General features: G+C 38.1%; 1 long non-coding RNA gene across 1 annotated transcript; it reads right to left on the reverse strand.

Moving 5' to 3' along the window:
- Positions 1 to 30,221: 30,221 nt before the first annotated feature.
- On the reverse strand, positions 30,222 to 44,660 carry LOC146757920 (uncharacterized). The gene is made up of 2 exons (XR_014935441.1): positions 44,475 to 44,660; positions 30,222 to 32,036 (listed from the first exon to the last, which is right to left on the reverse strand). It is a non-coding gene; the product is annotated as an uncharacterized LOC146757920 (long non-coding RNA).
- Between the last annotated feature and the right edge of the window lie 25,294 nt (positions 44,661 to 69,954).

The raw sequence follows: 69,954 nt of genomic DNA on the forward strand, positions 1-69,954 counted from the left end.
AGTGACTTCTCATTGCACGTTTCCAGAAAAAAAAACAGCCTTCTTACATTTTCTTACCAGCACTCCTATTACATACCTGCCATAAATCAGAACAGACACGTGTGTTATTTTTGTCCTTGCTTGACTTTGAAGTTACTGCATATATTTCAGTAGTGTTTAACTGAAAATGGCTATTCAGCAGTCTCTGTTGTTTTGAAGATGTTCCTTGATGGGTGGGGGAGCATGACTAATAGCATATACCTTTTAAGCTAAAAGTAGTTTTTCCCTACAGTGAACTCTAGCAGAATAAATAACAGCTCACTGAATTCCAACAGTTCCCCCTGCCCCTCCCAGCTACCCCTACCTGACCTCACCCCCCAAACAAAAAAAAAAAAAAGAAAACATGTAATTAATACAAGGAATTGAGCAAATACATCATGAAATATTTGTAAATTAATTCCTGTAGCCTGATGCCCAAATACCTTCAAGATAGAGCAGCTCTCTCAGTAGCTTGACTCCCTCTTGCTACTACCAGCCAAGGGGCTGTCAAGGAGAGCCCTGAACAAAGTGATGAACTCCACTTTCTGCCCTTCTGGTACTTTCCAAAAACCTGAAAGCAAAGCTTGAAATAAAATTGACTCTTTGCTCTCAGCAAGAAGTAATATTTATAAAATGTCCTGGTCAAACACAATAAAATCACACTGAGTTAGGAAATTGCTTTTGTAATTGATTCACTAGTTTTCATAGAAGAAAAGGCATTTCAGTAGCATTTTCATTAAGCTGCTTGTCTACAACAACCACCACCACTCCTCCTTCCAAATCTCTTTTTAAAAACATTGCCTCTTAGTCTGAAATAAGCAATGGAACAAAAAACATGGTACATAGTGGCAAGTTGTACTATAAAAGGTCTGTACGGTGAGATTTTGAGAATCTGCTGTTATTCAGAACTGCCAAGCATAGCACAGAGGCAGCAGCCCACGTGTTTAGCACAGCAGGAATCACTAGCAGTGCAAGGCTCCTGCTCCTGGCGCCTTTGTGCTCCTCCTGTCCAGCATGCAGACAGCCCCTGCTCATCACTCCTACCACAGCTCAGGGACATCCCAGAGACCAGCAGGATAAAACAGCTGGGGCCCAAACTATTTTCAAGACTCACAATTATGTCAGCCAGAAACTTGTAAGACTTTAAATATCTACTGGAAATAGCCTTAAAAGCTGCTACACTTCCCATCCTGCGTGAAAAGCATTACACAGTATGATGAGCCAGAGATAGGCAGGCAGTCCACTCCCTTAAACTAGATTATTTTTCTCTTCTTTTTTTTTCCTGTGTCATTTTTAAGATGCCATGCCAATAGAACCAGGTCCACAGAAAAGTTGGGCTGTATGCATTATCATGACCTGCTAAGTAAGAAAATGTTCTCCAACTACAATGATGGCATTAAAATTCATCTACAGAAACTGAATTCTATACTAATGTTACAAGAAAAACAGAAAAAAAAACACACAGAAACAAAAAAAAAGCCACACAGCACTCATTTTATGTGTAGAATCTCAGAAACCTGCAGCATGCACTCACTTTTAAAATATGATGTATACACAGACCAGCAGCACAGCATCTCAGATTCTCAGTTCTAATTGAAACATCATACCAGAAAAATACTGCATAAAGATCCCAAGAATCTTCATTAAAATCAAACTTGGTTCCTATTGCCAAGTTTTAAATGTCAGCCTTGCATTTTATTTGAAACACTTTCTTGAACAGAGGACACATCTTAAAAAAAATAATAACCTGATCTAACATGCTTTTATGTATTGTAATTCATGGATTACTGAAATTCATAATTGAATAATATGTAGATGTCACCTAGAGGTACTAAACCAATTCTCCTACTTGTAATTGCCTGACTAAATAAGAATGACACTAACTTCAGCATTTTCTCTCTGATTAAGACCACTATAGATTTGCGGTTGCCTCCACGTAATATAAATCAATAAAGAATAATTTTCCAGGCAGCAAATCAATCGTCAGTTCACAGACCCTAATACCCCTGTGCAGGATTTATCGAAAAAATGAATGGCAGCCTTGTTAGTGGATGTACTACATGCTTTGCAGGCACATAATGGTGTAAAGCCCAGACTACAGCTTATACTGCTGCACCTGTCAAATTCCTTAACACTTCCCATGCCTTTGCAAGTGTGTGGAAATAGAAGAAAGGGAAACAGGTCTCTTCATAGGAAGAAAGGAAATTTTAAATCTGCATTTGTGTTATGCTCTACCGTGTGAGCATCTCGGTATCAGGATACTTCCATTTCTCTTGTAAGACTTTAATGGAAGCACAATTAGGCAGAGTGAGCTTTGTAAAATGACTTGCTACTAGATAGAGTGCAGACTGATGCTTTAATACAGTTAAGCTGTTCAGAAAAGAACCAATGGAGAAAAAACACTTGAAAATACTAACCTGATTAGATCCAAGCTTTTTATATACATATTTTTTTTTTCCCCCAAATAACTTATCTCACAGGAAAAAAAGAAAAAAAAAAAGAAATTGGACTCTTGCATTTCTCTTCTTGTTTTACATGATGCTGCTTCACTGTTACAGGATATACTTCTGGATCTGATTAACCACTTACTGGATCTGTGGTAATGTCCATGTTTCTACATACAAGTAATTCTTTGGTTACTAGAACTGCTTTTATGTTACTTTGGTGCCAGAAGCAATGCACCAAATGGCAAAGGGCTGTGAACAATCTCTTGCCTTGTCAGCTTGACAGCCCCAGTACATGCAGTACTGGAGTTTAGCTCATTTGTACTGGAGGTAAATGCGTTATGAAGAAATTCACCACTATTTAACAGTAAACTACAGGCACACTGGGTGCCAGGGCAGGAGGTAGATGGCAAAGATGACAAACCCTTTGACAGCAATTGCCCGAGGAAAGTCTAGCCCCCTCTAAAGTTGAAGCTTGAATAAAAACCTTAAGATCAAAATATGGAAGAATGTCAAGAAAGAATTTCAAGTGATAATTCTAAAATCCTTACATATTAGTCAAAAGCTGCATCACCATAACCCACTCTTGAATCACTAAGTATCAATATTTAATGTGACCTTTAAAAATGAGAAGTATTGAAACTTTATACAAAGAACAACAGTTGCTCTTTCTTACAAGACACTGAAAAGAAAAAGTAAAATATAAGCTATAGACACAATTTTATGCAGAGAAGGCAAAAATTATGCCTTATGCCAGACTGTTATGTAGAAAGAACTTGTCATAAATTCAAACGAGGCTCATTCACTTAAACATAAAATAAAGGTTGAGTGCAACCTTCAAGCAGAGGAGACAGAAAATGCACAGGCATAGTAATATCCACGCTTCCCCACAGCGCTGAGAAAATAGGACCTTAATTATGCAACATTGTTGTCACCTACAATAAGAACTAATGCTCCCCAACTGGTTTCTGAAAATCTATTCCATTCTCAATACAGTAGCAAACCCACACTGCATACTCTCTCATTGCATCTTACTTCCAAGATAGGTCCTGTAGGTGTGCGGGCTTTTTATTTTTTTATTGCGAATTTTGCATCTGTACTGGGAAATAAATAGAACTGGAGAAAAAGAAGTATTCATTAAAACCCACTTTTCAAACAAATTGACCTTACTCCAAATTAATACCCCCCTTGCCATTTCTACTAATATTTCTCAATAAAATAGTTGGATACTATTTCAAACCGCTTGGTAGATTCTTCTCATTAAGGTAAGGTCTGTATATGTTATCTGAGAGAATGAAATATTTGAGAATTCTAAAAAAGAAGAAAAGTAAGCTGTACTAGTAATTTGTCCTTTCTTGTCTTCATCCACGTACTTAAGCCATTTACTTAAACTCCATTCCCAAAAAATTGTGCTCCTATGTCAGTGTTTGTCTATCCTTGTAATCATTTTTTCCCTCTTATTTATGGCTTGATTAAATTGTATTGCATGCTCCTTTGCTATTCATCCTTATGTCTTGCATTTCTATTATTAACCTTACTTCATCTTCTCTGTAAATAAAAAAAGGATCCAGTGATCCTTTAATGTATTCTGTTGTCACATAAATAATATTCAAAAATTCTCTTACTGCTTTTCTTTTTAGGATTTCACTTCTTTGCTTTTTTCATCTAAAGTAAACATTTCACTTCACAATACTGGTTTGAATTTGGTATCTGTTCTGGTTTTGGTTTGTGCTATCAAGTATGTTCAGGAAATGCCCTGTATTTTCAGGGCTGAGAAGCTCAGAGCATATCTCCATCTACCAACCCCACATCTAACTCATGAGTGATTCCTGAAGCCAATTTCCATGGAGCTCCTAATTAGAAGAACTCCATGCAGAATGCTGGGTCCCTTTCAGCTCCAGCTCCTATCTTTGCTATTAGAAGAATCTCATGCAACAGCAATCTAATTAGTCATCAATTACTCCTGGACGAGAGGAGGAGAACCAAGATGCCCTTCACATAGAAGGTATTTGTATTTCATCAAAATCACTCAGTAAAAATGGAAAGAATACAAAGAATATTGCTTTTGCCTGGGGGAGCTAAGAAGGCAAAGAGTAGGTGCCTAGTTCCTGTTACATTTACAGTTGCTGAATGTCATTCAATACCTGCTTAACATAAAATGGAAGCACTCACTGCAGGGACTGTGAAATATTGAGCTGTTAAGTGAAAAAAGGATTACAGCCTATTCCTCCTGCTCCCAAGGTTATGCTGTAAAAGAGTAATCTTACCTCTGCTCTTGAAAGCAAACCTGAAATGACCCAGAGCTGGTGCAAACCCCTTTCTGAGCAATCACCCAGGGAGGTTAAGGGCTGAAAATGGTTGAAAGACAAATGAGGGAAAAGCATACTGAAATTCTCAGTCTTGTGCTTTCCATCCCTCTTAACTCTTCTGGAAATCTAGCCCAGAAACCTTAAACTTTATAAAGCAGCATGGTTCACAAGAGCTAGCCATGCTACCATGCTCCCAGCACAGAATCAATCAACAGAACACCATTCTACTGATATTCCTATAAATTAGGCTCTTTTTGAGTATCTCAGAGGGGTGGAGCACTTCCTAAGGCATACAGACTTCTGAAGCCTCATCTCTACTATACTCGCATGTTCCAAACTCAACAACTCTTGCTCTTAATAAAAAAATGACTTAAGTCTTTGCATGGGGCACTATCTGTATGCTACTATAGATGTTCCTGTTAATATCAACTCTGAAGTACATCTTAATCTATTTCAAGCACATTTTTACATTGGACACAACATTAAGCAGTTTAGTAAATCCAGATGGCCAGGTGCCTTGTTTAAAATGCAGTCAGTATTCTACTTTAAACAGGCTTAAGTGCACCTACAACTTTTCTGCTATTATGGGGTCATCGCTAACAGTAAACCAATTTAAGTTTTTTAAGCATGTGCATTATTCTTTAACACTTGATCATCTAAAATATATCAGAAATTAGAGAACTGAAAGGAAGTCTCATCTGCAAAACAAAACTCTGTGAAAAAATCCAAGCTGACCGAGGATTTGAACTCACAAACAGGGAGAATAAGCTTCAGGGAGCTCTATCCAGTAAATTCAGAACTAAATTTTGCCCTATACTGTTTATGTTAAGGCTTTTGTGCATATTCCCCTCTATAATTTGCACATCACCTTGTTCATTATCGAAATAGCATTTCAGTACATGTCTAATGGAAATAATTACTATAAATTGTTTAGAACTGTGAAGCATGTGGGACTGAGCTTTCATTTCAGCAGTAAGTCTATATAATCACACAAAGAGCTGCTCTAGAGACTTCTTATAAAGTAATCAAATTGTGAAACTTAGCAATGCAATTGATTTTCTTGTCAGAAGATCTACATCACTGCCTGAGATGCCAAATGGCTGATGAGAAATTCGGTCACCTACAAGCCTGGGAGCAATCACCCACCCATCAAAACACTTAAGGAGATAGGGGGTCAGTTTTAAATGAGTTGCCTAATTATCTGCAATGCATTGGTACAGCAAAACAAGTGGCACTGAGGAACGCGTGCAGTATTCAACAGCTTATCTTTTTCATTTCTTATTGGTACTTTTTCATTCTCAAATAAGGCTGCCTTCTTTCATGCTATGTCAGAAAAGACACACAATAATGTTGTTGCATTCAGTGAGGAGCTGCTTCATTAACAACTGAGTTATGTCACATCCTTTCATACCTTGCTATATAACTGCAACAACTTGACAAGACAGACCTCAACAGTGCATCAGCTGAAATGTACAGAGAAACGCTGCTTTCAGAAGCATGCTGTCATTACAGGATTTCATTTTATTTTTCTCTGCTCCATAGGCATTCCTTACTGAAGGCTGCACAGATCTCCCAGATGTAACTTGGTTGGCCCCACACTGACTCATACTTCCTAGTATTAGCTATTAATAAGTCATATGGCACAGGATGGTTTGAAGTAAAATTGTGGACGGTACCACAGCACTGTATACTGTATGTTATTCATTCTTGTCTTTTTAAGTGAAGTTTCCAAACACATAAAAGGCATGACAATCCGCAAGGTTTCATATTATGTCTTTTTCTTTTCTGTTTCCTATATAGTCTTCCAGGCATCACTTCATCTTTCCCTGACTTGATTTTCCAGACTGAAAACAAATGTAGAATACAACATCTCTTCTCAAAAACACTACAGGAATTTACTAACTGTTAATTAAACAAATTAAGAACATTTTTAAAAGCAGCCAGGGAACACAAATAGCCAAAATCAGCAAAAGACAAACACATAAGTAAAACATATTGGTTTTAACTATTTTTTCCCCTTAATTGGATTTGCTAGAAAACAAGTTGTGCCTGATGTTGATTTCCAAATGTATCTGAGACTAAGATCCGCAGGACCCATTCAGAACACTTACACTCTTAAACTCCAGTTGGAAAATATAAAAGGTTTCTGCTTGCAACCAGTACCCTAAAATAAACAAGAGAGAGATTTCCTGTTGTGGTTTAATGGGCACACTCATTCTGCTGAATGAGAAATACAAGTTCAGCAGCTACAGCCATCCATGTATGATCTGGAATTTCTCCCTGTGGTGAACAGGTCCCCACGTATCATAGGAATACTTTCCTGTTAAAAAGTTATCAAATACAGAACATATTTACTTAGTAGCCTCTACTCCCTGATAAGGCAAAGAAGATTTTAGAGCTTGTGTTTAGCACATGTCCTAAGAAAATTTTCCCAAATACCAAAAGTGAGCTTTCAAACAATAGGAAGAAGAAAAGAATGGCATTGAATTATCTCTTACTTATCTCTGTTCTTGGGAGAAGCGACAAGCATGCTTTAGAATCTGAACTGTGAGCTGTCTTACCTCCAACCTGTGAGCTGTTTCCATTATCTCGCTAACCACAGTGTACCTCACACATGCATGATGTACCTGAATTATGCACAGACTATAAAGACAAACACAAACTATTGTGTCTGACCTCCTGCCTAAGAAAGGCACCAGTATTTCCCTAAATAAACATTCCTTGAACATCACTTCTAAACTTAAATTAAGATGCCAGAAAATACGACAGAGAATGGTGAGTTACTCAGGAGGTTAATTACCTGTAGTGCTAAAGCAATACACCTCATTTCTAAGTCTGAGTGTGTATCTTATACATCTACACACTAGAATACAGAAACCACTGTTTTCTTATTCCTTAAGTATACAGTGATTAAATTCCACTCCAGTCTCTTCTTTGAATTATAGAAGATCTTGGGTTGGAAAAGACTTTCAAGATCATGTAGTTCCAAGCCCCTTGCAGGAGGCAGGGTTACTGACAAGTGCTAGATCATGCTGCCTGGGCCCCCATCCATCCTGGTCTTGAACACCTCCAGGGATAGGCCGTCCACAACTCCTTTGGGCAGCCTATGCCAGTGCATTTCCACCCTGTGAGAAAAGAATTTCTACCTAAGATCTAACCAAAATCTCTCTTCTTTCAGTTTAAAGTCATCCCCCTTCTTCTATCACTGTCAGACTGAGTGAAAAGTTGGTCTCTCTCCTCTTTACAAAGGTCCCCTCACTTACTATAAGGCTGCAGTAAAGTCTCCCCAGAGTCTTGCGTCAACTAATGTGGTTTAGCAAGAACTGTTGGTGAAAGCCAGAAGGTTAAACTGGATCTTTTCCAACCACAGTGATTCTTTGATTCTAAGAGCCACTACAACTGTACCAAGTATCCTTTATTTCTGTTTTCCTTGTTGAGAGGCTAATGATGTCTCAAGTTTCCAGAGTGTGGACAAGCTCTGAGACAACCAAGAGAAACCAAGAAAAGAAATCTTCAGAGAAAGAGCAAAACTGTCTATGATGATTCTCTGAACTACGTCTACGGTAACACCACATCCCAAAGAACCAGCCATACCCTGGGGTGCATCAGACCAATAGCTGCTGGCAAGTCAAAAGGAATTGTCCTGTTCTGCATAGGTACAGCTTCACCTTGAGTGCAGTTCTGGGTGCCGCAATATAAGGACATAAAGCTATTAGAGAGCACACAGAGGAGGGCTGTGAAGATGGAGAGGAGTCTGGTGGGCAAGACATGTAAGGAGCAGCTGAGGCCCCTTGGTTTGTTCAGCCCAGAGCAGAAGAGAAGGCAGCCTGCATCTTGCAGAGACAGCTCTGAGATCTGTTCTCTGCACCCCTCAATACCTGAAGGGACACCATGGAGCTAAGTCAGGAGAGGGTCAGGTTGTCTATTAGGAAAAGATCCTGCACCAGAGGCAGTCAGGCATAGAAGGGGCTCCTCAGATCAGTAGGCATGGCCCCAAGACTCCAGAGTTCACGAGTCATACACTCTTAGACACAGGATTTGATTTTTGGATGGTCCTTTGTTGAGCCATTTGGACTAGATGGTCCCTGTGGGTCTCTTGCAACTCAGGATACTTTGTGATTCTATTATATGATCCTTTTGAACATTACGTGTACAATGGAGGTAGAACAGTAAAATGTGCAAGAGGTAAATTAATGAGTTTGTTGAAACTAGCCCTTCTCAATACTAAAGATGATATAATTCTAAGGGAAACAGAACAAGTTCCTCCAACTATTGTATATCTCTCCTCATATACTCCCCATCATTACGATTTATGACCACTGAGCTACCAATTTAATCAGTCTGTATAAAAAGACTACTGGATTAAAGGATGCTCATTCCAGAATTGCAAAATCTTGTTCAATGCAAAAAAAAAAACTTTTGTGAAGACTGAGGTATTTCCTGCCTCAGAGTTACTGTTCAGCACAAAGAAAACTTTCAAGTTTTTTAACTACTTTTATTACATCTTTCTCTCTCATTCTCTCATTTAAATAAAAGCCCTGGAAACCTATGGTTTCATAGATTGCCCACAACCCACAATTTTTGGATGCTACTTGCAACCTTCAAAAGCTTTTAAAAATAGTACTGGATCTATTATTGTGAATTACAGTAATTGCAGCAAAGATTTAAGAGGCACTTTGAGAAATTTCAATTCCATGGTATGTTTCTGAACCCTTCCTCTGCATCTGGGGGAAAACACAGTTATTTTTCTGAAAGAGCTTTTCTTCTCTTTTGATATAAAGTTTCAATAGAAACTTCAGTCACAAAATTTCTCAAAAGGAAAAAAATGCTGGGTTTCCAATTCCAGTTGCAAAAGAGTCAAAGATGGTATAAGACTAGAGCCTCACCTCAGCCCTCAGAGCACAAAATAAAAACCAACCCCAAAACAGAGAGCACAACCTTTGGGATTTCTACAATCTCCAGCCTTCTAAGAGTTTCATATTCTGATGTATTGCACTGAAGGGTCTGACAAGGTAAAAAATATTCTCAATTGAATAATCTGAACTGAACTTCAAACTGTGATATTCATGTGAACATTAGCAGATTCCACGTTTCCTTATGCAGACTGCATATTCCACTATTAAAACACCCAACAGATTAGTGCACTAGAAAGGCCAAGAACCATGTGAAAATCAACTAAGCAAGGAGGTCAAGGAGTGCCATTCCTTAACTTTTTCTTTCCAAAATGCAGCTTTTCCTACTATGATCTCTACAGTCTGTTTCAGACAAGAGCTAAGCCTGCTGCAATACAAAAGAGAAGAGAAGTCTCACAAAGAGATTGTTCTTACTGAGCTGAGGAGAGACCTATTGGAAAGGATCAGCTCGCAAGGCCAGAAGAAGTTTTGGTATCAAGGCCTGCAAATATAAGATTGTTTCCCAATGATTTCCAGACCTCACAGTGGTTTCTTTCCCTAAGGAATAACAAAGAAAGAGAGATTAGAAAGAAAAATAGAAAAAGAAAAAAGGGAAAAAATAAATATGGAAAACTATTGTAGTTGCAGTTAATGTTGAAGCAGATTTCATAATCTGAACTCTTTCTCATAGTGTTCATGTGCTCATTCTGATAACTAGATGCAAGATGATTTCAAGATGTAACTATAATTGCTTCGTATGCAAGTTTCCCTCACATGGATCGCATTCTCTGCAATTTGTGCCCATTACATAATCCCATAATCATAACTTCATAAAATTTTATAGACAATCTCATGAAACTGCCCCCTTATGTACAAGCAAGAAATTTTTTGTAAGTACAAAATAGTCATTTATAGCTTCAGATGCCACCCAGATAGATTCCCTTAACCTCAGCTCAGAGCACTTTTATTTGAAGGTGTGATGTAAGTTTCAATAGAGAATAAAATTTCTACCTTTTTTTTGTTGTTGCTGTTGTTCTCCTTCCCCCCCCCCCCCCCCCAGTAAAATAGGAAATTGATCAAAACCATTAACTTTTTTTATGCAACTATAACGGCAGCAACAGAGGCGACTTGTCCTCAAAATATGAGTAACTTCTAGGAGAGAGAGAAATGATCAGTAATATCGTTGGTTTTGACTTCTGATTTGTCTGCTACTTGCAAGGCAGTTTCTTTGATGCTTCATCAAGTTTTAAATTATAGGTATGGTAGCAATCATGTTGTTCAGATACTAGGAAGATTAGCTATTACCACTGGAATAGGAAATGAATCAAAGCTTCCTTCCTTCCCCTTCTCTCACCTCCAGCCTCCTCATACTACAGATATTATCAGTGCTCAAGTTTGGATGAACGGCTTGCAGAGACTTGCTAACATTCACCTTCAAGTGATTGATTCAGACAACTGCTTTACTGAATGGGCTCCAGCATAGCTGTGTTGGTCAGCATTACACTTGGTCTTACGTTTCTAGCTGTGTTTGAAGCACTTTATCAGTTTTGCACTGCCATCTCTCAAAACTATCTCCCTTATCTGAAACTGACAGCTCCTGAAAGGACTGAAGTAGAAGAAAAGAGATTCTAGTCCTCTAACTTGCCTTCTCAGAAGCAACAAATGCTCTGCCCCTTTGGATTAAATGGTTACTATCTTCATAGGCACGGGAATCCATAAACAAAACAACAACAACAACAAAAAAAAAACCACAACCAAAATTAAACAACAAAACCCCTCAACATCAATCCCCCAAAAGGTAATGAAAGCTAATGAAGAACTCCAGAGAACACTGTCATAGGGAAGGGATGGGAACAAAGCAGTCTAAATATGGAAAGCAAGAGGAAAATAGAGGCTTAGGACAAAATATTTACTTGAAGAGGAAATGCAATAAAGTCTATCATACATATGCCAAATGTCAATAGCACGTATAATTTTTTGTTAGAACAGCACAATTACAGCACAGAAAAAGGATTCCTTCCTCACTCTCATCTCTCCCTAATTTCTTCGAACATCAGGACAGTAGCAAAACTTGCCTGTTTTAGAGGTTATATATGCAGAATTAATAGAGGCAGCCCAGCTCAGACTCTAAGGCATGTCAGCTCCCCAGATACATTTCTTGTACCGCAGTGATCTATTTCAGTATTTGCTGGAGCATGGCAGGGGTTGTTGAATAAGCTCTTTCTGAAAAGCCTCTATTAATGAAGTACATTTTTCCTAAGTTCTATTTTTTTTCCCTACTGTTCTCCTAATGGAAAGATAACTACAATGCCCACATAGTGTAAATAACAATAAGTGCTTCTACTTCCTCTTTTTATGGCTCAGACTCATGCACATTTTGACAGTGAGAGGCAAGCTCATTCTGTCCAATGATATTTTATTATTTTAATTTCTCCAAATATTGTGGATTTCATACTTTACCATACAGTACATAGTTCTTACAGTTGCTCAATTAATAAGTCCCCTTAGGAAGAAGAATCTGGAAACCCCTCCTCTGTCTGGTATTAGCTTAAGCTACAGCACAAACCTGGTGTTACCAGTGCAGATTTTTTTTCCAAGTTACCTAACAATGTGGTGTATAGTCTGAAAGCTGCAACAACACTTACCAAGTAGTATATGACATATTTGATTCCTTCAGCAATATTCCCTACTAACACATGTTTGGCTTTCAATGGCCCCACTCCTTCCTTGTTAGCAATATACTGTAAAGCCTGGAGCAACATACTAACAGTTCAGAAGCCAGCCAACTATCACTGCTTTACAAAACAATTCTGTTGCTGAATCAATATTTTTATGGCCTCCAGCTACTAGAAATGTCAGTATTTTTAGAGCTGCCAAAGCACTGAAATGTCATTTTCAAATCAAGGCCTAGATGATGATCTCCATTACATTTGTATAATTGGATGTCAGCAGAATCACTCCGGATTTGCAGATGAAACTGCTCAAAATAAATACAGTTTCCTCACCCTATTTATTTTCTAACTTGCCTCCTAAGCCACTTTTTTTAGATCACCTCATCTTGAGGAAAGGCAGGTAGCCACAGGCCTGACTCTATTAAGACAGCTGTTATAGTTTCTTAATTCTTCACTGACCAGCTTCCTTGCAAGCTGTCAAACTTCTGCTGCAGCAATGGCTAGAAACATCAAAGGAGCAGATGTGTGCCTCAGCTGGTAAGCTGACCAGATACTCTTCCCAACAAACTCAGTGCTCCTTTTGATCATGCTGCTTAGCTTCCATTCTGTCATTTATTTTCCCCTCATTCTGTAATATTAGCCAAGTCTGTGGCAATTACTTTCCCAATAGAACTCCAGAGAACAAATCCCTTATTTACAAGTGGGGTTTTTTTGTGTGTTTTCTTGTTGTTGTTGTTTGTTTGTTTGACATAGCTACAGACTTATTCTTCATTTCCTACCTCATGACACGACTGCACACACACACAGGAGAGAGACATATTTTAAATGTGGCTCTGTAGTTGCTGGAGGAGGGAAGAGTGGCTACAGCTTAGCCAACAGCAATAAAGAAAATCATCAGAAAAGCCTAAAAAGAAGAAAGGAGGAAAAAGGGAATGAGTAATTATTTTTTTTTTTTTTCACCTGACTGCATCCCCCTACTTATCATCACAAAGAGCAGTGGAAAGGGAATAACAACTGCCATAAACGAGACCCTGCATAGTGCAAAGGTCAGAGGCAGGCAAATCAAACAAGCAGCTGGCAGTCTCCCAGGTCAGAAGATAACCAACAACTGAAGAGAGTTAATTAATATTTTTGGTGCATGGCCATGCTTTTCAGTTTTAATTGGTGGCAAGTGAGCAACCAAAGAATTGTAAGTGGAATTTCATTTATCTGTATACAGCAGATCAATATTCACTCAGCATGCAACAACTCCTTGCATCTCAAAGGGGTAAAATAAATTGTCAGTCAGCAGCATGCTTTTGTTGTTGTTGGAATTTTTCTAGCTAAATTATTCACCTTCTCAAAAGGCAATCTGATAAATGTTTATTTCTTCATAATGCATTCTAACAACTGCTGATTTGTGACGCTTGCAGCGAACAGAATTGAAATTCAGAGCAGGGCTCTAGGAAAATGCGAGGCAGCACAAACAAGAAAGGGCTGCAAGAATTTTTTTCTCCACTTCAGATATTGCAATGGCCTCCTATGGTATAAGGGGCACTAATTGAATTTAAGAGATTTAATAAGTGAGAAATTCTCCTGCTCACTTCGTATCACAATGAAAGCCAATGCAATGGTATTGGCAGTGGCAGCAGCACCAGAACAGCACATAAGTACCAATTTCACAGCCAAGCAGAAGAGATTGTGGAACTAAAAAGTTCACTGACAAATGTTTTCTGAGGGCAGTCCTGCATAGCAACGGTGAAAGTTTCACAAACTCTCTTCTGAAGAGGATATAAAATTAGAGCACCTATTTTGCCATTAACAACTCTTGACCAGTGTCATTTCCAGTGTCACAGAAGAAAATGTGGATTTTCCTCATCCCTTCACAAAAAAATTAACTGTACACATCAATGGTGTGTTACAAACTGTGCAATCATGCAGAGCTTGGAAACAGAAAATTACAAATATAATTTCTTCATTAAAGCATTTCAAATTCTTAAATACTACCACCACATTAGTCTAACTCAGTTTTTACTAAAACACAAGATCTTCTTCATATCAGTTTTTAGTTTCAGAGCTAAAAAGCATAATGCAGATGAAGATGCATAATTCTTATAACAAAGAGCCCATAAATACACATATCTTCAAACTGCAATCAATATGACCACATAGTAACGATTTGACTTCATGCAAATATCTGCAGTGTGCTCAGAACCATGACAGAACCACAGCTACAATTCAGTGTGTCAGCTAACAAAAGGCAACTTAAAAAGATCAGAGGGGAAGATTCTTGGGAATACGGCAATGCAGAATGCTTATCCAGGGAAGTTATTCTGTAATGTTTTATCATCTTTGTTGAAAGGAACGTTAGAAGAAATTCCATCAGGAAGAACCTGGTCTCAGTTCACACTTACCATGACAAGACATGCAGTACAGATTCTGCACAGAAGGCCTCCAAAGTGAATAATATGGCAGACAATTACCGTTAACCGGCAGAAAAAGTAGGAAAAACTTTACAACTTTTAGTAAAGAAGAAATATGAACAAGATAAGAGATAGGAAAAAAAAAAAGAAAAGCTACTGAGTAGCATAAGATAGGAAGAGGATAAAACACAAAACAAGAAGCTGGTGAAGCACAACCACGGAGATCACCTAATGAAAGGATAAGCAGGGTGCTTAGAGCTGTTGCATTTTCATGCATGCTGGAAGAAAGCAACGCATCTTTGAAAGCAATTTGCAAGAATGCACCATTAATCTAGACAGTAAATTATGACAACACATACGAGAGTCCAAGTGATAGAGAATCAAAAGGGTAACCAAACATATACTGCCCAGTTTTCAGTGGGGTATGTTTCACATCTGATTCAAATGCTGATGAGTTCACCTTATACCTGAGGGAAAGTAAACGTAAGGAGCAGATAACTCCACAGGGGAAAAAAAATAATCCTGGTGAACGTGGATTAATCTTCTAACAATTATTTTAAAAGACAGGCAGAAAAATACAAATTGCACATCAACTGTAATTTATGTTAAATGCAGCTGTAAGCATTGCACACAATATGCCGACATCCTCAGAAACAAATAAGGGGAAATATAACAGATGTTGCTGCTATAAAAACATTAAGCAACATGACTCCTCCTGTTTTCCTAAATAAATAGAAAAAAAAAAAAAAAAAAAAAAAAAAGAAAGAAAAGAAAAGAGCACAAAAGGCTTAAATTCATAAAATATTAAATAATTCAGTTGATTCAGTATGTGTGACACCCTTTCTTGCTGCGTATCTCATAGCTGCTCTGTGTGATGGTAAAAGAAAGCAAAAGAGTAAATATTAGTGTAAAGTGTATTATTAGTGTAAAGCAGTGTAAAACATGTAACTATGACACTTCCAGAACATATAACTTTGCTTAACTTACAGTGATAGCCTGAAAGAACCTCCTAAGGTTTTGCTATACTGAGGTGGGGGGGGGGGGGGGGGTATGAGGCCGTACTTTTGCACTATTGCCTCAAAGTTTGCTGAGGATACACAAGTCCAGGCAAGTCCTGGGCAAGGGTTGAGAAATCCTTTTTCTGAGGGACTCAGATGGACAATGCGCAACGAGAGAGAGATAAGCGGCAGATGAATGGCTGTGAAGTGGTCTTTTGTGTCGGCTTACCTCGAGGAAGATGGCCATCTCAGGGGTTGCCGCACATGACTCGACGAATCCAGGCACCCAGGAATGTCACGCAGGCACGAAAAAGGAGGATAAGACAGGGATCAGCAACCATGAGGTTGGGTTTTCTGACATCAGCGTGAACAAGAGGTGTTTCTGACATCAAATTCCTCATGACCTGACACCTGCATGCTGAAGAAGATGCCCTCACGCTGAAGAACAAGAGAGGTTTCTGCCATCAGATTCCTCACAACGTGATGCTCGCGTGCTGAAGAACAAGGAGGTATCTGGCTTCAGATCCCTCGCTGCTGCTCTGCAGCTGCCAACGGACTCTCCTGGGCCGCGTGAGACCCTGCTGCTTCCTCCGCCACGTGCTCTGCACTGCACCGTCTTGCTGCTTGTGGCCAGCCACTCTGCCGCTCCCCCCCTGCGCTTTTGTCTTGGACCAACGGAACGCCGCGTGACGGGACACTGCTGCATCCAGGTGGTGACTATCCACGCTTTACTCAATTCTTGCTTTCTTCCTCCCTTTCCTACCACCCGCTTTCCCCTCCCCATCACGCTAATTCTCAGTACTCGCCGCTCTCCCTTCTCCATCTTCTCGGTTGATTATTATTTGTAATAAACTGGTCGGACCAACATTTGAACCGTTGTTTCTTAATCTCACACCGAGTATAATATATCAAAGAGCCTTGCCTCCCTCCTATAAGTTGGAGCAAGACAGGAGGTAAGAAAGATAGACTAAGTCCATTATTTGAGGGAAAGAATCTTGAGGCTTCCCAAGTCAGATATTTGATAACTAAAGAACTTCATCTGTCCCGGGAGATTCCTCTGAAGAGCTTTGGAAATAAGACAGCAGTTTTATTCCTCTCTCACCTGCCTGCTGGTGAGCTAGTCAAAGTGTTGGCAGATACAGTAGCAGGAAGTTCTAAAAAACATTATGGATACATAACTCCTGCCAGACCTCCCTTGTCTCTAGCCTAATGACATCCAGCCCGTTTTATTCTTCTTGGACAAGACTAATCAAGACAGAGCAAAGATCACAAAGAGTTTTGTAGTCAGTCAGTGAAAAATAGATGTAAAAGATGAAAAGAAGCAGAAAGGCATGAAAAACAGAACCTACACGTACATAAAGCCTAGGTCACATTGCTGCAACTTCCAGGGAGACAGACTCCGTTTAGGTAGGAGCAAGGTTATTGTTTGCAATGAACATGTTGAATAATTGTTTTGTGGGGTTTGTTTGGTTTGTTGTAATACCCCCACTGTTGCTCTGATTAGTGTTGTTTGCTATTTCATTTCATTATATTGAAGTTATCTTTGCAGAGCAAAGGTTCCCTTGTGGATTCACTTCACTGCTCACTCATCACTGACTGCAGTGACAGAACATGAAACGATGTTAGATGCTGTAGGATCAGATTCTGCTCTCATCTTTCTGAGGAGTTAGAGGGCAAGGAGAAATCAAGAAACCCTGTTTTCCATTTATGTGTTCCTCCATACCTCAGACTACTTAAACAGAAGAATTTGAAGACTGCCTCATATTCTCTGCATATTCTTCTTTCTCTGAACTCAAGCTACCAAGGAAAGCTTTGTAGCATTACATTTGCACCATTCAGCAAAACCTAGTAAGGGCTCAAAGTAATTGCTAAAATAAGTTTCCACCTTTTTTTTTTTTTTTTTTAATAAAACACTCAAAACAATTGTAATTCCTGTCTGCTGCCTACGCATCCTCCCTCCCCGCTGAGCCAGTGCACTGTGATGCTAATGCCAGTAACATTCAGACAGAGATCAAGCAATGCAGCCAGCTCTATCTCAACTCTTTCAACTTGAAATTTTACTTGGCTGTACATATTTTACTGCCTGAGAAATATAAAGCCATTTGTTCTCTAATAAAAAGTGCTTTCAGATGGAATTGGAACTACCCAGATTCAGGCAGGGAAGGAAGGATTCTAATGCAACTAAAGATAGGAGAGGATGAAAATCTCTTACTAGTGCAGAGATGCAGGTCATCTCAGAAACTTGCACATTCAGCAGTAAAGTTATGTTTCATACACGTGTAGCTGTAAGGACGTGACTTAAACAACATCATTCTTTACTGTCTGGTACTGCAGAATCCAGTTTACCTAATTTTGATGCTAGTGAAGATAACAACTTTGTCAAGAGGTGTGTTACCAGTCTGAGTACCCATTTCATAACAGAAGTCCTTTAACTCTAGTTCCCAAATTTCAAAGCCAGTTTCCAGTCATCAGTCTTAACTGTTCAAGGTTCATGTAGATATTTTTCAGATACCTGTATCACCCCCTCTCCACCTTTGATGTATTTACTGGGATTGAGAAGCAGTTTCCAAGCACTGTAAATGCAGCAAGAGTTCATTTGTATGGAGTAATAGAGGCCAAGGATGAGTACTCTGCTTTTCTCTCCATCTGCATATGTTTACCACTGCTGTCAGCACAATTAGATTTTAGGACTGGCTAATGACTGTAAGTCATAAACTGAAATGGTTTTATAGCAAATACTTTTAGCATGAGGACACACCTACAAATAAGAAAGCTTTCAGAAAATCCTATATTAACACAAGCACTCTACTAAAAACATTAACCGTCAAGTTAACACAAAACTATGAAGTTCCGCAATGAGTTCACATTCAAATGACTACAAAAAGCAGTAAGTGAAACCTTAAATTACTAGAGATATATTAATTGTATTTGTATTTTATAAATATCTGAATATACCTAAACACTGAAGAGCCACCTGAAATTTGTGGAAGATTCTGCCAATTTAATGTCTTGGTGTCATTTTTTACATTCTCTAGCAAATGTAATAAAACTGCATGTTAAAATAAGCACAGATAATATCTCAAACCAGCTTTTCCAATACTAGATTCATACTGTTACCAAACTAAATAAATAGTGCTTTCCTGTACAAAAAAAAAAAAAAAAAAAAAAAAAAAAGTAAATAAAATTAAAAAAAAATAAAAACTTAGACCAATATTGAACGCATCAGGTATCCAGAGATCTTCTTCCTGAGCAACACAGAATGGTGGTGACACAGCAAATGAGGAATGAGCCTCCTGGAATATGAGGACAAAACACGGTGTTCTCCTTCTTGTTACACCTGACTTAATCTAACTGACAGTGAATAATGTGGCTTTAAGCCTCAGTTTCTATGAAGCCCTGAATCACTGAACAGGGAACATTTTATTTTGGATACTCAGAAAACCAAATAAAGCATCCAGCTCCCAAGCTGTTATGGAAGTTGCATGTAGATACCCAGAACCATTGCTCTGATCACCACTTCTCTGTATTTTAGCAATGAAGACCTTAAGGTTTTTGGAAAGAGCTCACTGACAGTGAAGTCACTGAATAGGCAAATATCTATTCACACACACAGCTCTATTGACTTCAGAGAGACTGCTCATCTGTGAAGCAATTCTACAGCCACAGTGAATATAAAAAGCCAATCAATATCCTACATTTCTTCTCTAACTGTCACTGAAGTTTAACCTGTCAGCAATCGCAACCCCAATTACATGAATTAAGCTTTAGGTAAGATATATGACCTTACTGCTGCAATGTTGCTTCCATGTCTTACCATGGAGACAATTACAGTTTTCCTTGTAACGTACAACCAAGTGCTATAAAACTGTATTCATCCGTGCCATGCTGCTTTTATTGGTATGAATCTTATGAAGAGCCAATACGCTTAGCACAAATGTATCCCTAAATGAAGAAACATATCAACCCACGCTTCAAAGCACAGTCTGTGCCCTCTGATTCAGTGCCTGCTCTCCTTTTGCTACCATGTAACAGCAGAAACCTGGCTTCTAAATCAACTGCTGAAACAATCAGGGCCTCATGCAGCAGAAAGAGACCGAGGGAACCAGCACTCCCCTAGAAATCCAGTCAATTAAATTTTGCCCGGAAGGGATCCAATCTAATATCAAAGATGCTGCCATAAGGGTAAGTTCCCTGGAGCAGAGGGTTAATGATTTAGAGCATGTCGGGCTGGCCTGAAGCACTGGAAATGAAGCTGCATCTAACTAAATAAATACATACATAAGGAAACAACCAAACTAGATACTTGCAGAAATTAAAAAGAAGGAAAAAAAAAAAAAATTCCACGGAGACACGCTGCAGTAATTGGCACCCCATTGAAGGGATATTCAATTTTGGTTTTGGGTTGTTTTTGTAAATCCCACCTTAAAGCCCGAATATTTGATTTCCCAACATCACTGAAACACTGCACATCTTAGAGACTGCTGATACTCACAACAAACCCCAAACACCTCTGGAAGTAACAGCAGCCCCTGCTAGAAATGAGTGAAGGTGGCTCATTTTGGGGTTTTGTTCTGTTGGTGTTCTTTTTGGTTCCTCCATTCAAAATGGAAAAACTGAATGTTGAGTGTCTTCACAGACTGTAGACCTTCCCTAAATACATGTTTTATCATCAGTATTAAAATTCAATAACAGTCATTGTCCCTGAAATCAGAGCAGCAAAGGCATCTGGTGATAGTAAGACTAAATTGTTCTGAATGTAAGGCTCCAGATGCATCTGTGCAACTAAATGCATATCTAAAGCACTTCTAAGAGTCCAAACATGTCCAACCCCAACTCAGCCTCTTTTGTGACTATTGTTACTTTTCCTGAATCATCTTTAGTTTTGATTCATCACAAGAGGCATCTACTTGCCAAACACAATCAGTTACATAAGCAAAAATGAATTAATAAAAAAAAAACAAACAGGTCAAAACAGCACAATCAAGTGTATGGATGCTTATTATGATGGCAACTAAACAGTATTAAACAGAAAGCATATACGTTATCAAGGGACTCTTAGAAATTAAGAGGAGAAATGATAAAATATAACCAAAACTCTTGCAACAAATGCTCATACCACAAATGTAAGTAAGACAACATGTACAGCACCAGCATCTGCATCATACAGAAAAGTGTTGTTCTTGTTTTTCTTTCACCGGGCATGGTATAAAGGAAGACAAAAATTTCTTAACTATCAATTAGTAACTAAATGTTCTTATAAAAGTGTTATAAGTAAAAATTATCTGAGACATGACTGGGCCTCCATATACACAAAAACTACTCCCATCCACTGATATCTTATTGCCACACTGTCATCTGATACTCCAGATGGGAAAAAAAAAAAAAAAAAAAAAATGTCTTGTAAAATCTGTATTTAGTGTTAAGCACACATCACATGAAAGATTCAAGTTTAATTACATTTTTTTCCTCTCCATGTATTAAGTTGTAAAAGTTCTACACATGCCATTTGATGCTTCTGTTAAGTGTCAGCATGGTGAAAAGGTGCTGGTGAGCTTTCGAGGATATAGCAATCAAAATCACCTCAAGGTATTTCCACACCCAGCTCATTACTCACTTGAGGTTTTTGTACCTCAGCTCACTCAGGTATTGAACTTCCTGAAGGTAGTCAAATGGGCAGCACTTCTATTATCTCATCTTTTGAAGAAAGAGAAAGAGAGATAAGCAGCAGTGGCAGCCAAGGGTTCTTTACTTTTAAGTGCTCCTCTGAGTAGGATATTTAATGTTGGCAGTCATACTGTAAGCTCATTTCTTTAAAAAAAAATTCCTAGGGGAACAAGCTGTACTGAAATACTATCCGAAATAGTAACCTTTCATCCTTAAGGTCAAAGGAAAAACAGTGCTTGTAAGCTCAGTAAGAACCTCTCTCAGATGTATATGAATGAAAGCAGAGGGAAAAAAAAGAAAGCCCTACCTACTATATAAACATCTCAAAAGTAAATAAAATCCTTGAAGGGGAATGACACAGAGCTAAGTGAAATCGCAGAAAGATAAATTATCTCAGGAAGCCAGATTCACTCCTGTGCAGTAAGACAGTAGCAGGACAAAAGACGACTGGAAATCATGACAGGTTTTAATAAATCAAAAACAGGATGAACAGTCTGACCCACCAACTGTGCCTTCTTCCTCCAAAAACATGTTTCTAAAAAAAGTATTACCACTGGAAATTATAATCTATTAACTGCACCACACCACTGAGATTAAGATGCTTTTGACAAGGGGTTAAAGGTGTTCATTTCAAACTGGCAAAGCAGATTAAGATTTCACTTTAAGAACTAAAAGCATATGAGAACGGAGCAGAATTATAAAATTCAGCAGAAGCACAAATGATCTATTACTCCCAATTTTTAGGGCCAAAATTAACTTATTTTGATAGAATTGCAATGCTTACCACAGTGGCATACTTGGAGGAATTGTGGTCAATTTAAAGGCAACTGATTTATGGAACACCCATCTCATAGAAGATTGCTATTGGTAAGAAATATGAACTCTAGAAAACTTTGTGTGATGACAACATTGACGATTCAAAAGTTAAACTGATTGTTTAACACCATGCATTCACATGAGCTCTGTTACCATTTGCAATATTATTTTATCTGCCAAGCTGTACAGAGGAAACAGTACTCAACAGAAGGGCACAGGACAAGTTTCCTACCTTTTTAAAAAAAGAAAACAAAAAACCCTTCAACTCTCTACCACAAATTCTTTTAATTTCAACACTGGTTTTCATTTACATATTATTTGGTAGTAGCCAGACTCACCCTTATGAACACAGGCTAGATACATCTTACCTATAGACATCTTTCAAGTAGTTGCTATTTTTGTCTTGATGGAAGTTCCAAAAGCTGTCATCTATCAGTTTTTTTAATTTTTTAACCAAAAATGGTAGTGAATTAATGGCAACTCTACTATACAGCTGTAAAGAACACACAACTTCAGGACTATCTTCACTCCAGCACACTGAGGATGAAGAACCAGCACCAACAAAAGTCATGGCAAAGGCTGCGTGGAGGTTGGCGTCCTCAAAAAGCACTAACTTACTTGGGCATTTTTCAGCTTCAGAATGAAAGACACTTCAATTTGGTGAGGAAGCTATATGAGACAAGGATCAAGACCTCATCTTTGCTTCTGTTTTTGCCTTCTTTGCCTTCACTATTCTTAGAAGTCTCAAAATTTTCTCATCACAAGCTATATCTTTGAATTTCTTCTGTTTGCAAAGCTGTAATTTCACTATTAAGTGTTCTGAAGAGTAGGTGGCAATACATGACAAGATTTAGCTTAATACTGGTCAGACTCATGATACCAGATTTAAACAAAAACAGTTCCTTTCAGTTTCAACTGAAACTATGACAAAGCCACTTTAACACAACAAACCCATCTATCACCTTCTAATTGGAAGTCTTTCTGCCAGCATGCTTGGTGCCTCACTAATCTGTACACAACTTAATAAGAAAGTTAATAAATTATGCAAAAGAACTAATTATACCTATTTGTCAAAAGATGAGATAGTTAAACTCAGGATTTAAATAGCAATAAATGAGTATTCTATACTAATTACTTTGACCTAAACTTTGAGAGGCAGGGAAAAAAAGAAGCAGAAACTTTTCTGACTGACCTCTGAACAGTAGGAGCTACAACCATACAGACAATACAAGGCCAAAAATGCTACTGTTTCATGGAACATTGGAACATGCATTTAATTCAAACAATAAAATATCATCCTGTTATAAGTCTTCTCAATTGTCCAACTTGCATATGGTAGAAGTCCACTAAAGACAAAAGTTAACATTATGCCATTTGACCCATCTCCTGCTCTCTGTTTTTGTTTGTTTTCAGGGAGGGATGTCTGTAAACAAGTCGGTACTACCATAGAATTGATTGGATTAGAAGTGACATAAAAGACATACTTCAGTTCCAACCCCCCTCAATAATACCAAAAATAATATGAAATAAAGCACTGTGAAGTGCACTCTAACACACAGAAATCATCTTAAGTAGGTATCCACACATATTTTTGCATATGTTACAGACTCGTTAGATTCTTAAACTAGCACATGTTTTTTGAAGTACATAGGGATAAAAGAAGAGATTATAAAAGGTGCTATATAAAATAATTAGTGTATTTTAACAAACAGCAAATACTACCATGAAGCAGAAAATCATTCCTTTTTACGTTAACTTTCTTAGATGTAGTCCATAGCAGTATAAATATCATGACAAAAGTTTAAACCAGATTCTGGACTCATCCTATTGCCAGCAGTTTCAATTCTTGTCATCTCTTATATAGACTGGGGACATTAGCATACCTCGCTAACATTGGGCACAACCATTTAGAACCTTACAAGGAGATCTTGCTTCTTCAAAGAACCTTGATGCATGCCTGAGGTGGGGAACAAATCTAACTCCTGCTTCATTTTTTCCCCATGTAAAAGCAAATGTCTCCTAGACATAACAAGCTTCTCTAAAACAATTCCAACTCCTTACAGACCACCTCCTTCATCAGCTACTTCAGTTACTGCTTACTGCACTGCCAGTAGTTACTACAGTAAGAATTAACTCTTGGCAAACATGTTCTATCAAATAACCAGAGATAGAGACATTTCCTTGCTAGAGCTACATAGCATTTCACATCCGTTCTTCTTATCCTCGTATTATTTTATTATTCACAGCATTCTTGTAGATGACAATGCAGATGACTCAGCCCTTAAACACAATTGGTGACTGATTATAAACTCATTACTCAGAGTCTTTCTTTGCTGAAGTTGCTGTGGTTTGGATATCAGTGTTCAGCCCAGGTCAGCTCAAAGATGCTTAAACAATTACAATCAGCTGATCCTAATGGAAACAGTCCTCAAGTATATACATTACGGATGTCGTGATATCAGAGAGTAAACTCTAAATCATGTAAGATAAATATAGCTATTACAATTAATTACACTAAACTGCCTGAGCCAGCAAAAGGCCTAAGTGCAACAGATTTGAAGCAGGCAGGCAGCTATCATTCTACCCTGCAGAATGCCTGTACAATCAATAAGAACTGAGACTTGCTTAGAAATCAAGAGCTTTCTTTTGACAGGAGGGATGTATAAAGTCATATCAGCTATAAAACAAATCCTTTTAAGTACAATTACAATTAGGGACTGTACCTGCTCAGTAGCTGAAAAGAAAAAAAAGGTAATGTAAATGAATATCAAGGAAGAATGCCTCCCCACAGATAATTTGTCCAACGTAAAGTATTCCACTTGACCTTCAACTTCCCTCTAATACTGTATCAGAATATTTAATGATTGTGCTTTTGAAAGAAACACAAAGGAAATTAACACACCCTTTCAACTAACTGGCAGTGGGAAACACAGCCTACTTTCATTTCAATTTGCTTTTACCAGAGGCAGGGTGTGCACCCCTGTATACAAGATCCACAGATGGGGGAAAGCTGCAACATACTAAATGCTCTTCTCTACAGCTGTCAATTGAGAGTTACTTTGCAAGGGGGGATTCTCAATATTTGTTGAGGTTAGATACTGTACAAATAAATAACAAGGGTTTTCCATTGTGAAGTATAGAACTAGTTATACCTCATTTCTCTAGTCAACTGTTCTTTCCTCACTTGACTCGCACACCTTAGGACTCGGATATTGATTTCTTACCACAGGAATAGTTCCCTTGAGAGACTAAAGTGGTCCCATGTCAGAATTCTGCTAAATTGCCTCTCATTAGGGTGCTCTTCTAGAAAGGAGGAAAATCATGAGCTTGATACAGAGTAAGGATTTGAATTAATGTCTCCTTTCCTGAACTATGTGTTTCAGCTACCACCTTAAAAATACTCCAACTGAACATAGCCCAAGACATAAAGCAAATCACTAGCAAAGTAGCAAAGGGTATTCAAGGCCGTTTCCACTTGTTTTCTGGTACAAAACCTCTGCATTTCTACTTTTCCTGCATATTATAAACACTCTCTAATGTACAGGCAAGCTATTCAATGAAATAACTTCAGAATAAAGTACTGCAGCATGAACAAAAACTGCTGCTAAGCATAACATTCAACCCCAAGACTACAGACGCAGTAGGAGGTGAAACACTATAGTTGTTTCTGAACAACTATAGACTAAAGATAGTTAGAGAAGATAAATCTTTATTCATAGCAAAGAGAAAAGAGCAAATCAGTACACCAAGTAATAAAACAGCTTGCCTGCACACAGTATGTCCTTCACATTGAAATCAGAGGAACAAAGACAGAGACAACCATCCTCATAGTGAACTGTAGCACCACACCTCAGTGGGGCTTGTTTTTCGTTTACACATTCCTCCTCCTCCAGATAGGACCAAACAATAGGTAAAAAAATCATTAAACTATTTTATTAAAGTTTTGTTTTCACACTCTTTCTCTATTAAATTGCTGACAATTAGTTCCCATAAGCTTAATTACAACCAGTTAAATAAATGTTGTGCAAGTCTATAAACAAAGCTTGGTCAATTTGAGATAATGGGTATCTGAGACTAAATGAGATTTCTACCTCACTACTTCATATGCAACTTACTCAACACATTCAATACTACAGCACAAGGTTCCTGAGGAACCTTGAATATTGACCTTGGAATTGTCTGAGAATTCATAGCTGTTTAAATGAACAACAACAAACAATATTCTTTAAACAGAGAAAAGATAACTCCTAGGGAAATTTGTACAAGCTTAATGATCAGCTCACAGAATTGATAGAAACACAGTCAAAATAGAAAAAAAAAACACTCTACAATTAAGGTGAAGTTTCTCTCTAGATTATCAGAATTTCGTAAATAAATAACAGAAAGAAAAAAAACAACCAAGGAATTGAAACAGAATATTTCATTGAATCACTGAATGTTTTTGATTGAAAGGAACCTTAAATATCTAGTTCCAACCCCCTGTCATGGTATGGCTGACACCCACCATATCAAGCAGCCCAAAGTCCCATTAAGCCTGGCCTTGAATGCCTCCAAGGATGAGACACCCGCACCTTCTCTGGGCAATCTGTTTCAATGCATCACCACTCTGTGAGTCAAGAATTACCCTGCATGTGTGCGCTGCTAGCTCATGTCCACCAGGGCTGCTAAGTCCTACCCTGCAGGGCTGCTCTCAGTGAGTTCTTCTCCCATTCTGCAAACATACGTGGGATTGCCTGACCCAAGTGTATCACCTTGTGACTGATCATGTTGAACGTCATTCAGTTCATGTGGGTCCGGTTTTTAAGCCTGTCAAGGTTCCTCTGGATGGCACCTCTTCCTTAATAAAATCCAATTTTCACTTAATCATCTCAATTTTTCTCATAAAAAATTATGCCTGTCTCTCAAAAAGTAATTTTGAGTTTGCAACAATTTTGAATAATTTTGCAGTGAAAACAACCCTACAGGAGCTGTCAGGTCCTGCTCACACCCCAGAATCTGCCATCCAACTATTTTTAGAGAGGAAGTAGCAACACAGTAGCGATAGACAAAAAAAATAAACAGTACAGAAAGGTAACAGTACTTATAAGAGTAAGTACAATTTCCTCAGGTACTCAGATAGTTGTCAGCATCAGACTGTCCCTGCATTTCTGAATGTTCCCTGGCAGATGTTTCCAGCCCACACATTGTTCAGCTGTACCTTTGATGATGTTCATTACCTATTCATGGCATAATTCAGCAAAGGGTACAACACTACCAATTTCTATCGAGAGGTCAAACACATTACCTAAAAAAAGTGACAGCTCAAGTTCTAGTACTTTCTTTCCTATCCTATTCTGCATTCACTCAACAACTTATCTGAGTTATTCTGGCCTGAAACTAGTAACTTATTTATAAGGATCACAAAACAGCCTTCCCAATGGCTCTACTTCAGAGGCTGTCCCACTTGAACATTCCCTTGAAAAAGTTTAAGAAGTCTTAAATTTGTGTTACAAATCACATCTTTCAAATTTAACGTTCATAATTACCTTCTGGTACAGAAATTTAGTTTCAGTCTTCTTCAATTTCATACATAGCATTAAACAATTCAACTAACCAGAATGAATCAGTTTGAGAACTGTAATCAGAGCACTTGGCTAATCCCCAGTGTAAACTCAACATTTAGTCAGCCTGTCCAGTAAAACATTCATTTCTCCGCAAATGCTCTTCTCAACACTAACAGAGTTATAGGCTCTGCCGCTTGAAAATGCATATGGTATAAATGGAATATCTGCTGATTATTTACCGTTAATCAAATCCATTTTCTTCCCCTAGAACATTCACAGTTAAATCCTGAGAAATTACTCCATTTATTACACTGTAGTAACATTGCTTTCTGACCTTTGTGCTGTGGTACTTGAAGACAATGTGGCAGCATCACGTTTCAGCTATCAAACACCGCACATTTCATATTAACTAGTGAGGATTACTAATACATTTTTTATGTTGAGCAAACATTAATGACGCTATTACAGTGAAATCAAATACTTATCTATTTAAGAGCCTACCATTAGCACTAAAGCCAATGCAGGCCAGTACCAGGGAGAGAAGAACAAAGAAAACAAATGTGCTGAAGATAACGTGAATAGTACAGCTAGAGCCAGATTCACTCCCCTGTATCCCTATCCAAGAGCACTCATTTCAAATTCACATTGTGCTGCAACATTTCAGAACACAGATCCTGACTAGTGCAGACAAGAGCACAGGAGCAGGGGGAGTCTGTTGGGGCAATACCCTCCCATAAAGACCTCCATTGTCCCACTGGCTCCTCCACACACACAAAAAAAAAAAAAGCCACCCCAAAAGTAGTAATTCAGATCTACCCAACATTGTTTCTATCAAATGCATAGCATTACAGGTGTTTGCTGATACTGTTCTGCTTCAGAAAACTAAGCGCACAGCAATATAAGCAGCTGATATTTCTTGCAATGATAAAACTTACTACTAATCCACCAGTGGGAGATCAGGTGTTAAACTACTTTCTCACAGAACACTACTCTGTTTTGTTTTGAGCCTTAGCACTTTTCCTCAAACTCACCTTTGCTGCTAAGATAAGTATTTAGTAGCAGATATTTTTCAAATAGTAGATTCCTGTCTTCTTGTTTACACCCTATAAGAACACTTTAAGGTTATTTTTCAATTGTTAAGATCTACTATTTCATGTGTCTCGTCACCACAACTGTAAAAAGTCAGACTTCACGAGTCCCTTTGGAACTTGGTTTCTTTTATCATCAAAAGCACACGCTGTGCGTTTTCTCCCTCTCTGCACATAAAATGTTTCATTTATTCCCCCTGTAAGTTTGTAATTGTCAGCACTGCAAATCCAGTAGTGACTTAAAAAGCAGAGCTGTTTTCTTATTTGTAAAATTACAGTGAGGACTTCACAGTGAAGTACGAGAACCAAGAAGTGGGATGAATGCAAAAGTGATAAATTAAGGTAATTCAGAACCTGAGCTTTCTTCTTCATCTTGCTGGAAAACTCATGTCTTTACACATGGCTAACTAGGCACATTTGTCTTTGTGCACATACATAGCTTTGCTCTGAAAGTTAGAAAAAAAAAAGTGAAGGAATCAAATAGAAACTCTAGCCTGTCTTAACTTTAAATTCCAGTTCAGTGTACAGAAACCCACATTTGCTTAAGGCAAGCTAGTTGAGGCAGGTAAATAATCTAGATATAGCAAGATTGTAAGGCAGGATAATTTAGCTCAAAGATTAGCTCAAATATTTACGGGCTGCGGCATTGAAAAATTATTCTGCTACTCATTCAACACCTTCAAAGTTAGCTTGGATGTACATACTACTAGCAACTCAGTTCTACATCAGTTCTAAGCAATACAAAAGAATATGGGTTCCCAAATGGATACTGTGTACATAGCTCATCTTTCCATTACCACACCATTGTTCATTCCATAGGACACATACTAATTCTCATAGCAAAAAGGAAGTCCAAAGCAAGTTAACGTGGCCCTGTCATCACACAACTTTAAATACTGTAGATTATTAATGACTTAAAAAATAAAGATTTCTGTCTCCCTGCTATTATGGCAGTATTCACCCATGAAAGACTTGTTACTTTTTGTTAAAGATATTGGAGAAGAAAGAAAAACTTTCAAAGCCTTGAAGGAGTAAAAAAATAAGCAGAAAAAAAAAAGGCATAGATTATTTCTGTTCCTTTTAGCTAAAGGACATTTTTGGGGGAAAGCAAAAGGATAATCTTTTAGATGGTATTTACTGTTCTCTGTTGAAGTTCCTACAAGTTGAAGGTTGTTCTTCTTTGAAGAGAAATCTGGTGCATACCAAATGAGAAAGAGCATTGCAAAAACACATCTGCTGCTTTAGGTGTTAACATACTCCAACTGATTCTCAAAGAAAGCCTGGGGAAGCACACACTGGCAACAGTTACTCCAAAAACTGACAAAATAATACCATTTTTAAGACATAATTTTTTTCGTTTTTTAAAAAATTTTGCATAGGTCAGAGAAGTGTTAAAGAGAGTCTTTGTTAAGTCTGTCTGCTTTTCTAAAAGTAAATAATTGTAAAATAGCCAGAGGTGGAAGCAGTCATGAGAGATGTACAGCAATAATGTAGTCATGGTAATAAGCAGGGTGCAGCTATTGCCATTAAGATCAATCATGCTAAGATCTTAGATCAAGATTATGGTGAATTAAGGTCAAAATGAAACAGTCAAAGGATTTGAAGACTCCAGAGCACTGGCCTTCAGAGCAGATATCTACCCATCTGGCATCACCCTGTGGCTCTCCTGAGCACTAGCCTTTGCTCTTCTGTGATGCTCACCATTAAAACTGAACACTTGATACAAGAACTAGGCCAACAGCTTCTCTCCAGTCCTAAGATCTCAGGCCTTTTTGTGTGGATTACCCCACAATTATCACCAGCTCACATAGATCAGCTTGCACAATAAGCTAGGACAACTTATTTACTCAAAAAAGTAAAAAAAACAATCAAGTACATAAGCCACCCTACTCTACACCACATTTCTCCCCCCTTTCTGCATGTATCTGCAATGAAGGTATATTGTTTCAGAGCGATATTGTACATGATGTGATGTGCAGAACCAGTAATAATAATGTGGTAGATCTTCTACCACATCTACATCTTAAGAAACAAAACTAAGAAGATGGAATTGTCTGCAGAGGAAAGACCCTTACAACACTTTGATGATCAAGATCCTGAAGTCCAAGAAAGCATATGTGCTACACGGGGTGTAATTAAACGCAGTAAGCAGCATGTGCTATAGTTCTCTGAAACCTACATGCAGATGCCTGTATGCACTCAACAGCTCTCTCTCTCTCTTCCTTATCAGGAAAAGGACAGACTTAGAGCAGTCACTGAAATGTTTTAGCCCAGCTTCAGGTATGAACTGACAGCAGCATTAGAAAACAAAAACCTGCTGTACTCTCATCTCTCTACATATTCAATTTTAAATCCCTAATACAGATACCACCATATCCTTTCCATTCTGAGTAATATCAGAAAACTGTCCATCAGCCACCATTTGCTTTGATTCAGAGAAATGTAACTGAAAGCAGTCTGTATTTTAGACAGCACATAGAAAACTTAGAAGAAAAAAAAGATCTTTAATTTTGGTGAAAGCGCAGTTCATAAAGCTAGAGTGGCACCAAGTGGTGAATGGATGAACTTGGATCTCATTATAAAATACTTTTTCAGTCTTACAACAAGCCACATTTGCCATAGTACGAACTAAAAACAAAACAGCTTGGCAGCTTACTTCTACTGCAGAACATAGATTATAAATCCAACTTAACACATTCACACACTAACAAGGGGAAGATCTTTCAATAAGCTCTTCTAAATGATTGAAGTTGAGAATTACTAAGTTGACAAAAAGCATATGAATGTCAATAGCAAGTAGAAAGTGATAACATAAATCTCAATTTTTATGTTATTAAATGCAGTCAGAATCTTTATCAGATCATTTCACTTGAACGTTTACAGCTACTCCATCCTCCCCTTTTCAGCTACTACATATTTTTCTAACTTTCTGAAGAAAGCCCCTTTATATTTATATGCCTTCTTTCAAGTAGTTGAGAAGTGTGTGCCTCCCCCCCCCCCCCCCTACAGTTCTTAAAATGTGTTGCATGTTGATGCTTCTCTTAGCAGTATAGAAACAAAAACCAAGAAGAAACACTGTGTACCTTCAAAGATCACATCAGGAACAGGATTTTCCCCTGTGGTTTGTTGTAATAACCATGAACTTCATCCCACTTGTTCTCTCCTCAATATACCTGCCTTCTAATCAAACCTGGAGAAACAGAAGAAGAAAACAGATGAATATTTCTGTGAATAACTGTAGAAAAAAATATATATATGTATATATATATATATTAAATATATATACACATACAAGAAGGAAAACATACAGCTGCACCTTATTCCTGTACTGCAATTCTCAATGAAAAACAAACAAACAAACAAAAAACAGCTACATCTATTTCAAGAGCACCACAAGGAGCTGACCTAAGTCCTCACTAAGAAAGTGCATAGTGTTTCGTGTTAAACGTTTTTTTGGTTATTTTTGACCCAGACATTCAAATAACAAGAACTCATCTTTCATCCAACTTAACTGATACGCTGTGAGTAATAAAGTGATTATCCTACAAACAGTGGCTAATACAAAATGTGACTAAATACCCGTACAGGTGCATAAAAATCAGGATGATTAATACCACAACATCCTTAAGAGAGAAGAAGCACAAGCCTTCGCAGGTTCTTACTATCAGAAAGCCACAGAGACAGTTACACACTTCACTAATGATTTCAATATTTACAGACAAATGTTCTAGAGAAGCAATAAATTGGAAAAAAAAAAAAAAAAAAAAAAAGCCTTATTAAAGCCAGCCTTTGTCGTAAACAAAACATCACAGTAATGATAGGCAAGTTTATGTGTGATATGACAGCAATGTAAAGATGACAGTCCAAAACAGCAGCTGGGGATGGACATGCATTAAGTAATTTGAAAAACAGCAAAGGATTGGAGGTTGAAGAAGCCACAGAAGTCCCTGAAACTCCTGACATCTTTTGGCTGTGTGGTCTGTTTGGAAAGCTTAATCTTCATTTCCAAAGCCAGACTATGTAAAACCTGGACTATGAAGATCTTTATAAACACAAATCAACAAGTATCTAAGGATTCCTCCTTTTTTCTTTCTTTTTTTTTTCCTCTCCAGTTTAAAATCAAGTACAGTTGGTTACATTCTGCTTGTGACTGTCCTGACAGCAAATAAATGCTTTTTCCTTAAGCTCTACTTTCTTTGCTGCTTTTAACAGATGGTAGCAAAGTTGATCTACAAATTAACAGCAACTCATTTATGATTCCAAAATGAGAGAAATGATCTTTGTGTCATTACCCACTGAGGGTTAATTAATGGATATTTGCAAGCTGCTTGGAGATCCTCCAAGTGCTACGCAATACTAACAGACTGCGTTTCACAAACTGTTACACAGTTAACTTCTCTAAGATTTCTAATACCTCACTTCACGCTCATGCTTAAAATCAACCTAAGACTGCTCTCATCTGTGGCACCTCCACCTTCTTAATAGATTCAGCGTCCAAACTCAGGGATAACTAAAAGCTAGCAAAGGAAGTCTGTGGACAGCTATGCCAAGGAAAATTGCTCCATCACTTCTGTCTCCTTCAATTCCAGACAACTGCCGTTTCACCACTGAAAAAGCATTTTTTGTTTAGGTTCTAAGAGATTTGGGAGTATCTTATCTGCTACAGGTAGTGCATTTGTAACCAAAATAGGCTCCCAGCTTAAGGAGCCATGCTATCTAATTGTTACACAAACGTGAAAACTAAAATCAGTTGGGCTGAGCTGTCCACAAAGACATTAATACTGCAGATGTTCTTATTTTTGTTAATAGAAGAAATGTGGGGAAAAAAAAACAAAGATGTCTTAGAGTTCAATTAGATCATTATACTGCCATTTTATAAGCCATAGAAAGACAGTGTCATTAATATCCTCTGACTAAGATCTCTTGATAATTAGGCTTTAATGATGTCAAAGTGCTGGCATTTGGATAGCTTAGTGGATAATGCTTGTTTTAAAGACCCCAAGCCAAGTTCATCCTTTTGTACTGAAAAACAAGAGTTTACTGAAAGAAGCTCTGAGAAATCGAACCACATCTGAAAGCACTTACACCATTATCATAGAGACTGGTATATACTTCATAGTTAGCAGTGTTGACTCCCTCAAGTACGTTTCACCACATTTCTGGCTATCTACTATTAATTTACATTTTACAGTTCTCTGCAAAGTTCAGAGTGTAGATTTAAATGCCACTCTAGAAGAATTGACAACTGCATTGCATGACATTTATATGTCTAATTCTTCATTATAAACATGTGTTGTACATACTGCATATTTTACATTTTCTTTAGTTATTAATTGGTGTACAAATAAAAGATTCTGTGCTAATATTCACTTCACACTGAGATAAAAGGCAGAGCCAAGATCATAGTACACTTGAGCAGAAGGGCTCATTTCAGTTGCTGCTGTCACAAATGACCACACTCGGTTTTATTTAATTTGCTTTCAGAGAGCATTACAACTGGCTGAAAATCCAAAAGGCCACTAATTATCCTTCTTGAAAGAAAAGAATTACAAGGAGTTTTGCATAAAAGTCCTTTTACTTCTTCTAGTACTGTCTAATCACTCAGTACTTGTCTGCAAATGGATATGGTCTTACACATAGTAATAATAATGACAGATGTTTTTCTGTCAGTCAAACTTAACATTCAAATTTCAGTTGATTATTATGAGTAATCTACAATTTCCTCCATAATTAAGGCTGCAACTTTGTTCCCATTAAAAAGTTCAATTTTGACCTCCCACTCGCATCTATTAATGAAGGAGAACTTAAGAGCTACGTGAGAACTGTTGCAGAAAAAGAATTTTCCTTCCAGTTCAGAGTAAATGGAAGGAGGAAATTCTAATTTACAGCAGTGCATCATAGATATTGCCACCTGTCAGTTATGTGTCACTTCACTAGAAGGAAGAAGAAGAAAAAAATATATAGCTTTACTGGACTTGAAGAATGTCCTCACACACAGAACTGAGATGAGACAATAAAATGCTGATTATAAATGCAATTGACAGCTCCTTTCCTAACTTCAGAATGCACTATGGGCTCTGAAGCAATAGGCAACAAAGAAGCACCACAGCTGTTTTCTCCACTCTATTGCCTCATTAAAACCAACAGGCTTCCACTCAGGAACAAAAATCCAAATACCAGTGGTAGGGAGAACCAATGAAAAGCAGAAAGTTTTTCTTTGTTTGGATGAGCAGCATACGGTTCAAGGACAAGTCTTTTGTGATGTTCCAGTATTAGAGGTATTCAATGCATTTCTAAAAATTCCTCTTATCTCCACTTTCAGGTTGTTTGTGACAAAAAGAATAAAAGAAAAGAGATAAAATGTAGTTTAATGGATTTATCTACTCAAAATCTAATGCGCAGGACAACATTTGCTACCCAGAGCTCAATTTTAAAAGTTATTAAGATTTTAATAGGCTCACTAGATCTGTATGTTGACTCTGACAACTTAATTTAGGCTCACTGGCAGTTTCAGAGATGCTGCATTAACTGTTGGAGCTGGCCAGTTTAAATAAACACCTTGCTGCAGAAGAGCCATGAGCCAAAATCAACTCTTCAGAAGTGCTGAGATTAAAGGATTTGAAAACAACTGCAAGATGTGAAGAGGCTATATTGAACTAGGACCCATAATGAATTTCTCAACAGACCTTTGTTTGTCATGCAGGACAGAAGACACCAAGAAATTGCCTTTCTGAATTACGTAAAACAAGCCACAGCCACATTTCTCTTTGTTGTTTTATTATTATTAATATTACTTACCATGGACAAAAAGTTTTAAAAGCAGAAACACAGTATCACAAAATTGGAAGGGACCTCTAGAGATCATCAAGTCCAATCCCCCTGCCAAAGCAGACTCCCTAAACCAGGTTTCACAGGTAGGCATCCAGGTGGGTCTTGGCCATATCCAGAGAAGGAAACATAACAGTAAGAGTGATAGAGCACTGGAACAAGCTGCCCAGGAAGGCAGTGAAGAAATGTGTGTGGAACTTCCTATGCTTCAGTTTGTGGCTGTTTCCCCTCGTTCTCTCCCTGCAGACTGCTGAAAAGGCTTGCCTTGTCCCTTTGCCTTCTACACCTTGGATAATTATAAACACTAAATAGATCCACTCTCAATCTTTTCTCAGGGCTGAACAGATCCAGGTCACCCAGCCTTTCGTCATAGCAGAGATGCTCCGTGCCCTTTGTCATCTTTGTGGTCCTTTGCTGGACTCTCTCCAGGAGATCCCTGCCTTTTTTGTACTGGGGAGCCCAGAATTCGACACAACACCCCAGGTGAGGCCTGGCCATGGAAGAATATAGGGGTGGATAACCTCCCTCGACCAGCTAGCCACTATTTTTAATGTACCCCATGATGCCATTGGCCTTCTTGGCCACCAGGGCACACTTCTGGCTCATGGCCAATCTGCTGTCCACCAGGGCTCTTTCTGCAGAGCTCCTCTCCAGGATGTCATCCCCTAACCCGTACTGGTGCATGCAGTTATTCCTCCCTTGGTGAAAGAGACTACATTTGCTTTTGTTAAACCTCATCAGGTTCCTCTCTGTCCAACTCTCGCCTATCCAGGTCTCGCTGAATAGCAGCACAGCCTTCAGGTGTGTCAGCCATCCCTCCCAGCTTCATATAATCATCATCAAACTTGCTGGGGGTGGACACTATTTCCTCATCAAAGAAACAAGACTGGACCCAGCACCAACCCCTGAAAATGCAGACCTCAAGGCCTATATTTAGGAAGGAAGACTCAAAATTTTGATTCACTGAAATCACTCCCATGCAACTTCTTTCCCTCTCCCAAATGATACACAAAGAAAAGGAAGCAGTAACTTTTTCTCTAGACTTCAACTGTCTGAAATATATCTACGCTGTCTACTTATAGGCAGGCAGGAATAAAAAGAAGACAAAAGTGAAATAATGTACTAGTGCCAACAATTCAACTGCAGCATACTTAAATCCTATACTTGTTCTTATTTTTTTTTCCTTATTTTTAGAAGTTCAGTGTACCAAACCCACACCAAACAGTTCCTATTCTGACAACAGAAAGTTTAGCAGGACTTTTAGCAAATGCTAAACAAAATCCATTCAAATGCGTTCAAATGAGAATGGTAAGGCCATCAGCGCTAGCATAAAGCGGGTCATACTGCCAGCAATCTGGGGCATTCCCTGTCACCCTTCATTCTGCATATTAATAGCTAAGGGTAGTCTGAGAGAAATTTGTTTTCAACAATAGGAGACATTGAACCCTTTTAACAATGATTCATACTGTGAGTTTATAGGTCATTTGAAATAATTCAAGAAAAGTCTTTTTACCTTGAGTACTTAGGTCTAACCTTGTGCTTGAATATTCTTAGTGTTTATGAGTCACTACAAAAACTTTAATTTACATTCTGCTCCTAAGCCTTCCCCACTTTCTCCTGTTAGTTGCTATCACTTACTTCACATCTCTTCTGCTGGCGTGAGGGTGTTTGGTTCAAGTACTTTCCAACTGATGTTCGTTCACTGATGAAGTAAAAGAAATAAGATTTCCATTTTTGCTTTGGTTATTATCCTGACTTATCAAGAGAAAACATATATGCATCTGTATGACACATCAAAACCTAAAATCATAACTCAAGACTAAGAATGAAAGCTGATATACTCAGATGCACAGTTGTCTTATTGCAGTATTTTCATTTGATCGCATACCAAGAGTACACCATAAAGAGTAGAAAACGACTTAAAGGCTGCAATAAAGGCATCATATGACGTTCAAGAACGGACCTTCATAAACCCTGATAAAATTTGACCTTAAGTATATAATTACAACTCCTTCTAAAGCCCCACTTCACTCTTTAAATATGTTCTCTGCTATCTACAGAAGATTTGTTCAGCGTTTTTGACTCCCACTAAGCTTCTGGCCTCAGAAAAATCTTGCTGCTTCTACTGCAATACTCTTTTCTCCCACTCAGACAGATGATTGTGCTATATGCTTTTATTATTAAATCTTTAATTTGCCAGGCAGAATGAAAGCCACCACTACATACTACCAGTGCTGCATCAGGACCTCTAATATACTGTGTTTCCTTACTACAGTTTTAAGTAGGGTTTTCAAAGCAAAGTTTGAGTTGATGAAGACACACCATTGACACATTAAGGTAGATCAGCTGAGAACAGACAGTCACAACACAGACAGGGGCAGGGCTGGGGGTGTCCTACAAGGGCAGAAACTGTGGATACATCATAGCCTGCATTCCTACAATATACAGGAGGTGCCAGTCCCACTATGACAAGCTAGGGACCGCCAGTGCCCCCTATCCCTGTGAAACTCCACTGACAACACTGGATCTCACAGAGACAAAAGGAACAAAAGAAATACAAGCTCTGAATAAACTCAAGGACAACAAGGTAGCAGGCACTAATCAATAAGTGATATGTCCATAAGCAAATGGCGAACCAGATTCACATATAACTGGTTTTAGGTGACCAAGCTTAGTATAGTAAAGGGTATAAAAGCAGCAAACATTTGCCCTCAGCGTACAGCTCAGGTCAGTTGGCCAGCAGCCCGCAGTCAGCAGGACACCCTACCGCTCAGTGAGACCACATTAGCTGCTCACCCTCGCCTGGCTACAGCATCCAGAGGGTATTTGGAAAAAAACCCTCACAGCAGGACAGCCACACCACACCATCATCAGCAGAAAGGCCCCACAGAACCACTTGGCTGCTGCCACCTATTTAGGTGCAGTAAAGAACAACAATTTGTTTTTTCCCTTTTCAATCATTTCTTCCTTTCTTTACTTCTTCCTGTTTTTACCTGATGCATGTCTCCCATTAGTGATAACTTGATTAGCTCTGGAATCCAGAAGAAACCGCAAACATCCCTCTGCCAGTGCGTCACAACTTGACCATCTATATCCCATATGGCAGAGCTCAGAGGAACGCTTGCCTTATCTTGCTGCTTCCCCAGTTGTCATTACTGAGGTTCCTGTCATCTCTAGAAGTTGATCATGCATACACTGGAATGTGAATTCTTCTCATTTCATCCCACAAGCCCACAGGTGAATTTCACTTACAGCTACCTAAAGATAGACACACTCACTTAGGCTTACCTGATTTCTCTCTAACAGCTGTTGCTTGACAAGAAGTCTATTATCAGTGTGTCAGCAGCTGGCAGAGCCATTATTCAAGCACTCTGCACCATGCCCCTCCTCTAAATAACACCTTCCACTTAAGTGACCCATCGGTGGCGCTGCTGCATTTATCACAAAGGAAAGAAGGATGAAAAGATTAGTGTCTCAACAGCAACAGCCCAGAACTGAAGATGTATCCTGTGGTATCAAGCAGAAGGACGTGCAGCTTTAAGTTCCACAATGAAAACAGTAGAAGGTTGAAATTAAGCATCATCTTTTTTCAGAAGCAGAGACAGCCAGCTCCATCTTCCTTACCAGGCACATGAAAAATAAACTACATTAAAATCCAAACACTTATTCATATACTAGATGCAATGCAGTCTCCCACAGTGTTTATGTGGCACTCCAAAGGTACACAGAGTCTCTCCCTAAAATACAACAACTTACATCTTCCACTTAACACTCCCTATCCTTCTAAACAGAAACCAAATCAAGAGCTCTGTCAAGTTTCTCTAAATGGGGAACACTTTATTAACCTGATCAACTATCTCCTTCACACATTACGGCTCAGTTACTCTCCTCCTCTCAACACTGAACCAAAGTTAAGTTTCCTATCACCACAGTTGATCCAAATACACCACACCCATTCCACAGCTCTGTAGTATTCAGTAATTCACTTTTCTCCTTCTTAAACACTGTGTCATAAACAATACCAATAAGTCCCACGTGCGCCAACCAAAATCATCAGCAACTCAACACTACTCGTGTGCTATATTTACACACTCCTAAACTCCTTTGACAGGGTAAGGGCAGTAAGCTACACCTCTAACAATATTCTCAGAAAAACATGACACGCAGCCAAGGAAGTACTCCTGGTACTAATATATGTTTTTTTGTTTTATTTTTTTATTCTAATCAACAAAAAAACACTTAATAAAACTGCCTTCTCCTGAAGAAAAGACATCAAGTTGTTTCAACCTGTATATGAAGTTGGTACTGCCTGAAATAAAAACCTGGGTAACGGCTCATTTAAGAACTGTGCCAAGAGTACACAGATCTCTAAGGTCTTTGTCGAAATCAGTGATAAAAGATGGAAACAATCAATCTTATTATCATCTGTGTGGAGTAAGTACTTCCCAACTGTGGAAATGATGCATATTAGGGAGCAGATAGATATACAGTAGGGGGATGTTCACTTCAGAGCACCACAACATCCCAGCATACCAATAGCTCCAGAAAGGCAGAAGAGCTTCACTGCACCAGCAAGTGGTCGCCATCAGTGCACTGCAAGCAGGCAGTAAACCTGAAGTAACACTGCCATTCCAAAATTCAATTTGTGAGTTGATGCATAATAAATTACCATCAAATGAAGTTCAGAACAAACCATCACTACAAAAACAGACATTTTTGAGTACCTGGCTACTCTGCAACCATCACAATATCTCTTTTGAAATACTTTGCTTTATCAACCTAATTAGTAATCTGTATCATTATCATGAAGATGAAAGGAATATAAACCATTAGATGTATTACGTTCACAGAAGACATACATACAGATCTACTTAAGCCCCACACAAGTTACACATAACAATTAAAGTCATTCACTGTTAGAAGCTGTTATATACATCTATATGCATGAACGTATGCAGGCATCAGGCTAATTATTTTCCTTTTTTCCTTTTAAAAAAAGAATAGGCATACTGCTGCTAGTGGGCAAATCCTGATCATATATTATAACACATTTACTAGCAATTTTGATGAAAACTACAGGTAGAGATAGATTATAATGGGAACATCTAATTGAAATTCATCTCCATTTTGCTTCAGATTGAAGACATGCTGCTTGAGCCCTGAAACATATTCAATTTCATTCAAATTGTATGCAGATTTTTTGGCAAAAGTGAATTTTAGAATAAAAAAACAAAAGTTTCAGAGTCCTGAAGACTAGAGTTCACAGACTACTACCAATGCTTAACTGTATTTGAGGTGTCTGCGTTCTCTTCATTAGTTTTCACCACTCCTAGCTTTTCTGGTGCTATGGAGCCTTCTTACCAAGGCTGGCATACAGGATACAAATCCCACAGAGATCTGTCCTTTTGATAGGAGTTTGACAGCTTCCACTGACATGTCAAGTCACTCTAAGTCCTTGTGGATTCACTGGGGCATTAACTGTTCAGTATGGTTCTCCCCAACACATCCCTATCAAAAAATAGACAATTTATCTGTCTTTCACCATTCAAAAGCTGTTTTGTGTCTAAAAGTTGCCACACTCTGTACTTCCTATCCTACTTTGGTATTTTGCAATCGACAAAATTGAAAGCTGTCAGTTAAATAAAACTGGAGAGGGAGAGGTGTTTGCTCTGTTGTAGCAAACAACAGAGTGATTCCTCACTGCTCTTTGGATACAATTCAGAAATCCACTGTGCCTTACAATTAAGTTACAGCAAATTCTATTTTAATAGTTACCTAATGCCAAACAAGGCATTTGGATAACTATTTGTTGCAAACAGTAGCTAACACAGCTTCCCTCTCCATATTACTCACTGATACAATCTCATTTTCAGTTAATTCACAAAATCATAGGTGTTGGAAGAGACCTTTGGAAATTATCTAGTCCAATTCCCATGGCTAATGCATGTACCCTGATTCAGATAAGAGTCTACTCCATCATATAAATGAATTAACCTAATTAATGATAGTAAATGCTATTCTATTTTTATGCTGTTGTCTTGAGGCACACTAGACATATCAGAATATACCAGCCACATCCACCTAGCAATCATCAGTCCTGAACTCTAAAGGCCCTCCCTCATGTTCAGGGCCATGATACCCATGTCAAGAAGCAGGACTAGGGGAGTTAATAGTGATGACAAGCATATGACTAGCTAGTATTAGTGCTTAATCCTGCCCAATGCTTTCCTGCTAATTAATTTCATTTTTATATTCAATAACAGATTTTAGCTCAAAATTGAATTCAAAAGTAATAGAAAAGATTCTTTAAACAAAGATTAAGCAGAGAAGTTCAATACAAGAAAGCTAAATATTAATGAATCAAGCTGGTTCCAAGAATGAACTCTGAATTAAAATTCAGCATTCGAAAATTTCTGCTCAAGCATTTGTTACTGCATTTGATTTTGATGTTCACACACAGGGAGCAAAGAGGTACTTCAAGTGCTACTTAAAAAAAAAAACCAAAACAACAGGTGATAAAGTATTCAGTGTTATGGGAGAAAACAGTGACGAGCATGTTCTGCATTGCTGTTGTCTTCAAAACACCAGGGAATTTCCCTTTTGCTGTTTATTTTCTCTTAATGAAGTACTAGAACACAAAAAGTAAATCCTGGTTTGTTCCTCCTCATTTAGAGAAAGAATTGTGTACTAAAACTGAAGCACTCCTATGCTTAATTTTCCCATACTATCTCTCATGAGGAAAAGATTGGCAAAGTGAGATAAAAACAATTTAAAGAAAAACACACAGCACTCAAATCTACCACACCACGTTTAGGCCACAGCGAAGTTATGCAAGGCAAATACTGCAACAAATTCATAGAATCCTTTCACCAAGAAATGCAAGGGAAATAGATCTTAGTTCTGAAGTAAAACATTGGACCATGTCCCCTGTCTCAATTTTCATATGGAAACCTTCACCTCTAAGTACAGTTTAAATTCATGACCGGTGAAGGACTGTAGCAAGAGCAGGTCAAGCCAACTGCTAAGGCCTGCAGGTACCTGAATGCAAGAACTTGAGGAAAGGCACTTAGCAGCAGCAGCAGACAAATTTGTTTTTTCACCAAAAAACTTCCAAAGAACAAGAAAACAAAGTCTTTCAGTGGAACCTGGATTACAAATTATGATTTTAACGTAGCTTCAGGAAGATGTTAGTTTACATGACATCCATGACAGCCACCTGTCACCTTGAGCTGTTTTTCACCTTTCTGAATAACAAGCATACGGTTATCATATATGAGGGAAAGAGGAAAGCTTCACAAAATATAAATTCCTGATAACAATGAGATGCCTAGAACAGGCAGTAGCAAGACACATCTCAAAGATAACAGTAGCAGGTTGTTCAATGTACCTATAGATGAGTTATTGACATTAGGAAATCTTTTGTACAAGAATCAGTGCAAATCTACCCTCCCTTGAAAGCGCAGGCAGTCAGAAAACAAACTCCACTGACCATCTGTTCTTCTCTGATAACATGCAATTAAGTAATTTATTTATTCAGCACTTAAACCTTCTCCTCATATTAGTCAAGGATGATTATCCGAAATCCAGATGTAGTTAACATATTGTGTACTCAAGTGAGCACTGTCCTTACAGGCACGTGGCTTGCCCTCTGGCTATCCACCTTCAATATCTCAGTAGCTTTGCTGAGATATTTCTTGAAGACCCTGACTGCTGTCCTATTCTGCTCTCACAAGCTGCTCCAGAATCATTTGGTTTGGTAATTAACTGAAAAACACAAGGAGCTGTAAACTATCCTGTGAGCCACAGCAACCACAAACCTCTGCTTCTATATGCACCTGGATAGAATTTCTTCCTTCCTAAAGGATACAGGACTGCTTACAGCTTCAAGTTCAACCAGATTAAGTCACCCAAACACTTTCCTTCTGTATAAGAACTTGTTATTGCTGGCTACTGCTATTACTACGGTGTTCCAAAGATAACCTCCTGGGAATCTCATGGGCTTTTGGAGATTTACTGGCATAGCAGGAGGACTGCCAAGGACGGTGTCTTCTGGTTAAGTCTATGTCTCCCTCTCTGTCCCTCAGGAAGGTTTGCGTAGAATTCCCCAACCTAATGCTCAGGTGATAAAACAACTTGTGACACAAGTGCAGCTTAAAAATAGATGGAACACTAAGAAAAATTTCCTGTTCAGTACAGTCTTACACACACAAAGTCAGAAAATAATGTTAAGAAGTGTGCACTCCCTTTTTCCTATTGGCCTTTCTGGTTCTTCATGCTAGTTCCTCCCTTTGCCTTGCAGATCTTAAAGGTTACTTTTAGCCTCTAGATAAGGGCAGTTTTAAAACAAGACACTGACTGATCAACACAGTGTTTTAAAAATATATATATATATAATTATTTTTTAATCAAGAAGCTGTACTCAGAAGAGGTAACGGAAAACAGAAACTCATGGCAAGCTCCTGCAGTCCTGCAACATGAAGTCCATTTGAAGCCATGGTGGCATCCGAGAGAAAGCCTTTGAACATTCTTATGGTGCACGCAGGTGTTGCCCTGAAAAGTCTTTTCAAAGACAGTAAATTTTTTACTATGCGGACTTCAGGTGTAGACTCTAAAAGCCAGTTAGAGAATGCACCCAGGCTTTCAAGAGAACTAACTACATTACTGTAAAGGTAGATGTGATGGTGTAACATAATAGAAAGCACAGCAATGAAAGCACAGAACAGCAAGGTCCCAGACAGCAGCAAGTGAGGATTTGTTCAAACACAACAACATCAGGGACAAAAATAAAGAAGCTGCTTACCTTTGGAAGGCCACAGGTATACACAGGGATCTCCTGAAAGATCCTCTCACCTCCACTACCAACCCTTAAATGAGGTCTGGGAAGGGTTGGATCCTGGCTCTAACCCTTCCAGTCCAGCTGCATTGCATACACCCGAGCTCCCCTGGGCTGGCCCTGCATTCCCACCAGATGCTCAATCACTGCTCCAAGCCATTACTTGTATTTCCACTACAGATTGAATGCTTTTTTTTTTTTTTTTTACTAGCATCAGCTTCTTACTTTTCCCAGGAAAAGAAAGCTAACTTAGATATCTTCAGCTAAGGTCAAACTTTTGTTTTATAGGCTTGATTTATGACATTTCCACAGCCATTATTGGCATTTCTTTGAGATGTCGAAAAGCTCTGGATTCCCATATAGATTTAGCCTTTTTTTTCTATTTGCTTTTACTATTTATTAAAGCATAAAGGTTGGATTGAACTTTTCATCCCACTTGTAAACTGAGATGAACAAGCTCCCATAAAGCTCAGCAGCTTACCATCATTGTCTTTCAGACTCACAAGTCAAATTCTTACTCTGAAATGGGAAGTTGTGAATCAAACCAACTCACTGGGGCCAATGTCCCAAAGACAATTATTTGGTTCTGAAAAGTGTGTATTTAAACCAAGACATTTTGTTACTTTGTGGCTTTTTATTTATTTTTAAAATTATTTTACCCTTAAGCTACCAACATATGTTTTCCATATTACACAAACCAATGTGCCTACATGCCACATGGGATGGATCACCTGAAAAATGGAAATGGAACAAAGGAACAAAATATATCGAATAGAAGTGCATATTTCATTTTCCTCTCTGTTTTAGTGCTCTTTGTTGCATACTGGCAGCTGTTGTGCTCCCCCTCATCAACTGAAATAAAGAATGTGACAGTCATAGAATCACAGAATGGCCTGAGTAGAAAAGGACTACAATGATCATCCAGTTTAAACCTCCCTGCTATGTGCAGGGTTGCCAACCACCAGATCAGGCTGTCCAGAGCCACATCCAGCCTGGCCTTGAATGCCAACAAGGATGGGGCATCCACAGCCTCCTTGGGTAATGTGTTCCAGTGCGTCACCACCCTCTGTGTGAAAAACTTCCTCTTAATATGTAACCTGAACTTCCCCTGTCTCAGTTTAAAACCATTCCCCCTTGTCCTATCATTATCCATCCTCTTAAACAGCCTTTCCCTCTCTTGCTTATATGCTCCCTTTAAGTGTTGGAAGGCCACAATGTGAACTCCCCAGAGCCTTCTCTAAGCTAAGATTACTACTCAGCAAGTTGAAGTTGGTGTGCAGGTTGAGCCAAGGTCTCCAGCTCTATAATAAATTCTAGACTTCCAGAACACTGCATTTTCCATTTAATTTTGTGTTGATTTAAAAGTCAGTCCCCTGGGTGTTAACTGTATATAGAAGAAATATTAACTCAGTGGAGGCATTAGTTAGCTTTTTATAACAAAAAAAAATGCATACTGTTTATACCATTATTGCTGAGGAAATTAGGTAACAACCCTTCTAATACCCCATGTGCAGGACACTGAAACAAACTATTTAACTTGCAATAATAGAGTATTGACTAGGCACCTTGATATGTAAGACAGTGCTTCTACCAGATTAGACAAGTTCCCTGCTGTTAGAGACAATCTCTCCTGTAATAAGGTTGTTCGACCTTAACAAAAACTTTTAGTAAAAAATAACCTCCAAAACATAGAAAGACCAAACTTATAATAAACATAAATAAGTCTCCTGTTCAGTGACAACTCTATGCATAGGGCAATCTAGAGTGCTGTGTACATACCACAAGAATGTAATATGGTGATTTCAACATAAAGCACCCTGAGGCACACAGTGTGAGAATCTTACTATCTTACTGCAAATGTGAGGTTCTTCTAGAGAAGTTTTTGGAATGTGGCAAACAGGGGCTTTTTTTATTAAAAAAAAAAAAAAAAAAAAAAAAAAAAAAAAAAAAAAGTATAAATGTAAAATTAACATAAATTAAAGATAAAATTAGTATACACTAAAATACTAACACCTTCAGAACAGGCAAATACAGAGTACAATAGCAACTCAGCAGCATTGAGCTCTTCATCTGAGGCACTAGTAGCCTACAGAAAGGAAACAATTCTGAAGTAAGTTAAAAGGGTCTTAAGGGTCCTTTAAACTTTAGAAGCAAGAAATTTTTTAAAAGCCTGTCAGTCTTCCCACATAGAAAAAACACAGCCCTCTATTCTCTATCTTTAACAAGAGCTGTGATGCAGTAATCCATTTGCTAGCACTGCTGTTATTCCAAGTGAAGACAAGGACAAGTGGGACTTTGTGCAAACTGAACTAATCGGCAACACTTGATCAACTCAATTAGCTCAAATCAACCTAAGTGTTTCCCTTAGAACTTAACAAGGATGCAGTTGAACTATAATGGCAGCTTACACAGACAGCAATGCAGATTTGCTCTGCCTGCCCTCCAAACCAGCCAGGGGCTACCTGGTCAGGAATTTCCACAGGTATGTCTGCAAAAACCATGCCCTGCTCAGGTGATCCTACTAAATTCTTGCCCATGTCAACATGAACTGGGAATATTTTTGAGGAAGTTATTTTATACATAATTACACAAAACAAGCAGGAGCAACACAATCAATAGAAGAATTTCTGCATGAGACCAAAGTACGTGCATACCAAATATAGGTTTCATCTATTTTAATGTAACAAAATAGGATTGCTTTGTAGGAGAAGACAATTACAACCTCACAACCTTCTTGAATGATCCCTGAGATTCCAAGGTGTCTTAATAGGAAGGAATTGAGAGGAAACAAAAGGAAACCTTCTAGCTCACTTTGGTCTCCTTTCTCTTTTCTCCTGGTAGTTTCATGGAGACATGGACAGATTGCTGCACTGAAGAGCATCAGTGACTTTATTGATGAGCCTCTCAAATTATTACTACAACAAAGTAAGTTGTTCACTTCACAGCTGGAGTCAAGTGGACTGATGACTGTTGTCTCAACCTTGGCTGAAGATAAACGAGGCCACCTTACCCACTCAGGTCCTTGACCCAGTTTCACAGTTAGCACAGTGACCGTGCAAAAACCCATGACAGAAGAATATCAAATGATGCTTTGTCCCTACTCAAACTACTCTCCAGAAACTCAAGTTGCAGCTCATCTGCCAAAACAGATATTTTTCAGTAATAAACACAACTGCCTAGTCACTTTGTTCAAGTCAATACATCCTCTTGCTTTCCCTTGTTTTTCCTCCATAGTTAAAATACATTTAATACTATTCCTTTTAGTCTCACTGAGTGCCTTAAGCTTTTCTCTTTGTATCAAGGAGCGCATCTGTCTTCCTGTCATCCTAAGTCTTAGAAAAAATAGTTACTAGTTTCATTGTACTACCAACCCAAATGCCTGTTTGCCTTAATTCTACTGCACTGCAGAAAGCTGAAGTTTCAAGATTTTAAGACATTCAAATTGCACATAAAGAAGAAAAAATATTGCCAGCTTTCAAGAGTGAGGGACACACCAGGATAAGATTCCTGCTAAATATACAAAAGAACTTACTGACTGTATATGTATATATGTATACATATACACACACACTGATAATAAATAATGAAAAAAATCCACACCAGAACATATATAAAATCACTTTTTTTTAATTTTTTTTTTATATATATATATAATCTCCTGTAAATTATAGATTTGCTTCAGGGCTGATTTTGTTGTTTGGAAGTGGTAGATTTTGTGAGGGCTTCAATTTAGGTGTTTTTTTGTTTGTTTGTTTTGTTTTGTTTTTGTTTTTCTTTTTTTTTTAATTAATATTTCCTTGCACAGCTACTGTGGCATTTAACCTCTGCAGCACTACCCACTTGTATGAAAGCACATTTGTCAATCCCTAAAGGCTGAATGCAAGTCAGTATTCTATATTAAAAACACAAAGATGCTGACAATCTATCAAAGTGAGTTTGATGTTCAGTTTTTTATATATGCAGATATTTCTAAAAGACAAGGACTTAAAAGCTGACTTCCAAACACAAAGAATAATGCCCTAATTGAACAGAAACAGCCTGTACTGGTTTTGGCTGGGATAGAGTTCATTTTCTTCACAGTAGCTCATATGGTGCTACTTTATGAATTTGTGATAATAAAGTGACATTTTATCATCTGCTGAGTAACACTGAGGCTTCTCTATCTCACACTACCTTGCCAGCAAACAGCTGAGGTTGCACAGGAATATCCTATCTTACACAGCATCATGTGCAGTACAGGCTGTGGGAAGGGACAAGAAAGAGTGGGACATTTGGAGTTGTAGCATTTGCTTTCCCAATTAACTATTCCATGCATTGAAGCCCTGTTTCCCTGGAACTGGCTAAACACCTGCCTGCTGATGGGAAGTAGTCAATTAATTCCTTACTTTGCTTGAACATACAACTTTTATATTACCCATTTAAATATTCTCATCTCAAGACAAGAGTATTCTCACTTTTCCTCTCCCAAACCCACTGGGGGAAGCAAGTGTGTGGTTGTCAGCTGCCTACTGGGTTAAGCCCAACCAAGCCTATCAGCACCACCAGCACTCTGCCCATCATCTCAGCTTTCCCATGAAAGTCTCTGCTCAACATCACTTTCAGCTACAACTGAGAGACCGACTGTGATGCAGGGGTATTAAATATTTGTCTGCATAGTTTGCACACTGTCAGCTGACTCTTTGCTAGGAACTGAATAGTGTAAAGATAAATCTAAGGGAGTTTATCATCATCCAGAAAATTATTAAAGGAGTGAGTTAAAAGCACTGAAGTTCCAATTTATGCTAAAAAAAAAAATCTAATTACTTTTAATAAATTAATATCCTTAATTAATAATTATGATCAGATTTTGTAATTGCAGCACTAGCATTTTACTGACTCACTATCACAACAGTGAAAACATTCATCAGCACTACAGAAAAATTAGACTACGTATATTCAGAACCTTCATTTAGGCACCACCTCTGAAAATAATCATTTCAGCCAAACAAAAATAAAATATAACAGAGCAAGTTTGATCAAAAGACAAGTCTGATATGCCACTCCAGTGTTTATTAACATTCAAGCCACATATTATTCTCTATGTAGTCACCCAAGCAGAAACAGATAGACCTTAAAGGGATGCTATGAAATTAATTAGTTAATAACTATAAAACAATTTGAAGGTATAAAACCATGTTACAGAAATGTTAAGTGCTGTAATAATGTCTGTGTAGAAGTTGAAGGTGAGCTTGCCAGAAACTCTACGAAATTCTGACTGCATGCAAAGTAATTACAGGAGAAGTTCAAGTTATTTTCTTGCTTAATACAACAATCCATGTCCCAGCCCATCAAACCATTGTTTCCAAAGAGTGAATACCAAGTGGAACTAACAGCTCTCAGTAATAGACTTGTTCTTCTGAGAACACAATACATATCACAACCTGGTAAAGAATAAAACAGAAACAAAGGAGACAGACTCAAGATGAGCACAAGAACTGAGTTGATGGCATTCTTTTATCTAAGAAATGACTACAAGAGTTACTAGAATTTTATTTATTTATTTTCCTTTTTAAAAGAGAATATCCATAGGAAGAGTTCTAATCCAATCTTTTGTGTCAGTGCAGTGCCCAATAACCTTACTTTTCCAAGCAGTACTATGAACAGCACTAACTCAGCTGCAAAGCCCCCAAATCTGCCCAGAGTGCTTTGGGAAGATTAATTTACATGCATGCACCCAAATATCACACCAGAGCTCAAGGCCAGACTCAGGTCTCAGCTCCAGTAGGTTTATCTCAAGGAATGGTAGCAATTCCACAGATCTTTGCATCTGTCAATAAATGAAACTGTCCTTAAATCCACAGATGTCCATTTTAGATTGTCAGTCTTTGAACCAGTACATATCTCCAGTTTAAGCCAGTACTACTAAGTAACAGCACGAACAGTGCTATAGAGTATCACTTCTAGTTAATTTAAAGAAGTAAAAAGTATAATAGGGAAAAGTAAATACACAAATGATGCATTGTATCAGCAATAGCTTAAAGTTTTTATATACAGGCAGAAGTAACCAGCAATGTCAGAGTTACTGATTTCTTTGACACTGTCTCCTTGTTCACTACTATGTAACTAGACAAACTGCAACCCTAACTACACAACCCTATTACGTGACTCTCCTCTGAATGTGGTTCTGCGGATAAAGACATTAGGTTGGTAAGACACTTAGTCATACAGGTCATAGTCATACAGAAAAGCTCCAAAAACAAAACAAAACACTCCCAAATACGAGAGTGGTCCTGCTTCCGTTGCAGTACAACTACTACATAGGTAAGTCTGATGCAGTAAAGAGCACCAGAACAAGTGCTGGGTCAACATGAAAACAAATAGACCAGTAATGATCACAGCCTCTGGATGTCCAGTAGAAAAATTACATGTTCATGGAGATTAGAACCAACATCTCATTAAAAAAGTCAGCATCTGCTACACGGACAGAACAGAGGGTAACTGAACACTCTATAACCCACGAGAGGCACAGAAGCGATAATATTGCAACTTGAATGACTAGAGAAACGTCCAGGAAGAGCTCCTGGACAGTGCAACAGGTGAACTGCCTGCTCATCCCAGCTGGCTGTTGGGATACAAAGCTTCTTGCTGGGCATGCCTCATTGACTCAACTCCACATTCACTCTGTCTTCAGATTCACTGTCTGCCACAGTAGATGAGTACTGGCTTTTGGACAAGCCACGCACCCTGAACTCAGATTAAATGCTCCAGGCTACAGTCAACACTTCTGCAGCTGTCTATGGTTTTGTTTGCATCGGCTCCAAGTTTAGTTCCCTTGAACATTTCAGTCCACATTGTAACTATAGAAATGGCCATACAATTGAAATCAAAGCTAATTAAAATGAAAGCAATTGAGAAATATTTGTGCTGTATTTTGTTAGTTAAAACCTTCTCCAGTGCCTTCTCAATTTTTCAGCATTACTTGCCATTCAGTTTATGACACTAAACTAAGCATTTGAAAATTCAAGATATTTTCAAGTAGTCTTAGCTAAGATTCCTGATATTAACTAGGTTTACCAAGTTCGGCTGCACTGACCATTTGTCAGAACCCATGAACAGTGCAGGAAACTTTCTCTTAAGCTCAGAAAAGGACAGCAGAGATACAGCCAATGAAAAAGTAATGGGCAGAAGACAATCTCTCAGAGATTACTTTCCATAAAATTGAATTAGAAACATCTGCTCAATCTACTGTAGATAAACAGTGAACTATTTTCCATCTCATTAACTCAGAGGATGAGATATTAAATAAACCCCAGGGGCCTCGTGCTTTGTTAAGTCTTGTCCTGAACTCACCAAATTACTTTTCTTATGTAAGAGAGAACCTAAGAGCAGAGTTGCAGCTACACAGCAAATATATAACATTTAAATCCCTGGATGACCTTAAAAAAAAAAAAAAAAAAGTCCCTACTTAATCTGACTGTGTTTCTAATTACTAGTCACTTAGCCTAAATTATTAACTGTGTCCTCAGAAGTGATGTATGGCACATGTAAATTTTCAAACAGGATTCTAATAGAATTATCTAATTCTATTAAACCACAAACAACTACCCATTAAATATTTATTAGAAAGCTTGCATTCACTTAAAATAGATTGGAATGTCAGCAAAACACCATGCTAATCTCTTCTTCATTTCAGCCTTCTATGCCAAGAGATCAAAATGAGCTAATCAGCATCACACTTATTGATTACGTACAAATTAGTTGGCTAATCAAAATCAATAAAAATAAAATGATCTGAAAAGAATTTACAAAGTAGACTATGGATTTTTCAAAAAAAAATACACTGTTTAAATAAACAAGATCGTTAAATTCAGGATTGTTTGATTATGTAAAGCTTTTTAGCTTATTCTGCCATAGGGTGGGGGTGGTAAATGCCAACTAATTAAGTTTTCTCTGTAGCATCAATGAATTGCACTTCATAAAGAGAGAACTGTTTCAAACCACTTAAGAGATTCAGTATTTAAGTTCTCTGTGTGGTTGTGTGGCTTCATTTCTGCTACAGATTTTAGTCTTGCCCAGAACCAAAGCAAAAAGTATTTCAGACAACCAAAAGGGTAAGTATCCCAAGAAATTCAGACTCACAGAGGGCACAGCAACTACCATCTACCTTTTAAAAAGAAATGCTAAAAACAAATGAATCATTCTGTTGTTTTTTCCATCTCCCCAGACAACTACTCAACACTGATCTACATTCTTTACAGGGTCTGTAGCAAAAGAACTGTGAGAGTGTTCCACCCAGCCTGAAAATACATATATATATATATGTGTGTGTGTGTGTGTATATGTATGTATGTATATATATATACATATATATATATATATATATATAAACAAATCTTGACTCTACACACTGCAGGAGAAATCCGTTGCCAGCTTTACTCCAGACCAATTAATAAGGCAGAATAAAACCAAAACATCTGACACTTCACACTTCCTAGATTGGTGCCTTGTTATCAAATCTCATAGAGGAAAGTGCTCCGCCTCCTGCAAAGCTCAACTTACTAACAGAACCCATGTTTCTAATGGGTTTCTAATGCTTCCTGTGGAAGCAATGCAACTCCTGCTGTCTTTCTCTTCCCTGCTTTTCTGGGCTTTGAGTCTTTTAGACGCTCACCCAGAATTATTGCTGTTTTCACATATATTTATTTCTAGGGGTCTTTGTTATTAAGTACAACTCCTCTGGTGCTAAGAAACGTGGGCCTGATTCTACACTGCATGGTAGCTTTTTGTAGACTGTCAAACAGATCACAAAATGAGATAAAACTATCACCTCATAAACAGTAGCAATTTACAACCACTTTGCACAGCCGTAATTGACTGCAGAGAGCACAAGACAGGGCTGATGAGGTTTTACAAGGGAGCAAAGCAAGCAGAAATTGGCCTCAAGTTTTGCTCAGTAGCCAACACTTTAGCTCTTCACATGGAAACTTCACAGCTGTGAAACATTTACAGAAAGGGAAAGTAGTTACAGAACACTACCACTGGAGGTGCTTAAATAATTTCAGGTTCACTGTGTCTCTGATTCTTTTTATTCCATTTCTTCTTCAAGATCAGATGCTGCTCATTTTAACACTCTGGATTTTCATAGAGTTGCACTTCAGCTTTCCTCTAAATAAGAATAAACTACATGAGCTTCCAAGAAAACAAAGGATTACAATTTTCAGGATGGGAGATTCCTTTCCATACTGGAATCACAGAAGGAGCTCCTTTTGATCATCAGGCAGGATTTTCAGAACCCATAAACCTTCTGTACAAGGTTCATATGGGGCAGTTGTACATCTAGAGACATGTCATATCATTATAAAAATCAAACTAATGCATGTTCACATTGTTCACATAAAGTGACTTGTATGCTTATATATGTATGAACTCAAGTCAGCCAGAACATAAAAGTTCAGCTTTCTGTTACACAAGGATCACACACTTGATGGTCCCATTTTATTAGCAATCACAATTTTAAGAGATAAACGTAGGAGACACAATTAGCTTTCTCTGCCAGACCCTAATCATTCCTCTGAGTATATCCATTAGAACCTTCCTTGAGGATGAGGGGGTGTGCATTTTGTAGCTGAGGGTGCCATAGATCTGTTTTGGATGCTGATACTGTGTAACTTGATTAAAGTCATATTAGACCTTCTCCTTCAAGGCTTGCACAACTGTAAATTAATAAAATAGACTATTTGTCCATTTAAAAATCATGTTATTTGTTCTATAATGAAACTGTTGCAAAAGTTTTTACATGGAAGATATTAAAATAAATCAGTCTTTCTTAACAGGAAAATAGGTCTCCATGTATTTCTGATAAAATGAAACAAGAATCTAGCTGTTGGGGCTACAAAGTAGCTGAGTATCACTGAGACAGAGTTATTTAACTCACATGAATCGTTTGGAACTATCTTCATAATAAAACTGACAGTTCTCAGATGTCAAAACTGCCTATTTTACTTACAGAAGAAAGGTTGAAAAGGTAACTATTTTTTACTATTCTCTTTTTAAAATGAGCAAGAATGTCCACAGATATAATAACAGGCAATACACTGCATAAAACTCACCTACACTAGATCTCCTAATAACCCAGAGCAGTTGTTTAGAATTCATACTTGTTTTGGAATAAATTCTAGGTTATAACTGGGTTTAGGTGGTTAGTTTTAGTCAACTTTCATATCATTAAATGTGAAATGGGCCTACTTCATTTTCTTAGGATTTAAGCCAGACTCTACCAGTCTCAAAAATGAAGTTTTCTGGGTTCTTTCACAAACAGTAAGTTATTTTCTAGCTTGAGACATTTAGTAACCAAGATAATTTGTTAGTAAGCAAAATATTTCTATTGCTGTGAAATAAATAGATAAAAATCCACATACCTCTAGTCAACAATTTGCAAATAACTGATAAAGTAAGCATCAGTGGTTTCCAACTCACTGATATTTAAAAGGCTTCGTGAAGTGGTGGCAAATTCTTTCATGCAGTGGTAAGGGAAAAGGATTAAAATATATATAAAGGTATTTAGTTCATTTTATTAATGAGTTTCACATCACTAATTTCCAACAGCCCAAAACCTACCACAGTCCCACTGAATGCCAGTCTTCCCTCAAGCAGAACCTAGGAGAAAAGACTTTCACAATGAACTCAATAAACTGAAATGTAATCAAACTAAAACCAGCAGTTTATTTTTCTGAATAGAGAAAGGGAAAATGTGCAATATCTTTAATATATGGATGGCTGGGTAGACTAAATGACTGTCACACAGAAAACTTATCAGTAAACACTGCAGAAAGTCTTAAGATTTTAAAATAAATGACTGGTTTCAGTCAAACACTGCTAAAGCAAAAGGCATGGCCCACAGGAGTAATTACAGTCTCTTTACTGAAACAAAGGGCAATTACAACAAGCTGAAGTATGCTCACAATAGTCGAGCACTTGATTATAGAGTGCTACAGCAATCAGCAAAAATAGGGATACACAGCATATCCCTGCACAGTCCTACTCTGATATTACAGCTCAGTGCAAGAGGCGCTCCCATATGGACTAACTTAATGCAAAGTTTTGCTCTGACGTGTAAAATGTAACACTTGAGAGAAATCTTAAGTATAGGAAAGGGAAGAAAAGCCCAAGGCAAGAAACTACTGGGCAAACTCACTGTAGTCTCTTTTACATCTAATTGTGACTGCATGACCAAGCTGCAGGATTCCTCCTCCAGAAGCCACTGCAGTGCAGCAGTGCTACATGAGCATCATGTTGCCTCACAGTTGTTCCGTGCACTGCCTTTGGCTTGTCTCCACAGCACAGAATTTAAGCAAGACTACCAGAACTGTGCAACTATACTGAACTACTCAGCTGACCTGCCATATCACTGCAAGTATTTAAAAAAAATAAAAATAAAAGCTCAGGCTGCTTTTAAGGCCAATCAAGGTTTGGCACCACTTCAAGACACCTCACTAAAAACTCCACAGAGACAAAGCTTGTGGGAAACAATATAGCTATGCTTACAGAAAATAACGCCTCTGTAGCTCGGTGGGTACTTTTGTCCCATACACAAACTGACCGCAGCTAGTAGTTGATCCAAGAGTACGTGCAGCCAACATGAGCCAAGTTTCCTTTGGATACCACGGTCTGCTGTACAAGCTCAGCAGGAGCCACAATCGAGCAAAACAAACTGAAAGAATTTCCCATTCCCACCCACAAATGTATTTTCAGGTGCATGCAGAAGTCACTATGTACAATATAAGTACATATTAACAGAGTGCTAAGAACTAATATTACTCCATTGCACCTGGACAGTGCACCTGAGAGAATCAGACTCAAACAATTCAGAGCAAGGACTAGACAGAATTTAAAACAGAGAAAAAGTGCTCTTGAGTTTGGTGTTTAACTTTCCTGAAGTTCAGTATGGTTTCCTCTCTCCCCATCCAATGCCACGTTCTATTTTCTGAAAGTTACCCGATTAACAATATTTTAGTGCTGTTACTTTGATATTCCATCAGATATTAAGTGAGATAAGAAATAGCAGTGAGACTCTTCTATTTGCCACTTAGTGCTGATTTCTTCAGTGTTAACTGTTTCTGTGTGCTTTTTCCCTTAAATGTTATAAATTATGGTTTGACTAACGTTCTCCTTCCATTCCACATCATTCAGCTGGAATTATTAAAATAAAAATTCACAATTATGAAGATGTATGAGGTAGTTTAAATTGAAAATTTAAAAAAGATGAATGCAAAGATCAAGAAAAAAAATCATCTTTTGATGATAAATTCAGATTTGTGTGTACTTAGATTCAAAGAATAAAATAAAGTCAGTAGCAAGCAGGTAAAGCTTGAATTAGTAGAATGCAAGCAGCATCCAAGTTTAAGATAAAAATAACATCCTTCATTGGACTATTTTATTCTCACTGCATGTGCTGCTCAATCTCTTTAGCTCATCATCTTAAAATCTACCCATGTAATCAATATATGCCAACACATCACAAAACAAAACAAGCTAAAAATAAAAGAGCAAGTTACACACAGGTGATTCTCAAGCTGTGGCCTATGGTTTTCTCTTTCTTATTATAGACAGGCAATCAGTCCTCATCATTTCAAACGACACGCAAGATAAATGAAAGTTGCCAAAAAAAAAAAAAAAAGAAACAAAAAAAGAAAACCTGAAGCCTCAAGTTCAGGCTTGAAAAAGCAAACTCAGGAAAAAGGCTTGCTACACAAAAAGCAGGCAATCTGAGCAAACTCTGGATTTGTTTTCAGACCAGTTGTTTTAAGCACTGAACCTTCCTTGTCTTCGCCTTTATTTCTGTAATGTTCTTCTGTATTAGTATAAAGACACTGAAATCTGGAAAAAATATACCATAAATGACCTGCAGAAAGAATAGAATCTTTACTGTAACAGGGTTTAGTGTCTGTGGTTTGGTTAGTAAACTTGATTGACTCATCCTTTGTGTATAAATGCCCAGAACCAAGTTACCTGGCCATGTCGAACGTATGGCCTTTCTACATGAATGCAGAGGTTTCTATGCCTGAATGAAGAGAATAGGACAGTAATTCTAAAAGCAATCCCAGTCTGTTTCAAAAGCCCAAGAATAGATGAAACAAAATTCTGTACAATGATATTGTATTATATTTATTAACACCTACTGGGTAGGGATGATATATGCTAACATTTAAGAATCGGACTGTCCAATTCACATAATGCAAATAAAAATATTAATAGTAATCCAACATCTGCAGGTTCAATCAATCCTTCTTATTCAGGAAAAACTCCCCATAAAAATGAGAAAATATTAATAATCTTCCATACAATCTGTCTGTTGAAATAACTACAGAATAACTTTCAGTGATCCAGCTGTCAATTTAGTACCTTCTCTCAGTTGTCTTGGAATACCCCATCTCTCTTGCACACCTCAATGTCTGCCTTATCAATTCAGGCTTACCCCTAGCATCCCTCTCCTCTTCTGTGGTTACAATACTTAAGCATCCCTCACCATGACTGACAGGATCACAACTTCCTTTTGAACATAGTCCTACCACATCACCATCTCTGCATTAAACAGTGATTTATTACTACAGTTTCATCACTGTGAGCTATGTGATATTATAAGTACTCTCATCAAGATTTTTGTATGTTTTTTTATTTTTAAATCTGCTGTTAAGCATTGGGGGAAAAAAACCTGCAAACAGCATAAGTAATTAAAACCTCCCTAGTAATAGAAAAGGTAGATGCAGCATAGGCAAGGATGTCATAAGCCTTCAAATGCTGCCCCATTGGCACACCTTGGTGCCAGGTTGGATGGACCACTTAGAGGGGAGCAGAGGCTGCTTCAGCACATGCAACTCAGGGCTTCTCTGCTGACACTGTTGGCAGCAGTATTTTTTTAGAGCAGACCCAACGTCAGGTCTGCATTAAGTGTACTTCTCTTGTGCATTTGAAGAGAAGTAAGAGAGGCAGCTTTCTTTAGCCTTAATAACACTGACATCCACCCATAAAGAACATGACTACATGTCCACTCACTTCCCTCCAGGCTTTCATACACACAGCCTTCACACTTAGCCTTTGGAGAGTCATCCAGCTTCACAAAACGCAAGAAAAGAAACAGTAACAGTTGGCTCACAGAGATGGACTCTCTCAGGCTGAGGGAAGGGATTAGTTGTTATGGACCACAATTAAAGGAAAGGGAGATGGAGGAGGATGTGTCTGTGTTTGTTGTCAGACTATACGACATGCACAGCAGCCCAACATCACATCCAATTAGTATTTTCACTAGAGCACTAATTAATCACTTCAGACATCTTATCTGTCTCCCACATCTCCCTGCCTCCACTGTGTCATCATTTACACTGTATAATGCTGCTAAGTAAAACAACCTAGAAGCTTAACGTCCACAGCATTGTTGTTTCCCTACCCTCTGCCTCTTTCACCTAACAGAAATAAGGCAGTTAGAACACCAAACTCTTTGCATGGCCATGGCAGAGGCTCATCATCTGAAGACACCCAGCAAACATGGCCATCAGCAGGTATAAAAAGTATCCACAGCAGGAAGAACCCTTCATGGTATCTGCACTGTGTCAGATGCTCCTGGGCTGGCTTTACAGCTGGGTTTCCGCCTTCAGCCCTTCAACAAAGACTTGCCAGATCTAAAGTTTAATAGTCAAGAAGCATGTCTTGAGTTCTGCTGACACCAAGGGTGGAGAAGCAGGGTAATGCTTCCCCTTGCTCTTCCTAGCAGAAGCTGGACTTACACTCTACCAACTAAGGTAGACTTTTTAATTATTTTGTTCATAATTTCAAACAGAACATTGTCTTTAAATAAGCATTTAGTATTTTGGATCATCACCTAATGCTCCTAAACACACTTGCAAATGGCCTAATAGCTTTGAAACCTACTGTGAAGGCAATTGTCAAGCAAGAACAGGATTCAGACAGTCTATTTGTGTTACAGCCAGACCAGCAAGTTTTACTTAACATCTGTAGTTTGACAAAAACTTTTTAAAACAAATTTTCAAAACAATGACAAAACCCAGAGAGAGATCTTCTCGAAAACTAAAGAAATCAAACATGGGGTTTATAGTTTTACTCCTGCTGCTACTGTTTCCTTTTCCCCCACTGTGAATTCTGTAGTCCAGATACTGCAGGGTCCATCTGCATGAATAGATAAAAACAAACTGGACATTTGAGAGGTCAGGTGCTCTGGAAAGCCACCAGGTATTTTAGAAATCTAAAGTGTCGATCTAATTTCTATTAACTACTACACAGAACAAACCAAAAAGTACATGTCATTTACTTAAGCAACATGACTAGTAATATGTTGGTAGCATTTGCACTTTACCAAAAAAGTAATAAGCCTGGAAAAAAAAAAGAACAAAAAGATTCAGAGGAAAAAAAAATGTCAGTGGGAATACAAGCTATTTCAACTAAAAGCAGTTTTGCTTTGAAGAGAGAAGCAGACATTTTCTGGAACAACTGTCACAATACTACAAAGATGATTCCCCCCTCGCTAAAAGTTTCTAGGACTTGAGGAAAAAAAACTGCTATTCAGTTTTGATATTTCATAAGATTTCTCAGTAGACATTCTTCACTTAAAAAGAAAGAAGTTAAAGGAAAATGGAAGAGAGAGAACAAGCAAGTTCATTCACAACTTTGATCTCGAGTCATTTACATTTGTTGTTATCATAGAATCAGGGAGGCTGTTTTCACTGCAGGCTGTGTGTGCTGCAGCATCTCTTGCTTAGAGTTAAAGCTTCAGAAAGCCAAAGTAATTTCTCGAAACAACTCACCTAAAAGTTCTGGGGAAAAAAAAAGAAAAGGTCAATTCATTTGTAACTGAAATTGACAGCAAAAGGTTTTCTGGGATATTGTTTGAATCACAACTCTTTCAAATGCTTGCAGAACAGCCCTGTTCTGCAAACAGACTGTTAGGCATAGAGCTTATTGCAGAGCGTTACATGTCAAGGCCTCAGCCAGTCCCTAATTGAGTGCAAGGAAATAACTCAAAAGAGATGAAAGAATTCTTGGAGAACTTTCATTTTCCTTGTTCAGATCTCTTAACATTCACACAAGTTCCTTATGAGTCTTTATAGAAAACTGCCAGTTTGTGGCTTACTCCAAGAACATTGTCGTATTTTAGCTGAGATGGCAGCAATTGTATTCAGTTATACACAAACTGTTAGGGAAAAACACTGACTTGTGGCATTATTCTTTTCATTTCTGTTTTGCCCTCTGATTAAGGTTCATACTGCTAACACACAAAACCAACACATCTGGAGATCTCAAAGAAATAGCTAATGGCTAAGTATAGCACTATCTAATCAGTCACAAGATCACCCAACATAAAAATTCATCATAAAAACCTTAGAAATTACATTCTCTTGCTAGTCTGAGATAACAGCTACTTGATCTGCATTGGTCTGACCCCCCACTCAAATTCCACATGCTAGCTTCCTATAGTACTGAGCACCAAGAGATGTGGTAATGTAACCTGTCCAAGGAGATTAAGCACAACAGCAAAGGCTGAGATAATAAACGATCTGTGAGCTGAGAGCCTGAACCTTGAGAACTATGGATCAGTGAGTTTTAGTGGAAAACAGAAAAAGAAAGAAAGAAAGAAAGAAAGAAAGAAAGAAAGAAAGAAAGAAAGAAAGAAAGAAAGAAAGAAAGAAAGAAAAGAAAAAGAAGCAAAAGGTAGAAGGAAAAAAAAAAAAAAAAGTGAATCAAGAGGCAAGTCTGCAACAATCAAGTTGACGGAGTGGAAATATCTTGGTAATTAACGTCAGCAAAAGAAGAATGACAAAGGTTTAGAGAACAAGGAAAAGCAGCATGTAAGCAAAGCAGCTGGTACCCACAGACAATTTCAACTGTCCTTCTGAACAGGCTTTGGCTTCTCCCAGCTCCAATCTGCTTCATAAAAACAACAGAAACTGAAATGTTGTGCATACATGACATACAGTTGGTATCTTACGAGCGAATTTTCTTTTCCCAGAGTTAAAAGGGCTGTAACAGATAGCTAATTACACCTCACACCACTTTGCCCAATTCAGTTGGCTAACTGTGTTTAAATAACTGCAGGTACCACATAGCTAAACATCCCAACATTAATTAAAACTGTTTAATTTCTACTTAACACATTCTATCAGCTACCTTCTTCATTCCCCATATTCTGGTGCTATCTATAAAATTCCTTTAAGTCACTTCTAAGTCTTTGCTGATTACATGAGATAGGGAATTCATATCTACTAATAAAGAATCTCTGTTTGAGCTTCAGTACAAATACAGTAATGTACCTGAACATAGCCATATAATTAAGAAATTGCAGAATAAAGAAAAAAATCACTGGGTTGAATGTCAAATGCACACACTCCCCACACTTCCATAACAGTTATTTTGGACACATGTTCCTGTCATTAAAACAAGAATAACACCTGATTGTATTCTATTTCAGAGAAAGGGAAAAAAGTCATGAGCAGAGAAAAGCTGAGCCAATTTCAAAAGAAAACCAAAAAGGAAATTAAAAACTAGAAAGAATGTATTAGAAACTTACTGCAAGGGCAACTGGACTTTGAAAATCTGAAGAAACACCTTAAACAGCCACAGGGAAATGGCCAAACACTTGCATACCCTTTCCTGAATCAGATAACAACCAGCTGTCACCTCAACACATAACCCATCCCAAACAGTAGACAGCCTAGATGTGTGACACTTTTTTCTCCACTAATTTTCATGATTCATGTTGTGAACTGCTACTTAGCTAAATCATTACTCAGGTCAACTTCCCATTTCTGTATTCTTCAAATGCAAATATTTCTCCTCCAAAAGAATGGTCAGGCACTGGAACAGGTTGCCCAGGGAAATGGTTGAGTCACTGGCCCTGAAAGAGTTCAAGAACCATTTTGGCATGGTATGAAGGGACATGATTTAGTGAGGACAGTTTGGTGGGAGGTGGACAGTAGGACTGGATGATCTCAGAGGTTTTCTCCCACTTTAATGATTGTATGCCTATAACCCATACCAATTAGCACTAATAATTTAATAATTGAATAATGCTTTCTCTCTAAACAACTCTAATGAATTGCTACTTCGAAAGCTTTGTAACAAAGCTCCAAATAGCTCTATGGCCATACAGAAGAGATCAGGAGGTAATGTGCTTCTCCAAAGAAAGCACATATTTAAGTGTCTTGGTAGAATGGTATTGTAAAAAGAAGCCTGGAACATCCACTAATTGAACCATCCACTCATGATGCTGTCAATCTGGGAATGCCCTGCTAGAATCAAAAAAGGGAAAAAAAAGAGAGCAAAAGATTGCCTGTGATTTAAAGCCATTTCATTAAAGTGTATCTTTGGTCATAAATTACTGTTTACCTGTCGACTGGGTTCAGAACACTCATGAGGTGTTCTTTGAAGCTAACCTCTTGGATTTAAAGATTTTTAAACAGCTGTTGAAGGACTGTTTGATCTGAAAATGTGAATCTTTTGAAGTTGAGAGTTAGTGGAGCATTATTTTTTATTCACAGTGATCAAGCAGCTAATGAGATAAAGTGATGGGAAAACAAGCCTAATAGAGTATTTGGATGCATCTCTCTCTACCTTTCCTGCTGCTTTTTGTAAGGATTAACAGGAAGGTCAGATGTAGTCAGGGCCATATAAGATTAAATCATAATGAAGAAGAAAATGTTCTTTACTCAGGTAGGGCATTGTACCAGAACCAACGTCTTTTGGAAAATGGATTCCAAACCCCTTTGTGTATGTTCACCAAACAGGCAGTTAAGCTATCAGGGATGTGGACTGGGCTCTTTTATTCAAGCTAAAAAGCCTGTTTTCTGACTCACTTGTGATGTAGGAAGGAAAGGGCATGGCTTAACTAAAATGATGATCCAATACGCTTCAACTACACATCCACTCTCACTGTCTTTAAAAACCCCATCAAATCTATTTCATAAGGCTCCAAACACTTCAAGGAGTACCCTTTGGACACAGTAAGCATATTATTGAAACAAAGTGCTTCTGAACAGTAAAACAAACATTAATGAATGAATACTCTGAAATATAGAAACATCCTGCTCTTGTCCAACAAGACCTTCCAATGACATAGTACCCTGTTACCATGCATCAGTAGCTGCTTTAATTCATATGGGATATACTACTACAAGAATCAAATGCAGCAAAACATGTCATGCCATTCAAGGGTAAATTTTAAGCTACAGACAATGTGACTGCAAGATAAAATTTAGGCAGTGAGTTACATTTAAATATAAATAGACTGAAATCATAGCTCAATTTACTATGAGATGAAATAAACTCACTTGCCAGTTCTGTCCAACCTGGCCTTCAAAAGCATTTGGCTACATCATTTCTGTTGTCTGAATAAATGGTCTAAAATTACAAAAAAATGTCTTTAATTATCTATTTTAAAGGAGTGATATATGATGAAGGATACATAAAGGTAATGTACATTTATATTGTGAAATTCTTCTCAATTCTTGCTGCTTTTACAGAAGATATTAATACTGCACTGAGCATAAAGAATCGGACTAAGGCTACAATCCATATTTATTTGTTTCCTTCTTTAGATCCCAGAGTATTCCCCTTGAAATCACCCCCCTGAAGATTATGAATCCAGTCAATACAGTTGGTGAGAAAATAAAATGTTAAAATGTAAAGAAAACTGGCTCATAAAAGAACTTGCAATCTGGCTTGATGGCTTGGTGCTCTCTACTTTAGCCTCCATAAGTCTCAGTAAAATGGCAGAGGATTTCAACCCTGCATCCTTTAAAGCTGCCAAAGAGCAGTGACAGAAATGAGAATTAGAAGGTGGAGGGGGAGGGGGGAAGACTAGAAGGGGGGGGGGGGGACGACAACAGAAAAAGCCACTTAGGACACAGTTCCATTTGTTTCCTTTATTACATTCTGCTTTAGAGCAGAAGTGCCAAGGACACTTGTGGCTGAATCATTACCTGACCTGAGAGAAAGTTGTGTTTTTACTGTTCTTTCATTATTGCTAGCCAGTATGTTAGTAATTATATTTCTTCTCTGTCTAACAGATCTTCTAATAGTACAGTTACAAAACTTCAGCCCAAAACAAATTTTTACTCCTTAATACCCTCACACAAAGTACAGGATATATTTCTTCCTGATTTTTCAAGGAGCAGAGGGGGAGCACAGCCCTCCAATGCTCATCTGATGCAGCACCTCACCTCCAACAGTAGCTTACACCAGATGTAGGAAATCCAAAGGGCAAAGACATTCCCTCCTTTACTTGAGGTAAATACTAGTCTGGACTCAGTTTTCTCCAGTGACCATGATTAGCTGGAAGTGGAAAAGTGGGACTTATAATAGTAATTAGGCTATCAAATATTACCTTCACAATAAATTATTTCAAGGTTACTGCCTCAAGGTCCTCGGCTAGAGAACCAAACAGCCCACAGCTCCTTTGCACTGAGAATGCTAAACTGTCTGTGATGTGGCAGAGAGGAAGGAATGGGAAGCAGAAAACCTTCACACCACCCAGTCAGCAATGAAAGTCAGCAGCAGTAGGGGTAGAGCAAGAAGTAAGAGTAAGAAAACATATTGCCTTTATTTACTCCTCATTTTAAAGGGAGATGTTAAAGACCAGATTCTGTCATTCTGATTAGAGATTTATTAAGCATATTTTTTGTGTTCTATGACACTATCAATCTAAATCTTCAGATTTAGAAAGGGATAGTTAGTCCTATTCTGCGAGATCCTTAAACACAAAAGTAAAAAGGTTGAAAACCTGAGATTTCCCAGAGAACAGCAGCCATGGTGCTGTGGAGCTGGCAGCAGTACAGTCTTCAAAGTAAACCAGAGCATCTCAATTATTAAAGGCTTTATGACCGATAGTAAAATGAACAGTGGAGTCTTACCACTAATAAGCACCCTTAATTAAGTATTTCCTTGCTTATTCGTTCAATGCATACCATGTAAGATATTTCCCAAACCTCTCCATCTCTATCCTGAATTAAAACCAGCTTTCTTCAAGCTTAAAGTAATAAATGGTACAAGCTGCCCAAGTCAATTTCAGTGCTTGCAAGATCTGGTATTATACTGAACTTTGGCAACTGAGCTATACTCATGCAAGTTGTCAGTGAAAAAAGAAATGGTTGAAAGTAACACTCATGAATATGCATACAACTAAAGCTGAATTCTGATTTGGCTGCATTCAATAACCCATTTACGTTCACTTCTGTGGATGATCAGATGCTGGAGATTTATTCATGGAAACTAACTGAGCACTCAGTCACCAGAAGGGAATTCTGAGCGGCGCTTTCAATGGCAAGGTCTGCCAGTGCTGGTGAGCTACACAAGTCATCTAATCAGACAAGGGAAATAAGCAAAAGAAATAGTAATATATGTAAATCTAGCACAAATTACAAATATTCACAGTGAGGTTTTCACAGATGAGCTGCTAATCAGTACCAATTCAGTGAGGAGAGGAAGTTCAGTGGTCCAGGTTCTGCCCTGTATCTACCTGCAGATACTGCAAAGTGCTAATAACCATTTCTGTAACAAAGCCCCTGGAAAGCTGTAAGAGGCATGAGATAGAGGAGTTCAATATAAATACCGCACCAAGGCACTGCACAACTCTCTGCAGTCCTTTCACAAATAAAATAAAAGGAAGGAGCTAATTTGTTTGGACAAATTGCACAGTCCCAGACGACAAGGATTCAAAATCATTTCTGCTATGATTTCAGATACATAAATACTGAAAATTTCCTGTGCACTGGTAAAGCACTGACCAAATACCCTGAAATAAAAGATGATCTCTGCTGTTCTCTGATTTAAAGACAATTTGCAAATGGGATAGTTCTCTAAAGCTATACAGTACATCGGATTGACGAGGGCTAACAGCAGCTTGGCTTAATCGTAAACTGCTAGGAGAGCTGCAGCAGACCACTTTCTTCAGATTACACGAAAATCCAAGAACTGTGTTCAGAAGATTTAAGTTAGAGCAGCACAGACCCTTAACAGTAAGGCGCTCTCACATTTTGGACTTTCAAATTCTTAAATTTGCCCTTTGCTTAAAAAAGTCAATGATTTCACCAAGAAAGTTTGATTAGTTTCTTTTACTTTCTGTAATGAAGTGCCATCCTTTTTACACTTGAAAGGATCTTTGTAATAACGCAACATTGATCTTTTGAATACAGATGAGCTAACCTAGATAATAGGATTTGGTGCCTGAAAGAGAGACCTTCTGAGCATAGATCTCTAAGGCTCCAGTGCCATCAAGAGGACTTGGGAGATACAACACCTATTCACAAGCAAATGTTTATATTTTATGTAGTAACAATACATCTTTAAATTTCCATTATATTTCTAGGAGGTCTTTCAAGCCCCCCAAACACTTCACGATGCACCTGAGAATGTAAGCAAGCAATGGTGCAGAACTAAACAGAAAGAGGAAATGGGAAGAAAGCAGATTCCACTCATAAGAATTCAGAAGCTTTTCTTTCTGGTAATCCATACCACACTGTGGTGTCTAATTTAATATCTGTAATAACATAATCTGGAAAAAGGTGCTTAAAGGCAATTTCCTAGACAGAGAAGGAAATAACCTAGAAAAAGATAATAATAATTTGAGGTTTTACATCTGAAACTACATCAACAAGAGCACTCAGTTAAAAAAAAAATTGTTTTCCTTAAAAAGGAACTACTACTAAATGTTTCCTGAGAGCTTTAACTCAACTCCATCACCTCCAGCAAACAGAGCAGATCACCAGATATCAAAATACTTAGGTTTTCTTCCTAACCTTACCACAAACTTCTTGTACTGAACTCCTACCCAGGATAACAAATACACATCCCTACCCCTCCATTACCTTATTTCCTCTATTTATTTATCTACCTACACAGCCACCACATGACAGCAGCAATTTCTTATGATGTGCTTACAGCCAGCACTCATAGGTACGTTTCATAATCTGTAATCATTTCATTTCACTCTGCCCTTTTCAAATACATATTGGGCCTATTTTGAGAAGGGAGCCAAGCTGAAAACAGTATTAAAAGCGATTCAAGATCGCTGTCATCCATGACATGTAACTCAGGTCAGACATCCATCTGACCTGTAACTCAGAATAATGTTTAGCACAAAACCAACCATATTAAGAAAAATTCAAAGCACCTGTGCCAGCCAGAAGTGTTGTTTTGTGTGGTGGTTTATTTGTTTGTTTGTTAATTGTAACAGAAGTAAAACTCTTCTGCTCTTCCGCCAAGAAAATAACATCTAACATCTCAGCCAAGCTCTTACCAGGCTGCCAAACCATTGTCAGAATAGAGCAGCAAGAGCTGAACTCAAACTATGCCTCAACACCATTTTCAAACACAAATCTATTCCAAATGCAGGCAGAGCCTTTGAGGACTGGCCCTTTTGAAATCTTCCTATGATACAGCCCATTACTAGGCTTATTGGGAAAGCATGTTTATTGGAAAGATTGGTATTGGTCTGGATAACTTCACTTGGATTTTTCCTATGCACAGCTATCAAATTTTGCTGGTGACAGCGCACGTGCCATTATTTCAGCTTCAGCTCACCAGGTTTTCAGACTATTGAAACACAATCATTCTATATTCAGAACATCAAGCACTTCTGCTAGACCATGATAGCAGCAGGGTATCTTCCGATTTCTTCCCTCTGTATGTGCCTTCAGGCAGCACCTACAGATTGGGAGCTTAAGAAGAAAGTCAGACTGAGCCATGGTTTTAACTTGTAAACAGGGTCTTTGAAAGAGCAAAGGTGTGAGTTTGTCTCCAATAAAGCAAACTTACTTTGCTGTTTGCTTTAGGCATTTTTGTGATAAATCTACAGAGCAGGAATGGATTTCCTGTCTCTCTCTGCAAACTTGCCTTTTACTGAACCAAACAGAACTGCCAGGGTTTTATTGCTGATGCAAGAATATGTGTCAGGGTCAAAGACGAGGGGTCAAAAGTGCATTTCAGGACAAGGTGAATTTTTCCTCAATGCTTATGCAATCTTCTGTAGTAAGAAAGAATGAAAAACTTCAATTTCCAGGGTGTAAAGAATCAGAATAAGAAGGCTCCTGTGCTTTGGTCCTTCCTCCTCTGTTGATATATTTGCATCATTGTAAAGAAGGAGAAGAACATTTCACATAAAACTCATCTGTTTTGTACTATGAAATCGGTACTAAGCATTTTTTTAATATTAACTTGAAAAAAAAAAAACCTAACCCCGTGTAGTGTTCTTCCTTCAACCCAAAATCTCTCCCTGCATTACACTAAATAGCCTGAACCAATTGCTATCTGAAATTTCTTTTTATCAGTTGAGAAAAATAAAACACAACAACATGCTTGAAGCCACCCAGATAGTCAGATTTTAGGCCACTTCTCAGCTACTACACACAAAAAGAACCACAAGACACATTTCTACACATGCACATACCCCAAAATAATCATATGGCCTCCAGCCATTCTAACGTCCCTGTAGAAAAATGCACCTGTAATCTTAAGTGACAGGCAGCGTCAAGGAATTGATGTGTGCACATTACTTCAGTGACATTTCCAACTAAATATCATCTATTTTTCAAGTGTTACATCAGAGACAAAATGAATGTCCTACTCATGACACTAGCATGTGTCCATCAAACAGATGGAGATAAATCAACTACTTTGCAGCCCCCATAAATAAAAATGCACAAAAAACAATAAACATTATGAATTTTTAACTACCGACCTACTTCTACCTGCGAACATCAAATTCCCTCACGCTTCAATAAAGGGAAAATACACTCAATGAAGTCGAACAAATATGCCACCTGTTCTGGTACAGCTGATAAAGTAGAGCAACAGTTAAACGGGACTATACAGACCTCTAGCGGCAGCACAGCAGAAAAACACCTCCAGAAGCAAAGGGTTCCTTTCTGTTAATGCAGGACCATTCCCAAATATTTTCTTGATCGTTTCGCTGCTGAAACACGAGAAAAACTTCTCCATAGAACCCGTCCATGTTAGAACAAACTTATAAACTTCCTACACCATCAGCTGTAGCTTGTTTGGCCTGAAACAGCTGGCTTCACACAAATCCCACCTGTAACTCACAGGCTGCCCATAACATTCTCACCTGCTCACTGCATTACTTAGCACATGTCTAGAAGCCTATCTTACATTATTTGTTCCCTTGGTCAAGAGAAAAGGCACGTTTAAGCAATTGCCCTTGTTTTTGTAGGTTTTGAGATGGTAGTTGCTTTACCTCACAGAACAAGGCCAAGAGGAATGTTAGTTCCCCCATACCCTAAAACTGGAAGACCTCAAACCTAATTTAAATGTCTGGAGAAACATTATTCTTTTTTGCACGTAAGATGAAAATAAATGGAACTAGAGGGGGTAAGCAGAGCATGATGACATTCTAGTGCAAAAAAAAATGGTAACCTGGATTACAGTAACCCACCACCCACAGAAATGG

Source organism: Coturnix japonica, chromosome 18, assembly GCF_054131305.1.
Source record: "Coturnix japonica strain WE chromosome 18, WE-NBRP24, whole genome shotgun sequence".
In the NCBI taxonomy this organism is placed as follows: domain Eukaryota; kingdom Metazoa; phylum Chordata; class Aves; order Galliformes; family Phasianidae; genus Coturnix; species Coturnix japonica.